Below are 70,294 nucleotides of genomic sequence, written 5' to 3'. Positions count from 1 at the left end.
AGAGCTAAAAGGAACCACAGTGATAGTCTAATTCAATTCTGCTATTACAGAATTGACATACCAAAACAGTAATTCTGCTGTTTTGGTATGTGGCCCAGAGATGAAAAGTGTCTTACCCAGGATTATAAAACTGGGTAGTGGCAGGCACTATATTCCATTGACCCCATAAGCACAACAGTGGAAAGTATAAACTGTTATAAGCTTTCTGGAAATCAGTTTAGCAATATGTATCAAGAAACCTTCCCTGTGACTAGTCAGGTGGAAGGTGGACCAGGGGGAGGCAGACTGAGCAGACAAGGGACACTGGCTCACCTGGCTGAAGAGCTTCTCTTGCCACCCAATCACGACCTCCTCCTCTTCATCTACCTCCGGGCGGTGTCCACCTCCAAAGACAACAGAGTGAGTCAAATGTTTGAGCCAAACTAGCACCACTTCTCACTCTGTGGTTGGTTATAACCAAAGTCCCTGCTCTTATATTTGCCACAAAATCAGTTGGAGTTCACTGATCTATGAAGCACTCACTCTAGACTTACTCTATAGAGGCTGTGGATACGTGTAGAAGCCAAGATTAGGACCCAAGAAGTCTTAATCACTACTCTGATTTGAATAAAAGGAAGTCATGCCTTCCAGGAATTATTTGATCTAATTCAGTGTCAAGAGCTGAAATTTATTAGATATAGGCTGAATAGCTCTTCCTCAATCCCAACGGCCTACATTTGCTAGACAGGAACTGTGGCATTTTTATCTTCACTATTCCTGAAGCCATATATCTAGAATCACAAACACTATAACCTTAAGAGACCAAGTATCAGGAGAGAAAAGGAAAGACATACAACTGATTTTTTTTTTAAAGAACCAAATCTAATACACACACTCCTAGCTGAGTGTGCCTTTTCCAAAGACACATGCTTCACAACCTGCCAGCTCACACTCTTGCCCAGGAATATTTTTGAACAGAAACAACAAAAGCAGAGAGACCAGTGACCTAACGCAAACACACTGTCCTCTCTTCCTCACTTTTCTGGCTTCCCAGATAAGGAAAACTGCTAGAACACAGACGGTGTTAATATGTACATTTTCCAAGCAGACCCCCATTTTTAAGCTGTTTTAAAAAGTGTTTAGTTGTATGTTTCAAGCTTGGAGTGATACTTTCTCTTAGGAAAAAAATGCCACAAATGGTATTTAGGTTGACAGGCAAATTTATAACGTATCTAAAGTATGGTATTTGCTATTTCCCTACATTTGACCACAATTCGGATCTGCACCTTGCCGGCAGGAATCAAGCCTTATTCAATTTTACACAACATAATGTAGTAGTTAAAATTGCCTGGGATCAAATCCTGGCTTCAACATTTACCGGCCCTGTGACCTTGGACAATAAACCCATCCTCTCTATACCTTTTCTCAGACTATAGACCTGGGTCTACTCTGTCTTAAGAGGTAACCTCCGCCCTAGGCCCTTCCCCAGATCCCCAAGCGGCCACATCACCACCATTCACCCACTGGTGGATGGGTGAGGCCTAAAAGTGGCCAAGTCTATGAGGTCCTTCCCGGGCTGGGCAGCAGGCTGGTGGTGGAGGTAGCTGCTTGATGTGATTCTTTGCAGGTGGACTCTGCCAGGAAAAGAGAAGCCCAAAATACTCGTTACAAAACACTCAACCAGGAGATGAACGCAGAGCAAAGATGGGGAAACAAAATCAGAAGAGGGTACGGCTACCAAGAACGCGGCGGGGTGTAGGCGACAGAGGGGATGTGAGTGGGGCACGGGGACCTAAGGAGAAGACGATGGGAGAGTGTACTGGAGACACAGGGCCTCGAGAAACTTGGGAGGGGCAGGGTCCTGAAAGGGTGGGTCTGGAAGTTGTGAGTGAAGAGGGTAGTGAGGGAGACGCGAGGAGACGAGGTGACAGCGGTCAGGGACTGCAAACCCAAGTAAGGGTCCCAGCAAACAAGAAGTGAAGTTCAGGCTCTAATTATCTGACAGCATAAAAGCACGGGGCTCTGGGGTGATGCGACTACCGGAGGCGGAGGTTGCGCACGGGGTCCCAAGAGCGATACACGGCCTCTCCGGTGTCAGTGCTCCAGACGGTCTCCGCCATGACAGCTGCGCTGCGCGCGACTGTGCCGGAAAGCGCGCCGCCCCAGTTCCCCTGGCAACGGAAACGCTGGGTTAGGGAGGCGGGAACCCGGTTCCCTACGCGGCGCGGCAGAGCCCCGCCCGTTGCAGGCGCAGGCCAGTTGATGCCAGCGCACGCTTCGGCTGGGGCTCGTGCGGGGTTGCCGCTGATCCTGAGTGGGAACGAAGCTCGCTCACACCCAAGGCCAGACTTGATGCACTTTACAAATGAGGAAACTAAAGCAGCGCTATAGGCCCCTTTTATGCAGATTCAGACAGAAATGGTGATGGACACCAAACCCAAGCGTCCTGAGTTCTCAACTACTACTTTTTCCACCACACGACACAGCCTTCCACTGAATCCTGGGAAACTTTGGCCTCCTAATCGGTGGAGGTGACTCACAGAATGCACCCATTCTTCCCAAAGGAGTCAGGGGAGGTGATGATGGTTACCCAGACATGAAAATATATTCTTGGAAGAAGACAAAAAAATGTCAAGATTTATTAATCCTTGTGTTGGCATTCACTGAACCAGAGAAAGAAGAAACAAGGAAGCTAACAGTAAGGAAGGAAAAGATGTCATTATTGCACTGGGTTTTCCCCTGCGTGTGTTATTTCCGGATTTTTAAGCCACCTTAGATACCTCACTGGCCTTGGGAAGAGTCAACAAAATGCCATTATGAAGACGTGCTTCACTGGACTGCCAAAGGCAGGACACACCATAACCTTGAGTCTAGCTCCCTGACACCTTGGGGATGGCAACAATTTTCAGCCTTTGACATTTGCTGCTTCCTCAACAGAGTAGGCAATTGTCCCCTGAACTCAAGAATCTCATGCCAGTTTCATTATATGGCATTGGGAGCCCTAAGCAACAAAGCTGCTGTTGTGTAACACTAAGGACTCACCGTAACAATAGCCCTATTTATTTAAGATCTGATACAGCCTGGGTGCTTTGTTTGTATTGTCCCCAATCCTCCTAAAAACCCCTTAAGTAGGTATTTGTTATTCTCATTTAATCAATGAAGTTATTGAAGGCCAGAGCTTGAAGGTTGAGCTCTAGTAAGTGGTGAAGGAGCTGAGGCAGCCCAGGTCTGTCTTTTGAAGCCTGAACACCTTCCACTCTGCTTCACGACCTCTCACCTACCAATTTATTCTATGAGAGCACACAGTTGCCAATCTGGGAAATAATTATTTCAACAGGTGAAACCATGGAGGCAGAATATTAGCTTTTAAGAGAAAAGCCACTCTAGTTTTTTCTTTTAAAGTTGTGAATAGACAACACTGTGCCACATGAACAGCAAATGATGAAGGTGGAGCCTGTACCAACAGTTTAGTTTTATACCAAATCAAACTTATAGCAAAGTCAATCTGACATAGACAAAGTAGGTACTGTACCACATGGTATGGAAATATAAGTTATTTGTCTAACCATAGTTGAATTATTTTTATACAGGTAAACTAGATTTTTATTCTCCTTATTTACTGGTATAAGTCAGGATTCTTAAAATTGGGATCCATGAGGAGAGTTCAAGGGGTCTATTGACTCTTTCCCTTACCAGTAGGGGGTACCAGTATGAGATTAAGAGATACAAAGTACTATGTATAAAATAAATAAGCAGCAGAGATATACTTTACAGCACAGGGAAATATAGCCATTATTTTGTAATAACTTTAACTGGAGTATCTATAAAAAATATTGAATCCCTATGTTGTACACCTGAACTAATATGTTCTAAATCAACTCTGCATCAATTAAAAAAAAACCTCCCTAGACTTTTGTGGGGGCCATTTTCTGGAAAGAGTCCATGGCTTTTATCAGCTTCTGGAAGGAGTTTGTACCCTGATATCAAGAGTAGCCTGATCCCCACTACATTTATATACTGACATCTTCTTAAACATCAAAAGTTTGGATTATATAGCATAAAGTCCAAAATCCCTTGTACCACCCCCAGCAACCCTTCCTCCCCCATCCCCAGTCAGGAAGGTTCAGAGTTGACATTTAATGTGTTCCCTAAAATAGAACCATTATTTGGAGTTTTTTTGGCTAGAAAACACTTACACAAACCATCACAAAGGGTAGATGTTGCCTCCATTTCACATATTTATAAACCAAGACATTAATTGTACTATTCAGTCTTATGACCAAAAAGTATAGAGCCTGGACTTATGTTCAGGATGTTTTGACTCAAACCTATGGACTCTCCTTTGAACTGTGCTGTCTCCTTACATCTACTCCCACCCCCAACCCCAATTTTTTCTTTCTTAAACCAGCCACATCTGAGCTATATCATAACAGTCCAATCGCTCTCTCTTTCCCCTCTCCAGTTGGTACTTTATAACTTACTTGGGCTCTCCCCACTACAAGACTTTAGGAAAGCAGTTCTTCAAAAATTATTCTGGGTCCCACAGTGTCTATGCTTTATGCCTAATTACTATGCCTTGAACTCACCTTGGTCCAGAGAAGAATCCTACTGAAATGGAACAATCTTATGAGGAGTAACAGACTTGACTCTTGCTTTTCTCTCTTTCTCCCTGACTTTGAAGATGGAAGAAGGGGCCATAAACACACCATAAAGCAGAAATTGTCAGATTGGATAAAAAGCAAGATCCAACTATATGCTGTCCACAAGAAGCTCACTTTAAATATAAAGACATTGATACTTTAAAAGTTAAAAAAATGGAATGAAATCTTGCCATTTGTGACAACAGGATGGATACAGAGGGTATTTTGCTAAGTGAAAAAAGTCAGAGAAAGAAAATTACTTCATGATTTCATTTATATGTGGAATCTAAAAAATAAAACAAGTGAACAAACAATGAAACAGAGATATAGATACAGAGAACAAATAGGAGGTTGCCAGAGGGGAGGGAGGTGGGGAGAGGAAAGAAATAGATGAGGGAGATTGAGAAGTACAAACTTCTAGTTGCAAAATAAATGTCATGGGTATGAAACATACTTTGTGGAGAATATAGTAAATAATTTTGTAATATCCTTGTATGGTGACAGATCAAAACTAGACTTACCATGGTGATCATTTTGAAATGTATAGAAATATCACATCACTATGTTGTATAACATAATGTTGTAGGTCAGTTATACTCCAAAAACAAACAAACTCATAGAAGAAAGATCAGATTTGTGGTTACAAGATGTGGGGGGTGGGGGGAGAGGGAATTGGATGAAGACAGTCAAAAGGTGCAAATTTCCAGTTATAATAAAAATAAGTACTAGGTATGTAAGGTACAACATGATAAATATAATAAACAGTGCTGTATGTTACACGTGAAAGTTGTTAAGAAGGTAAATCCTAAGCATCCTCATCGCAAGGAAAAATATTTTTTTCTATTTCTTTAATTTTGTATGTGTATTTTTATATTCTGTAATTTTGTATGAGATTATGGATGTCTACTAAACTTATTGTGATAATCATTTCATGACATATGTAAGTCAAATCATTATGCTATACACTTTAAATTTACACAGTGCTGTATGTCAATTATATCTCAATAAAACTGGAAGAAAACAAAAGTAGAAAAAGAAAAAGCAGGAAAAGAAAAAAAATGTTTTTAAAAGTTAAAGGATAGAAAAAGATATACCAAACAAACACTAATCAAAAGAAAGCTAGAGTGGCTATATTAATAACAGACAAAATAGACTTCAAAACAAGGGATATTATCAAGAATAAGGAGGTATATTTTGTAATGATAAATGCATCGATTCATCAAGAGGACATAAGAAACCTAAATATTTATGCAGTTAATAACAGAACTTCAAAATACATGAAGCAAAAATTGGTAGAAATGAAAGAAATCCACAATTATAGTTGGAGATATCAACACTTTCTTCTCTTTGTTTGTAATACAAGCATTTATTTATTTTCTTTTTTAAAAACAATATTACAATATTATATTAATTTCGGGTGTACAGCATAGTGACTCAATATTTTTATAGATTATACACCATACAAAGTTATTACAATATTATTGACCATACTACTTGTGCTGGACATTTATCCCTGTGACTTTTATTTTTTAAGTGGTAGTTTGTACCTCTTAATCCCCTTCACCTATTTTGCCCATCCCTGCACGCTCCTCCCTTCTGACAGCCACAAGTTTGTTCTCTGTATCTGTGAGTCTGTTTCTGTTTTTTTCTGTTTTATTATACTTTTTTCTTTTTTAGGTCCCACATATAAGTGAAAATGTTCAGTATTTGACTTTCTCTAACTTATTTCACTTAGCATAATGCCCTGTAAGCCCATGCATGCTGTTGCCTATGGCAAGATTTCATTCTTTTTATGGCTAATATTCCATTGTGTATAATATTCCACATCTTCTTTATCTATTCATCTATCAATGAACTCTTAGGTTGCTTCCATTCCTTGGCTATTGTAAATAATGCTGCAATGAACATTGCAGTGCATATATCTTTTTGAATTAGTGTTTTCATTTTCTTCAGATAAATACCCAGGAGTGGAATTGCTGAATCATATGGTAGTTCTATATTTAAGTTTTTGAGGACCCTCCATATTGTTTTCCACACAGCTATACCAATTTACATTCCCACCAAAAGTGCATTAGGTTTCCCCTTTTACCACATCCTCACCAACACTTTTTATTTGTTCTCTTTTTGATAATAGCCATTCTGAAAGGTGTGAGGTGATGTTTCATTGTGGTTTTGATTTGCATTTCCCTGATGATTAGTGATGTTAAGTATCTTTTTTTTTTTTTTTTTTTTGGCGGTACACGGGCCTCTCACTGTTGTGGCCTCTCCCGTTGCGGAGCACAGGCTCCGGACGCGCAGGCCCAGCGGCCATGGCTCACGGCCCAGCCGCTCCACGGCATGTGGGATCTTCCCGGACCGGGGCACGAACCCGTGTCCCCCGCATCGGCAGGCGGACTCTCAACCACTGCGGCACCAGGGAAGCCCTGTTAAGTATCTTTTCATGTGTCTGTTGACCATCTGCATGTTTTCTTTGGAAAACTGCCAATTCAGGTCCTTTGCCCACTTTTAAATCAGATTGTTTTTTTATATATTGACTTGTATGAATTCTTTATATATTTTGGATATTTACTGTTAACCTCTTTTTAGACATATCATTTGCAAATATATTCTCCCATTCGATATGCTGTCTTTTCATTTTGTTGATGATTTCTTTCACTGTGCAAAAGGTTTTCAGTTTGATGTGGTCTCATTTGTTTATTTTTACTTTTGTTGCCCTGGCCTGAGGAATCAGATCCAAAAAAATATTGTTAAGACCAATGTCAAAGAATGTACTGCCTATGTTTTCATGGGAGTTTTATGGTTTCAGGTCTTATATTTATGTCTTTAATCCATTTTGAGCTTATTTTTGTATATGGTGTGAGAAAATGGTCTAGTTTCATTCTTTTACATGTAGCTGTTCAGTTTTCCCAACACCACTTATTGGAGAGACTATCTTTTCCCCATCGATTGATTTGTGGATATTGAACCATCCTATTGTCCCTGGAATAAATCTCACTTGATCATGATGTATGGTTCTTTTAATGTATCATTGAATTTGGTTTGCTAATAGTTTGTTGAGAATTTTTGTGACTATGGTCATCAGGGATATTGGCCCATAATTTTTTTTTTTTGGTAGTGTCTTTGGTTTTGATATCAGTGTAATGCTGGCTTCATAGAATGCATTTGAAAGCATTCCCTCTTCTTGGAAGATTATATGTTTCCAGAAATGTATCCATTTCTTCTAGGTTGCCCAGTTTGTTGGCATATAGTTATTCATAATATTGTCTTATGATTGCTTGTATTTCTGTGTTATTGATTATAACTTCTTTTTCTTCATTTCTGATTTTACTTGGGCTCTCTATTTTTCTCAATGAGTCTGGCTAAAGTTTATCAATTTTGTTTATCTTTTCAAAAAAGAGCTCTTAGATTTGCTGAATTTTTCTATTGTTTTGTTTTTTCAGTCTCTTTCATTTATTTCTGCTCTGATCTCTATTATTTCTTTCATTCTACTAACTTCGAGCTTTGTTTGTTCTTTTTCTAATTCCTTTAGGTATAAAGTTGGGTTCTTTATTTGAGATTTTTCTTGTTTCTTGAGGTAGGCCTGAATTGCTATGAACTTCCCTCTTAGAACTGCTTTTGCTGTGTCCCATAGATTTTGGAAAGTTGTGTTTCTATTTTCATTCATCTCACAGAATTTTTAAAATTTCATCTTTAATTTCTTCAGTGATCCATTGGCTTTTTAGTAGCATGTGGCTTAGTTTCCATGTGTCTGTATTTTTTCCAGTTTTCTTCCTGTAACTGATTTCTAGTTTCATACCATTGTGGTTGGAAAATATGACTGATACGATTCCAATCTTCTTAAATATATTGAGACTTGTTTTGTGACCTAGCACGTGATCTATCCTGGAGAATGTTTCATGTGAACTTGAAAAGAATGTGTAGTCTGCTCTTTGTGGATGGAATGTTCTATCAATGTCTATTAAGTCCACCTGGTTTAATTTATTGTTTAAGGCCAATGTTTCTTTTTAATTTTATTTATTTATTTATGACTGTGTTGGGTCTTTGTTGCTGTGTGCAGGCTTTCTCTTCTTGTGGTGAATGGGGACTACTCTTCATTGCGGTGTGCAGGCTTCTCATTGCAGTGGCTTCTCTTGTTGCAGAGCACAGGCTCTAGGCTTGCGGGCTTCAGTAGTTGTGGCACACAGGCTCACTAGTTGTGGCTCCCGGGCTTAGTTGCTCCATGGCATGTGGGATCTTCCCTGACCAGGAATCCAACCCACGTCCCCTGCATTGGCAGGCAGATTCTTAACCACTGTGCCACCAGGGAAGTCCCAAGGCCGATGTTTCTTTATTGATTTTCTGTCTGCATGATACATCCATTGATGTAAATAGGGCATTAAAGTTCTCTATTATTATTGTATTACTGTCAACGTCTCCCTTTATACCTGTTAATATTTGCTTAATATATTTAGATGCCTCTATGTGTATATATGTTTACAAATGTTATATCCTCTTCTTCTACTGACATCTTATTCAGTATGTAATGCACCTCTTTGTATTTTCTTATAGTTAGTCTTTGTTTTAAAGTTTACTTTGTCTGATGTGAATATTGCTACCCCAGGTTTTTGGGGTTTTTTTTTCATTTCTATTTGTATGGAACGTCTTTTTCCCATCCCTTTTCTTTCAGTCTGTGTGTGTCTTTAGCTCTGAAGTGAGTCTCTTATAGGCAGCATATAGATGGGTCTTGCTTTTTTTTTTTTTACCCATTCAGCCACTCTGTCTTTTTTTTTTTTTTTTTTTTTTTTTTTTTTTTTTTTTTTTTGCAGTACGCGGGCCTCTCTCACTGTTGTGGCCTCTCCCGTTGCAGAGCACAGGCTCCGGACGCGCAGGCTCAGCGGCCATGGCTCACAGGCCCAGCCGCTCCGCGGCATGTGGGATCTTCCCAGACCGGGGCACGAACCCGTGTCCCCTGCATCGGCAGATGGACTGTCAACCACTGCGCCACCAGGGAAGCCCCACTCTGTCTTTTGATTGGGGTATTTAGTCCATTTATGCTTAGAGTGATTATTGATAAGTATGTACTTATTGCTATTTTGTTACTTGCTTTCTGGTTGTTTTTGTAGTTCTCTGTTTTTTTCTTCTTTTAGTCTCTTCTCTTGTGATTTGATTTTTTTTTTTTTTTTTTTTTTAGTGTTATGTTCAGGCTCCTTTCTCTTTGTTGTTGTTGGGGTTTCTTTGGCATTTATTGAAAGTTTTTGGTTTCTGGTTACCATGAGTTTCATGTATATTGACTTCTACATGTACCTGTTTTAGTTGATAGTTGTTTAAATTTGAACACATTCTAAAAGATCTATATTTTTTATTCCACCCTCTACGTTTTATGTTTTGATGTCATATTTTACATTTTTTGTGTATCCCTTAACTACTTATTGTAGTAATAGTTGATTTTATGACTTTTGTGTTTTAATCTTCATCCTAGGTTTTTAGGTGGTTAATCCACGGCCTTTATATGTATTTCCCTTTACCAGTGAGATTTTTTTTTCTTCGTGTATTTTCTTATTTCTTGTTATTGTCTTTTCTTTTTCACTTAAAGAAGACACTTTAACATTTCTTTTAAGGCCAGTTTGGTAGATGAACTCTTTAGTTTTTGCTTGTCTGGGAAACTACCTCTCCTTCAATTCTGAATGATAACCTTGCTGTGTAGAGTACCCTTGGTTGTAGGTTTTTTCCTTTCAGCACTTTAAATATATCATGCCACTCCCTTCTGACCTGCAAACTTTTCACTGAAAAATCAGTTGATACCCTTAAGAGGGTTTCCTTGAATGTGACTCTTTTTCTCTTTCTGCCTTTAAAATTCTCTCTTTATCTTTAACTTTTGGTATTGTAATTATGATATGTCTTGGTGTGTATCTCTTTGGGTTCATCTTGTGTAAGACTCTCTATGATTACTGGAAATAATTATCTGTTTCCAAGTTAAGGAAATTTACAGCCATTATTTCATCAGATACATTTCCTGCCCCCTTCTCTCTCTCGCTCCTCTCCTTTTGGTACTGCTATAATGTAGTGTTAATTTGCTTGATGTCCCTTAAGGTATCCTTATTTTAAAAAAACACATTTGTTTATTTATTTACACTGTTCTGATCAGGTAATTTCCACTATTCTGTCTTCCAGGGTCCTTTTGCATTCTTCTGTATCACCTAATCTGCTGTTGATTCCCTCTAGTGTATTTTTCATTCCAGTTACTGTATTCTTCACCTCTGACTTGGTTCTTTTTTATATTTTCTAATTCTTTGTTGAAGTTCTCACTGTGTTCCTCTGTTCTTTTCTTGAGTTCAGAGGGCATTTTTATGACCATTGCTTTGAACTCTTTATCAGGTAAACTACTTACCTCTATTTATTAGGGCTTTTTCCTGGGGTTTTATCTTGTCTTTCCATTTAGAACATATATCTCTGTCTTCTCATTTTGTTTAACTTTCTGTGTTTTTATCTCTATGAATTAGGTGAAACAGTTACCTCTACCAGTCTTGAAGGCATGTCTTTGTGTAGGAGCATCCCTTTGCAGACTGTGTGTGACTGGTGGCTTTGGTGGGAGGGCTGAAACTAAAGCAGGTATGGGCCAGGCCTTTCTCTGGGGTGTGCTGGAAGCTGCAACTTGGCAGGGGGCAGAGGGCAGAGGGAAGGAGGCTGGGGCTAGAGCCCTGCACAGGCTGGGCTTCTCCTGGTGCATGCCAGGGGCCACTGCCTTGACAGTTGAGGTGGAGATGTTGGAGCTGGAGCCCAGTGCAGGCTGCAGGAGAAGCTAGTGTATTCTTGACAGGCCAGCAGAGAACCAGGTGCTTTTCAATCTGCTGCCTCTGTACTGGGACTTGGATTGAGTGAGTTTATATATGATGCCTTTAAAAGTGGAGTCTTGGTTTCCTACAGCCCTCCAGCTCTCCTGGTCATAAGTTCCACTTGTTTTCAAAACCAGTTAAGGGGGCTCATTTTCCTGGTGCCAGTCCCTATGGCTGGGGTTCCTGAGTGAGGCTCGAACCCCTCACTCCTTGGGGAGGATCTCTGAGTTTGTGATATCCCCTTCTGCTTTTGGGTTGCCTGGTGTGGGTGTGGGCCCTGACTAGATTGTGTCTCTGTCCCTCTTACCCATTTTGATGTGTTTTTTTTCTCTTTATATCCTTAATTGTAGAAGTGCTGTCCTGTTAGTCTTGAGGTCATTCTCAAAGAGAGTTGTTCTACATGTAGTTGTAGTTTTGGTGTGACTGTGGGAGGAGGTGGGCTCCAGCTCTTCCTACTCTGCCATCTTGATCCCTCTTTCTCAACAGTTTTTCTTAGTACATGATGAAACACATGGACAGAAAATCAGTAAGTATATAGACTTGAACAACATTATCAACAAATTTGACCAAATTGACATTTGTAGAATGTCAACAGACATTCTCTACAGCAGAAAGCATATTCTTTATAAGTGCACAAGGACTACTAAGATAGACGATTTCTGGGCTATAAAACAAATTCTAATAAACTTAAAAGGACTGAAATCATATGAAATAAATTCCCAGAACACAACAGAATTAAACTAGAAATCAAAAACAGAAAGGTGTCTGGAAAATTCCCAAGTATTTGGTTTATAACAACATACTTCTAAATAATCCATTTTTCAAGAGAGAAATCATAATGGAAATTAGAAAATGAGTTGAGTGAAAAAGAAAACATGATATATCAAAATGTTGGGTATGCAGCTAAAGCAGTGCTTGGAGGGAAATTTATAGCATGAAGTGCTTCTGTAAGAAAAAAAAAGCTCTCAAATCAGTTATCTAAATTTCAATTTTAATAAACTATGAGGAGAAAATCAAAACTAAGTAAGAAGTAGGGAGAAAATAATAAACATAAGAGCATAAATTTATGAAATACAATTTAAAAATATAAAAACCAGGACTTCCCTGGTGGTCCAGTGGTTAGGACTCTGTGCTTCCACTGCAGGGGGGCACAGGTTCGATCCCTGGTTAGGGAACTGGGATCCTGCATGCCATGTGGCACGGCCAAAAAAAACCCAAAGACAAAAACATTAAAAAAATTTCTAAAAAAGCCACTTCTGGAGTGGTGAAGGAAGGGCCTTTAAAAAATTCACTCTTCCATAAAGCAATGGGAACCCTGGCAAAACTTATCAAACTCAACTTTTTCAAAACTCTACAAATCCTTGAAACAATCCAAGGAACATCTATTGAATAAAGAGAGCCAAATTTCAGTAAGAATAGTGAGCTTTGTGGCATTTTAGCTGTCCTATTCCTTCTCTCCTCTCCCCAGCATAAACTCATTGTGACTAGACTTTACCCCTGAGGGTAATGTCAAAAGGAATGAGTGGCAATTGTTTAACATTGCAGCTGCTTCAGGTGATGATAATACCTGAGGTAAACAAGAAACTATAAAAAAAAAAACTTGAAAAACTGGGGAATGATAAGTTCATGGGAGTTTTCAAAAGCTCTAATATATTCTTGGGAATCTAGGTCATGCACATGTGCAGGGAGGTGTGTTTGCCCAGGAAAGATACGAGGTGACTGAATCTCTCATCTCTGGCTGATCTTGAGGCTCTGACAATCATGATGTGAAGGCTAAGGCAGAGTTATAAAGTGTCTGCCAAAGAATTAACAGTGTACCTCAACATGTTCAGAGAGCCTTAGACAAAGGCTGAGAGACTTATTGGTTTAGGGGATTTAAGGAAATCTCTATCCAGTCATTAGCTGACCAACAAGTTAACCAACTAAGCAGACTTCAGTTGGCACACATGACAAAGAATACAGACTTTACAGAATTAGTTCAGAAAAGTCATTAAACAAATAAGCAGCAGCATCACCACCAACAAAGAGCAACAAGAAGCCCTGGAAAGGAGGGAGGGAGTTGCCACTTTATATTATTTTAAATCTCCAGTTTTCAACTAAAACTTACAAGACAAGGAAAGTATCGTCCCTACACAGGAAGAAAAGCAGTCCATAGAAATAGTCTCTGAGAGAGCACAGATAGTTGGAATATTTATGTGCATCTAGTAATTTTTATATAAATATGTCCAAAGAACTCAAAGAAACCATATCTAAAGAACTCAAAGATCATATGAGAATGATGTTGCACCAAGTATAGAATATCAGTAAAGAAATATAACTTATTTTTTAAGAAGAAACAAATATAAATTCTGGAGTTGGAAAGATTAATAAATGAAATGAAAAATTCACTAGAGAGACTCAACAGCACATGAACACTGGCAGAAGAAAAAATCAGTAAACTCGAAGACAGTCTGATTTAAATAATTCATTCTGAGGAACAGAGAGAAAAATAGATTGAACAAAAATGAACAGAGCCTCACAGACCTATAGGACACAATCAATTATACCAACAATTAAATAAGGGGAATCCCAAAAGGAGGGGAGAGAGAGAAAGGATTAGAAAAAATATTTGAAGAAATAATGGCTGAAATTTTCCCAAATTTGATGTAAAAACTATTAATCTACATTCCCAAAGAGCTTAATGAACTCCAAGTAGTATAAACTCAAATGAGAATCTGGAAAGCAGCATAAGAGAAACAATTTTCATGTACAAGGAATTCTCAATAAGATTAACAGCTGATTTCTCATCAGAAAATATGGAGACTAGAAGGCAGTAGTATGACATATTTCAGGTGCTGAAAGAAAAAGATTGTCAACCAAAAATTCTATACCAGCAAAACCATCCTTTAAAAATGACAGATAGGGCTTCCCTGGTGGCACAGTGGTTGAGAGTCGGCCTGCCGATGCAGGGGATGCGGGTTCGTCCAGGAAGATCCCACATGCCACGAGGCAGCTGGGCCCGTGAGCCATGGCCACCGAGCCTGCGCGTCTGGAGCCTGTGCTCCGCAACAGGAGAGGCCACAACAGTGAGAGGTCCGCGTACCACAAAAAAAAAAAAAAAAAAAAAAAAAAGACAGATAAATTAAGGCATACTCCAAAAAAACCCAAAAACTGAGAGAATATGTCACTAGCAGATCTTCCTTAAAAGGGAGACCTTCAGGTTGAAAGAAAAGGACACAAGATTGTAACTCAAAGTCACATGAAAATAAAGAACACCAGTAAAGGTAACCACATAGACAAATATAAGAAAGCGTAATTTTTTGTAAGTCTTTTTTTCTCATATATGATTTAAATGACAATTGTTAAAAGTGAGAATTTAAAACTGTGTTAATGATCTTATAATAACTAAAGATGCAATTTATATGACTAATAGTATAAAAGAGGGGGCAGAGAAAAGAGCTATATAGGAACCAGTCTCTTGAAATTAAGCTGGAATTAATATGAACTAGATTAATTTAAGTTGTTAATTGTTAAGATTTTAATATGTTAATTGTAATCCTTAGGGCAACCACTAAGAAAATAACTCGAAAGAAAGAGAGAGAGAGAGAAAGAAAGAAAGGGAAATGATAAGGGTACATTAGAAAATATCTAACATAAAATAAGGCTGTAATAGAGGAACAGAAAACAAAATGACAGAATACATATAGAAAACAAATAGCAAAATGGCATATGTACATTCTACCTTGTCTGTAGCTATATTAAATGTGAATGGATTAAAAACACTGATCAAAGGGCAGAGACTGGCATAATGGTTTGGAAATATATGATCCAATCGTATGCTATCAATAAATAGACACTTTAGATTCAAAGACGCAAATAGTTTGAAAGTAAGTTGATAGGAGAAGATATACCATGCAAGCAGTAACCAAAAGAGAGCTAGAATGGTTTGACTAATAATATTAGGCAAAGTAAACTTTAAGACAAACATTGTTATAGAGACAAAGGACATTTTACAATGATAAAAGTGTCACTCCATCGGGGCTTCCCTGGTGGCGCAGTGGTTGAGAGTCTGCCTTCCGATGCAGGGGACACGGGTTCGTGCCCCGGTTCTGGAAGATCCCACATGCCGTGGAGCGGCTAGGCCCGTGAGCCATGGCCGCTGAGCCTGCGCATCTGGAGCCTGTGCTCTGCCACGGGAGAGGCCACAACAGTGAGAGACCTGTGTACCGCAAAAAAAAAGTGTCACTCCATCAAGCAGACATAACAATTCCTAAATTCAAGAATAAAGTAAGGAACATTACTACTGACCTTACAGAAATAAAAAGGATAATAAGGGAGTGCTATGAAAAATTATATGTCTGTAAATTAAACAGTTTCAATGAAATGGACAAATTCCTAGAAAAACAAAAACTAAATCTTACTAAAGGATAAATAAAAAATCTAAGAAGAGCTATATCAGATTGAATTGTTAATAAAAACATTCTTCCCTAACACACAATCCAACTTAAAAATGGGCAGAAGATTTGAATAGACATTTCTAGAGAAGACATACAGAGGCCAACAGGTACATGATGCTCAACGTCAGTTATTATCAGGGAAATGTAAATCAAAATCACAATGAGATATCACCTCATACCTGTTAGAATGACTTCTACAAAGCCTTCTTAAATACAACGCCAAAAATACAAGCAACTAAAGAAAAAGTAAGTTGGATGCCATCAAAATTCAAAACTTCTGCACTTCAAAGGACAATATCAAGAAAGTGAAAATACAACTTACAAAATGAGAGAACATATTTTCAAACCATATATCTGACAAGAGACCTGTATCTGGAATATACACATAACTCCTACAAATCATATGTATTAAAAGATACACAACTCAAGTAAACAAATGGGCAAAGATCTGAGTATACATTCTTCCATAGAAGATGTACAAATGGCCAATGAGCACATGGAAAGATGTTCAACATCATTGATCACAAAAGAAGTGCAAATCAAAACCACAAAGTGCAAATTTCACCCCACTAAGATGGTTATAATAAAAAGACAGATAATAAAATGTGTTGGCAACAATATGAAGAAATTGGGACACTCATACACTGCTGGTGGGAATATAAAATGGTGCAGCTGCTTTTGAAAGCTGCAGTGGAATTTCATCAACCTGTTAAACATAAAGATACCATATGATGCAGAACTTTCACTCTTCGGTATTTACATGGAGAATTGAAAACATATATCCACATAAAAACAGCTAGCTTCATACTTGGTGATAAAATATTGAACACTTTCCCAAAGATTGGAAATCAAGAAGAATATTTGCTATCACAACTTCTATTTAACTTTATACTTGAAGGTCTGTCCAGTGAAATAAGGCAAAAAAACGAAAATGAAAAGCATAATTTGACAAGAAGAAGTAAAACTATCCTTATCTAGAAATAAAAGCAAAAATAACAAATTGAACCTAATCAAACTTTTAAGTTTTGCACAGCAAACGAAACCATAAAGAAAATGAAAAGACAACCTACAGACTGGGAGAAAATATTTGCAAATGATGTGACCGACAAGGACTTAATTTCCAAAATATACAAAGAGCCCATATAACTAAATATCAAAACAGCAAACAATGCAATAAAAAAATGGGCAGAAAACCTAAATAGACATTTCTCCAGATAAGGCATATGGATGGCCAATAGGTACATAAAAAGATGCTCAACATCGCTAATTATTAGAGAAATGCAAATCAAAACTACAATGAAGTATCACCTCACACCAGTCAGGATGGCCATTATTTAAAAATCCACAAATAACAAATGCTGGAGAGAGTGTGGGGAAAAGGCAACCCTCCTACACTGTTGGTGGGAACGTAAATTGGTGCAACCATATGGAAAAGAGGATGGAAGTTCCTTTAAAAGTTAAAAAATAGAGTTACCATATGATCCAGCACTCCAACTCCTGGGTATATATCCAGAAAAAATGAAAACTCTAATTCAAAAAGATACACGCACTCCAATGTTCACAGCAGCGCTATTTACAATAGCCAAAACATGGAAGCAACCTATATGTCCAAAACAGATTAATGGATAAAGAATACGTTATATAGATAGACAGATAGACAGATAGATAGATAGATAGATAGATAAACTGGGACTCATGAAATTACTAGCAGGAGTACAAAATGATACAGCTGCTTTGGAAAAATGGACACTTATAAAAGCAAAACATTTACACACACACACACAAAGAACCAGATTGGAAAAAAAAAGTATTTGCAATACACATATCTGATAAAAGTATTTGCAAAACACAGGACTTAGATCCAGAAAAACAAAGAATTTTTACAACTCAGTAATCATCAGACCAACAACCTTACTTTTTTTTTTTAACATCTTTATTGGAGTATAATTGCTTTACAATGGTGTATTAGTTTCTGCTGTATAACAAAGTGAATCAGCTATACATATACATATATCCTCATATCTCCTCCTCTTGCATCTCCCTCCTACCCTCCCTATCCCACCCCTTTAGGTGGACACAAAGCACCAAGCTGGTCTCCCTGTGCTATGCGGCTGCTTCCCACTAGCTATCTATTTTACATTTGATAGTGTATATATGTCAGTGCTACTCTTTCACTTCGTCCCAGCCTGCCCTTCCCCCTCTGTGTCCTCAAGTCCATTCTCAAAGTCTGCATTTTTATTTCTGCCCTACCACTAGGTTCCTCAGTACCATTTTTCTAGATTCCATATATATGCATTAGCATACGGTATTTGTTTTTCTCTTTCTGACTTACTTCACTCTGTATGACAGACTCTAGGTCCATCCACCTCACTACAAGTAACTCAATTCGTTTCTTTCCATGGCTGAGTATATTCCATTGTATATATGTGCCACATCTTATTTATCCATTCATCTGTTGATGGACACTTAGGTTGCTTCCATGTCCTGGCTATTGTAAATAGAGTTGCAATGAACATTGTGGTACATGACTCTTTTTGAATTATGGTTTTCTCAGGGTAAATGCCCAGTAGTGGGATTGCTGGGCCATATGGTAGTTCTATTTTTAGTTTTTAAGGAACCTCCATACTGTTCTCCATAGTGGCTGTATCAATTTACATTCCCACCAACAGTGCAAGAGGGTTCCCTTTTCTCCACACCCTCTCCAGCATTTATTGTTTCTAGATTTTTTGATGATGGCCATTCTGACTTGTGTAAGATGATACCTCATTGTAGTTTTGATTTGCATTTCTCTAATGATTAGTGATGTTGAGCATTCTTTCATGTGTTTGTTGGCAATCTGTATATCTTCTTTGGAGAAATGTCTGTTTAGGTCTTCTGCCCATTTCTGGATTGGGTTATTTGTTTTTTTGATATTGAGCTGCTTGTAAATTTTGGAGATTAATGCTTTGTCAGTTGCTTCATTTGCAAATACTTTCTCCCATTGTGAGGGTTGTCTTTTCATCTTGTTTATGGTTTCCTTTGCTGTGTAAAAGTTTTTAAGTTCCATTAGGTCCCATTTGTTTATTTTTGTTTTTATTTCCATTTTTCTAGGAGGTGGGTCAAAAAGGATCTTGCTGTGATTGATGTCATAGAGTGTTCTGCCTATGTTCTCCTCTAAGAGTTTTATAGTGTCAGGCCTTACATATAGGTCTTTAATCCATTTTGAGTTTATTTTTGTGTATGGTGTTAAGGAGTGTTCTAATTTCATCTTTGGCATGTAGCTGGCCAGTTTTCCTAGCACCACTTATTGAAGAGACTGTCTTTTCTCCATTGTGTATTCTTGCCTCCTTTATCAAAGATAAGGTGACCATATGTGCATGGGTTTATCTCTGGGCTTTCTATCCTATTCCATTGATCTATATTTCTGTTTTTGTGCCAGTACCATAGTGTCTTGATTATTGTAGCTTTCTAGTATAGACTGAAGTCAGGGAGCCTGATTTCTCCAGCTCCGTTTTTCTTTCTCAAGATTGCTTTGGCTATTCGGGGTCTTTTGTGTTTCCATACAAATTGTGAAATTTGGGGTTCTAGTCCTGTGAAAAATGCCATTGGTAGTTTGATAGGAATTGCATTGAATCTGTAGATTGCTTTGGATAGTATAGTCTTTTTCACAATGTTGGTTCTTCCAATCCAAGAACATGGTATATCTCTCCACTTGTTTGTACCATCTTTAATTTCTTTCATCAATGTCTTATACTTTTCTGCATACAGGTCTTTTGTCTACTTAGGTAGGTTTATTCCTAGGTATTTTATTCTTTTTGTTGCAGTAGTAAATGGAAGTGTTTTCTTAATTTCTCTTTCAGATTTTTCATCATTAGTGTATAAGACTGCAAGTGATTTCTGTGTATTAATTCTGTATCCTGCTACTTTGCCAAATTCATTGATTAGCTCTAGTAGTTTTCTGGTAGCATCTTTAGGATTCTTTATGTATACTATCATGTCACCTGCAAACAGTGACAGTTTTCCTTCTTCTTTTCCCATTTGGATTCCTTTTATTTCTTTTTCGTCTCTGATTGCTGTGGCTAAAACTTCCAAACCTATGTTGAATAATAGTGGTGAGAGTGGGAAACCTTGTCTTGTTCCTGATCTTAGTGGACATGGTTTCAATTTTTCACCATTGAGAATGATGTTGGCTGTGGGTTTGTCATGTATGGCCTTTTTAATGTTGAGGTAAGTTCCCTCTATGCCTACTTTCTGGAGGGTTTTTATCATAAATGGGTGTTGAATTTTGTCGAAAGCTTTCTCTGCAACTATTGAGATGATCATATGGTTTTTCTCCTTCAGTTTGTTAATATGGTGCATCACACTGATTGATTCGCATATATCGAAGAATCCTTGCATTCCTGGGATAAACCCCTTCATCCTTTTAATGTGCTGTTGGATTCTGTTTGCTAGTATTTTGTTGAGGATTCTTGCATGTATGTTCATCAGTGATATTGGCCTGTAGTTTTCTTTCTCTGTGACATCTTTGTCTGGCTTTGGTATCACGGTGCCGGTGACCTCATAGAATGAGTTTGGGACTGTTCCTCCCTCTGCTGTATTTTGGAAGAGTTTGAGAAGGATAGGTGTTAGCTCTTCTCTAAAGTTTGATAGAATTCTCCTGTGAGGCCATCTGGTCCTGGGCTTTGGTTTGTTGGAAGATTTTTAATCACAGTTTCAATTTCAGTGCTTGTGATTGGTCTGTTTATATTTTCTATTTCAGTCTCGGAAGGTTGTGCATTTCTAAGAATTTGTCCATTTCTTCCAGGTTGTCCAATTTATTGGCATATAGTTGCTTGTAGTAATCTCTCATGATCCTTTGTATTTCTGCAGTGTCAGTTGTTACTTCTCCTTTTTCATTTCTAATTCTATTGATCTGAGTCTTCTCCCTTTTTTTCTTGGTGAGTCTGGCTAACGGTTTAACAATTTTGTTTATCTTCTCAAAGAACCAGCTTTTAGTTTTATTGGTCTTTCCTATCGATTCCTTCATTTCTTTTTCATTTATTTCTGATCTGATCTTTATGATTTCTTTCCTTCTACTAACTTTGGGGGTTTTTTTGTTCTTCTTTCTCTAATTGCTTTAGGTGTAAGGTTAGGTTGTTTGAGATGTTTCTTGTTTCTTGAGGTAGGATTATATTGCTATAAACTTCCCTCTAAGAACTGCTTTTGCTGCATCCCATAGGTTTTGGATTGTCATGTCTCCATTGTCATTTGTTTCTAGGTATGTTTTGATTTCCTCTTTGATTTCTTCAGTGATCTCTTCGTTATTTACTAGTGTATTGCTTAGCCTCCATGTGTTTGTATTTTTTACAGATTTTTCCTGTAATTGATATCTAGTCTCATAGCATTGTGGTCAGAAAAGATACTTGATATAATTTCAATTTTCTTAAATTTACCAAGGCTTGACTTGTGACCCAAGATATGATCTATCCTGGAGAATGTTCCATGAGCACTTGAGAAGAATGTGTAATCTGCTGTTTTTCGATGGAATGTCCTATAAATATCAATTAAGTTCATCTTGTTGAATGTATCAGTTAAAGCTTGTGTTTCCTTATTTATTTTTATTTTGGATGATCTCTCCATTGGTGAAAGTGGGGTGTTAAATTCCCCTACTATGATTGTGTTACTGTCGATTTCCTCTTTTATGGCTGTTAGCATTTGCCTTATTGAGGTGCTCCTATGTTGGGTGCATAAATATTTACAATTGTTATAGCTTCTTCTTGGATTGACCGCTTGATCATTATGTAGTGTCCTTCTTTGTCTCTTGTAATAGTCTTTATTTTAAAGTCTATTTTTGTCTGATATGAGAATTGCTATTCCAGCTTTCTTTTGATTTCCATTTGCATGGAATATCTTTTTCCATCCCCCCTACTTTCAGTCTGTATGTGTCCCTAGGTCTGAAGTGGGTCTCTTGTAGGCAGCATATATATGGGTTTGTTTTTGTATCCACTCAGCCCGTCTATGTCTTTTGGTTGGAGCATTTAATCCATTTACATTTAAGGTAGTTATCAATATGTATGTTCCTATTACCATTTTCTTAATTGTTTTGGGTTTGTTATTGTAGGTCTTTTCCTTCTCTGTGTTTACTGCCTAGAGAAGTTCCTTTAGCATTTGTCGTAAAGCTGGTTTGGTGGTGCTGAATTCTCTCGGCTTTTGCTTGTCTGTAAAGGTTTTAATTTCCCCATCGAATCTGAATGAGATCCTTGCTGGGCAGAGTAATCTTAGTTGTAGGTTTCTCCCTTTCATCACTTTTAATATGTCCTGCCACTCCCTTCTAGGTTGCAGAGTTTCTGCTGAAAGGTCAGCTGTTAACCTTATGGGGATTCCCTTGTATTTTATTTGTTGTTTTTCCCTTGCCGCTCTTAATATTTTTTCTTTGTGTTTAATTTTTGATAGTTTGATTAGTATGTGTCTTGGCGTGTTTCTCCTTGGATTTATCCTGTATGGGACTCTCTGCACTTCCTGGACTCGACTATTTCCTTACCCATATCAGGGAAGTTTTCAGCCATAATATCTTCAACTACTTTCTCAGTCCCTTTTTTCCCCTCTTCCTCTTGTGGGACCCCTATAATTCGAATGTTGGTGCATTTAATGTTGTCCCAGAGCTCTCTGAGATTGTCCTCAACTCTCTTCATTCTTTTTTCTTTATTCTGCTCGGTAGTAGTTATTTCCACTATCTTATCTTCCAGGTCACTTATCCATTCTTCCGCCTCAGTTATTCTGCTATTGATTCCTTCTAGAGAATTTTTAATTTCATTTATCGTGTTGTTCATCATTGTTTGGTTATGCTTTAGTTCTTCTAGGTCCTTGTTAAACGTTTCTTGTATTTTCTCCATTCTATTTCCAAGATTTTGGATCATCTTTCCTATCATTACTCTGAATTCTTTTTCAGGTAGACTGCCTATTTCCTCTTCATTTGTTTGGTCTGGTGGGTTTTTACCTTGCTCCTTCATCTGCTGTGTATTTCTCTGTCTTCTCATTTTGCTTAACTTACTGTGTTTGGGGTCTCCTTTTTGCAGGCTGTGGGTTCGTAGTTCCCATTGTTTTTGGTGTCTGCTCCCAGTGGGTAAGGTGGTTCAGTGCGTTGTGTAGGCTTCCTGGTAGAGGGGACTAGTGCCTGTGTTCTGGTGGATGAGGCTGGATCTTATCTTCCTGGTGGGCAGGACCACATCCGGTGGTGTGTTTTGCGGTGTCTGTGAACTTATTATGATTTTAGGCAGCCTCTCTGCTAATGGGTGGGGTTGTGTTCCTGTCTTGCTACTTGTTTGGCATAGGGTGTCTAGCACTGTAGCTTGCCTGTCGTTGAGTGGAGGTGGGTCTTAGCGTTGAGATGGAGATCTCTGGGAGAGCTCTCACCATTTGATCTTACGTGGGCCCGGGAGACCTCTGGTCGACCAATGTCCTGAACTCGGCTCTCCCACCTCAGAGGCTCAGGCTTGACACCCGGCCAGTGCACCAAGACCAGAATGCAGACTATGACAAAGGAATCTAACTGTGTTACAAATAATTTACATAACCACACTGAAGGGATTGAGAAAGTAAGGAGCCAACTGAAATAACTCTGGAAAGCAGTGTTTTGATGGAAACTGAAAGCTAAAGACAAAAAGAACTGTCCACAAACACTGTACTCTGGTTGGTAAATTCATTTCTCAGAGGGGTATGGATTAGCAATTCTGAAACTACTTTATATGTATACTAAGGTTGAAGAAATAAGTAATCATACTGTAGAGAACAAAAGCAATGTTTCTCACTGTCTGAGAAAGAAGTTACAAAAAGGAAAGGAGGTAAAGGTGAGAATGAACCCTGTGGTGCTGGATCAGAGTTGGAGTTAATGATAAAACTCCTGGGTGTTTTTTAAAATATGTATAAAGACAGAGTCAGACATGAATAGAGGTACGTAAGTATGTGTGTATGTATGCATGAGTACTATCCATACATACATTTCCCAGCTCTGTCCACCGAGAGAGTCCAGAAGCAGTCACTCTCCAGGAGAAATGAGCATTCCCAGTACCCAGACGTGGTTTGTAAATATCATCCTTCATTATAAGGGATCAGGCTCCTTGAGGAATTGTTTGATTTCCTGGAAGAAACAGAATGGAACCTCTTAGAAACCGCTGGGCTAGCTAGCCAAGGGCAATCCTGAGATGGGTGCACCTATGAGCTGTTAACAGTCAAGATGCTCAGCAGCCCATCAAGGGGACCTGGGCAGGGCACCAACAGCATCTGCTGCAAGTATCCTTTGGAGAGGTGATCCCAGGAAATACTTGTATAACAGTGTTATTTACAGGCCAGCTTACTCAGGGCACAAAGAGCAAAAGCATCCTCACCTTTCCCCAGCCCCTTCCAGGCAGTATGTCAATAGGTAGAACAGGTGGGACCACATGGGTAGTACCACACGAACATTACCAGAATCAGTAGGAGAATAAAACAGGTCAGCAGTACCCAGAAACTCAGCCTCTGAAGCAGTTGATTTGTATGTCCTAACCAGATCTCAAATGCCTTTTCTCAAGAAACATACTCAGCTTTTGATAATTAATTGCTTTTATCTTGGGCAGCCCCATTTTCCCTACAATGTGTCCCAACAAGTTAGCCCAGGTCTTCAGTGACACCTCAAGACTTGGAGCGGTAGGAGTGTTCTAAATGGTAGGACTCTGATGACATTGGCTCCTATGGTCCCTCCTCCTCCAAGAAGAGGTTTCAATTTTTGGAAACACGGGGACTTTAAAATTTACCTTCCATGCTCCTCCCTTTCTTGGTATTCTCCTGGAAATAAGAAGAAATTTATCTCTTCAATAAATTCTAATGCCAGCACTTTCTGCCAACTACAAGATTCTTTCAAGTTTAATCTCATTAAAGTCCATTGACTTTCCCCAAATCAGCAATGACCTTTTGAAAGTCTATATCTATATCTACACAATAATTATGAATCAAGTTTTTGGCTATCGCCTCAAAAGCATCATTTGGCTACGGCTATTAGGGTTGAAATTAAGTGTCATAGAAAGTATTGTGAGTAAGGATTCTCAGCAATCCTGTCTGAGCTCCTACCCTACTAAGATATGGTAGTTATAAGTTTCCTCCACGATTTATTGATTAATTCACTTAGTTCAACAAATATTTATTGCTGGCCTTCTGTGTGGGGGCCACTGTGTAAGTCCCGCAGATATGTGAGATATACTAAACATTCTCTGACCTCGTGAAATTTACATTCTAGGTAGATAGATAGACAGTAAGCAAATAAAAAAGTAAAACATGGTACAATATTTGGTGGTCAGTTCCATGAAGAAAAATAAAACAGGGAAGGATAATAAGAATTGTGGGAGGAGAAGAGTTTGAATTTTTTTAAAGGGAAATCAGGAAACACTCAATGAGATTGTCAAATTTAAGTGAACACCTGAAGATGATGAGGAAACAAGGCATGTGGATATCTGGAGAGTGAGCATTCCAGGCAGAGGATTCAGCCATTACAAAGCAGGGTCGTGGGGCATGGGTGTATGTTATATTTATTCTCAACTGTATTATAATTTATGTGAATAAGTATAGTAATAGATATTGCTAAATTAAAACTAACTCCAAGCTTCCACTCAGCAAAGCTGATGAGATGTCCGGTGTCAGTCATTATTGAGCATCCTTCCCACTCCTTAGACTCAGGGAAGAGTCCCTGTGCCCTGGAAAGGGGCCTCCAGTCCACTGCGGTCATTGCTGGAATGGTCATGGCCTGAGCTCACTGCAGAGTAAGCTGCTTTCTGCTCATGACGTCCATCTTCCTCATGACCACCTTGGCCCCCCAAGACCGTAGCCTCAGGGATCAGTCCCCGATACGCATGTGCCACCCCATCAGAGGTCCTGCCCCATCTAGGAATGCTACGTGGGAGCTGAAGTTCCCTGCTTCTTGGACCTACATCTCGGAGCAATCCCTCCATCAACACAGGCTTCAGGAATCAAACTACTAGCCTCCTGTCTTAAGCCCTGGGGATATGTTGTATACGAAATAGTCTCTGACCTCATGAAATTTACTTTTTTTTCCTGTGTAAAAATGTTTATTTGTACTAATGCTTAGAATATAAGAACTGAAAAAAGAAAGACACCTCAACTCCAAAGGAACAGTGAATTAGGGCCTGCCAAGAGGGAGCATACTCCAGGGTGTCCTGGTATGGACTGTCCACCCTACTGCTTAGTGTCACCAGGCAGAAAATTGAAGAATCAGCGTGTGAAGATCTTACCAGCTGCTAGCAAGTGTTGAAGGAACGAAAGGGAAGCCAGGATACACAGAGCAGGAGGCCAAGGCTCCCAAATCAGTTCAGGGCAGGAGCTGAATGTCCAGGTCCGAGAAGAACAAAAGGGGATTTTGAAGGTACACTTCCATTCCTCACCCACCAATACCTCAACGGAGCTCCCCAGCCCCTGTGAGCTAGGTTTGTTTGTCAGTTATGCTGTTGGTGGTGGTGGTAGGCTGGTTGGCTTGTTGGTTGGTTGGTTGGTTGATTATTTCTTGGTTGTTTAAAGCAAAGGCTTATTAATTTCCAGGGAGGCAAGGAAAATCCAGCCCTCCACGACACAAAGCTTTTAACTGCTCTCTTGAGGGAGGGTGGAGGGAAAAGTATTTTTATCCTTTCAACAGAAGAAAATGAGTTAAGATCTCAATCAGGTTAATCTACCACATAAACATCTCTGGAGTCTTCTCCAGGCTCTCCATCTCCAGGACCACCAGTCACTACCTAGCTCCAGGTTACTGTGATTTCTTACCTAAATGATTGCAACAGGTTCCCTCCTGATCTCTCTGTCTCCAGTCTTGTCCTCTCTAACTGTTCTCCATACTGATACCAAAGTCACCTTTCTAAGGCAATAATCTGATGAGGATTAAAATTTCTTTGCCAGTTAAGAACTGAGAAAAGATTCGCCAGGATTTCTGGGAAAACCCTTCTTTCTCTTCTGTGAGATTCTCTGCCTTCCTACGAAGGTGGTTGTGTGCCATTTTGCCTCCAAAGCAGCTTGGAGGAGGCTTGGCAGGGAGAACTGCAGGGTAAAGAAATCCAGAACCACTGAATTAAATCAACCCTGAAGTCTGCCCTATCTCTGGACTTCTTGTTAGCGTTTTCTTTTTGTTTCTAATATTTCAGATGATCAAAAATATGGAACAGAGATTGCACAACAATGTGAATATACTTAATAGTGAACTCCACACTTAAAATGGTTAAGGTGTTACATTTTATGTTGTGTATTTTACCAGAATTTTTAAAAAATTACAAAAATGACAACAAAAATATGGAGAAATAGTATAATGACCACCTATATTGTATATTTGGATATTACAGTATCCAACTTGAAAATTTCCCTATTAGTTAAGGCAATTCGAGCTGAGTCCAGCAGCAGAAGCCAAAAAAGAAACTTTCCATTACTGCCCCCTCCTCTCCCAGCCTGTGAAATGCAACCCAGCAAGGACAACATGGGCCTTAGTTTTAGCTTCTGGCCTCCTCAGTAACTAGAGACTCAGATGAGGCTGAGAGCGGACAGTGTGATGTCTCAAGAACAAGTTCATGCAGAAGTAGCTGCTCACCTCCCATGACTAAGAATTCATCTCCATACTCATCTCTTACCTGTGATCCATGCTTTCCACGTCTGCATACAGGACCTCAAGTGGCCCTGACAGAGCCCTGTGATACAGGCTGGTGATATTGTTCCCATTGGCCAGAAAAGGAAGCCGAGGCTCAGAGACTGAGTGACTGTCTGGGGTCACACAGCGACTGAGCAGGGTTATCAGGACCCAGGGAGATGATCTGACCCCACTCCAAGCTCACTCTCCACAACTCATGCCGCCCAAGCTGGCTGGACACCTCCTGGGGGAGAAGGAGTAACCCAGAGAACACAGGACGCTGGCTAGACATGGCTTATATTCCTTGGGATGTCCGTTTTAGCTTGATGCTAAGTAAATTTAAAATTTTTTATTTAGTAAAACACACACAGATGAGATCTGGAGTAGAACACGAAAGTGTGACTTGTTAAGTTAAAATGTGAGATCTCGAGCTTTTAGTTGATAATAACGTAACAATATTGGTTCATTAATTGTGACAAACGTACCACAGTGATGTAAGATGGTAACAATAGGGAAAACTGGGGCTGGGTATATGAGAATTCTCTGTACTGTCTTAGTAATAATACTGTGAATCTAAAATTGTTCTAAAAGGACTTCCCTGGTGGCTCAGTGTTTAAGAATCTGCCTACCAATGCAGGGACATGGGTTCGATCTCTGGTCCGGGAAGATCCCACGTGCCGCGGAGCAACTAAGCCCGTGCACCACAGCTACTGAGCCTGTGCTCTAGAGTCCACGTGCTGCAACTACTGGAGCCCACGCGCCTAGAGTCCGAGCTCCAAAACAAGAGAAGCCACCACAGTGAGAAGCCTGCGCACCGCAACGAAGACTATCCCCCGCTCACTGCAGCTACAGAAAGCCCGTGCGCAGCGGTGAAATAAATAAATAAAAATTTAAAAAAATAAAGCTGTTCTAAAATAAAAATTCTATTTTTAAAAATGTGAGATATCAAAGAAATTGTAGAATCTCAGTCTCCTCCAGGAATACCTGGTCACACTCCTCTTTCGTTGAAGGTATATCAGAAGCCACGTTTAAAAAGCATTGCCAGGAACCCTCCTACACTGTTGGTGGGAATGTAAATTGGTGCAGCCACTATGGAGAACAGTATGGAGGTTCCTTAAGAAACTAAAAATAGAGCAAACATATGATCCTATAATCCCACTCCTGGGCACATATCTGGAGAAAAACATGGTTCGAAAGGGTACATGCATCCCAATGTTCACTGCAGTGCTGTTTACAACAGCCAAGACATGGAAGCAACCTAAATGTTTATCAACAGATGAATGGATAAAGAAGATGTGGTACACATATATAAAGGAATATTACTCAGTCATTAAAAAGAATGAAATAATGTCATTTGCAGCAACATGGATGGACCTGGAGATTATCATACTAAGTGAAGTAAGTCAGACAGACAAATATCATATGATATCGCTTATATGCAGAATCTTTTAAAAATGATACAAATGAACTTATTTACAAAACGGAAACAGATCACAGACTTAGAGAACTTATGGTTACTGGGGGGAAGGGTGGGGGAATAGACTGGGAGTTTGGGACTGGCACATACACACTGCTATATTTAAAATAGTTAACCAACAAGGACCCACTGTATACCACAGGGACCTCTGCTGAATACTCTGTAATAACCTAAATGGGAAAAACATTTGAAAAACAATGGATACACGTACATGTATAACTGAATCACTTTGCTGTACACCTGAAACTAACACAACATTGTTAACCAACTCTACTCCAATATAAAATAAAGAAAATTTTAATAAATAAATAAAGAGCATTGCCCATGCCCTGTTGTTCGCAGAGTAAAAGGACATTCTACAGCATCTTGAAAACCCTGCATTTCTTCAGAGAAGGACAAGAAAGTAAGACAGTAAGGGCTCGTACACTCTCCTCCCCAGGCCTCCGCCCCCTTCTTAGCGCTATGAGAAGAGTGAGAGGCAAATAATCACTTAGCCCATCCCAGGTTCCCAGGAGAGCAGAAGGGATTCTCTTACATCAAGTACGCTCCAGCACCTCACCCCATTCCAGCCTCCACCACGATCTTCCAGAGATAATTATATTTGCACAGCCCCAAATTATCTGGGTGGAGCCCCAAGAAGAAGTAGCAAGGTCTCAGCCATTTACGGTAAGTCCCAGAGCCTGCACACCCTGGCACCTAGTGGGCACCGTTCACTAGTTCCAGGGCTAGTCCGCAGGGGAGGCGGGTGCCTGCTCAGGAATGTCCATGCAGAATTCCAGCCTCCATCTGGCAAAGAGACCTAAGGATGGAACTTCACAAGACTAGGGCATGTGGGTTCTGTTGCTTCTGAGAGATTCTTCCGCCATCTGGAAAATAAGCATTGAAGTTCCACCTTCAGGTTGGAAAAGGGGGTCTAGCTGCTGTCTTCACCCAACTGTAAAAGGAACAAGATCCAGATGTTCCTCACAATCTCCCGGCTCTCTCTGCATTTGTGCAGCTTGAGATGGGCAGTTGGGCTCTAAGTTGGGGAAAACGAAAGAGAAGAGAAAAATTCAGAAATTATACCCTCTAGTTACATTTTGAATAACCACCGTGTTTTAGTTAAGCCAGAAGTGATTTCCAGAAACAGCTTTAGGACCAACAGCCAAGACCTTGGACTTGAATGACTGAGTTAAGGCAAGGTCATTTCCCGCCCCCCGCCCCCCCCCCCCCCCCCCCCCCGCCGCCGATATCATCATCTTTATCAATCAAACAAATATCATTGATTGCCCAATACAATCTGGAGCTCTTAAGGAATTTATGATCTAATTTGGGTATCAGGAAAGATGCATAAAGAGATAATAAATAGGAAAAGCAAAGGAGAGAAAAAGAGAAGCAACATCCGATGCTCCCTGGAGGTTGGCAGATAGGGAAGTCTCCATGGACAAGAGAGGGCTTGAGATACTGGTCAGACAAGAAGGGAGAGAGCCAGCCAGACATGGAGGACAGCAGTGGGAAAGCCACAGAAGCAGGACAGTGCCTGGCATGTTAGGGAAAAAAAGAGTAGGTTAATTTGGCTGGAATAAAGAGATTGGGTAGAGGAGTGATGTCTGAGGGGCTGGGAGAGAGGGGAGGGTAGGCAGGCTAGAACTTTGGCTAAAACTTGAGACATTGTCCTCTGGGTAGTAGGGAGCTCAGGAGTGAAAACCTTGGTATAGAGGAGGAAGGGGTGGAGCAGACTGGTGACAGGGAGACCAGTGAGAAGGGTATGATCTTGGAGTAAAACTGAGGTGAGTCAGAGCAGAACCAGAATGTGGGGAATGCAAGGAAGCGACCAATGCAAGTGACTGATGAAGAGCAAATGGGTAGGAATCAGTGACTGAGATGGGAGATGGGAGGAAGACAGAGGAAGAGAAAAGAAAGAAGAGCAGAAGTACTTGGGATGACTCCCTGGTTTCCACACTTGAGTGACCGAGGGAGTGATCACATTCCCAGCAGAATTTTTCTTCCCGTTTCTCAACAAGATTCCTCTCTTTCTTTTATTCTGGTTGTCCCTCAGAACTAAAGGAAACTCCATCCTAGCTGGTCCTAACAGAGAATAGCATAGGATTCTGATGTCCTTGTTGTATAAAGAGAACCTGAGGATATGTGACTCGTACAAGGTTGAACAGGTGGGGCAGAAGCAGAGAGGTACTAGGAGCTCCTAGATCTAATGATTCACAGGAGAATCTTAAACCCCAGAGCCTCGGAGAACCACCACGATTATTTAGTGGACCCACTTTTCTTTACAGACAAATTGAGGTCTGCAAATGAAGAATGACCTCCCCAAGGTCACACAGCCAGTAGATAGCAAGGTAAGCCTAGAACCTGGCTTCCTGAATCTTAATCCAGAGTTCCTTGCATTTCCACTTGTTGCTTAGTGTTTTATCTCTGTGTGTGTCTGTCTGTCTGTGGTGTGCACGTGCTTGCTGAGTGACAGGGGGTATTTTATTGGAATGATATTTTCTCTGTGGATTTACCACAAAACATACCTCACCTGACTTCTCACGTAATAACAATAACAATTCAAGACTGGCTTTTGTTTAAAAGCCTGAGTTTGTGACTTATATGAGAGTTGGTTTCTCTTCCCATCTCTACTCCGACCATCTCTGGATCTATTTTAGGTCAAATGGTCTCAGCTGAGCTCTAAGATCTGTCTGTCACCTTTCCCAGTTCTGTCCCTACACAATTCTGCCAAGGCATGGAACAGATATGACATCTTTTTCATTTGAAGCCAACTTTATCAAAATACACCACTTGTAAGCTAATTGGGAAGAAGGAGGATTGGGGGTAAGAAAAGGAAAAAAACAAGAACACATACATAATACCAGGTGCTCACTGAACATCTAAGAGGGAGATAAAAGAAAGGAAGGAGAGATGGAACACTGATGGAAAATAGGAGAATGGCCTTGACCAAAAAGGATTTTAGATTAATGGAGAGAAGGAAGAGCATTCTGCCCACTCCAGCAGAGAGGTTCTTGGTAATTCCCTCTGCCAACCCCACCAGAGTGGTCCCTGGAGGAACCCTGAACAAGACCCAGACCTTCCACTCCCAACATTCTGTGGCTAATTGGAAAAACTCATTGATACTTGGTTTACCAGTCAGAACCCCAATGTTATGCCAATCTCAGAAGCCACCAAGTATCCAATGAATCCTCCCACTAAAAAATACTTACAGGAGGCAGAAGGCCTCTTGCCCACTGAGGAAGACACACAAACCATCCCAGACACTTTTCTCTTCCTCCCGAAGGGGGCTGCCTGGTAATGTTCCCATCCCTCCCAAGGCCCTGTGCTGTCAGGGACACCATTCAGAGAAACTTTGTTATCTCCACCCCTGTCCCAAGGCCAGGATGGCTGACGCCAGAGCACCTGGGTTCCTTCCTTCTCTGGGGTGAACAGCGGATGTGTCCCAAAGAGGGTAAACATTGACATGTGGAGCCATGCTGGGGTCAAGAGGTCCGTTTGTTTGGTGTTCTGAGAACCAACAAGAGGAAATGCATTTTAGCCAGGAAAGAAAAAACTTAACGTGTCCAGCTGTGAATGACAGCCAAGCCAGCGGAAGGTGGGCGAAAACAGACAGCTAAGAGAGGGACTGGCTGGGCTTCCCAGAAGATATCACCTGAAACGGTGGAGATGGCCGGAAGGCCAGGGCCCAGTGGGAGAGCTACGGTCACCTCATACACAGTGGTCACTTTGTCACTCATTGACCGTGAATGTCCCTTGATCAGCACGCAGAATTGTACTTCCCGAAGTAAAGGAGGAAAGCCAACCATGTCTGAGGCCAGCCTTGCTTATAAAGTGTGAATTCTTGGAAAGTGTATGTGCGTGTGTGTGCGCACGCGTGTTCTACCATGTGCCAGTGGCAGACTTCATCTTCATTGGGTATTTCCTGCTGCCGCTATTACTAAAATATCTTGGACTCTCTGTGCTGATATATGAGAAGCTGTTGGCCTTTTTAGCTTTCTACTGGGCTACCTGTCTTCCAGCCTCCATTTCTCGGGCCAGTTCCCTCATAGGGAGACATCTAACTGCGCTAAACAGATTTAACTAAACTGAGATAAGTCCGTGAATCCATGTCATCACACATCAGCAAAGCTCTGAAAATACAAGTATTCAGAAAAAACTAGGTCAAGATCCACCTAAAGACACAGCTTCATTAACTCGTAAAGCACAAAACCCAGAGGTGAGAGCCTTGAGAACCATGCTCCAAAGTTCAAGGAGTGTTCAGACAAAGAAAAGCTTGGCTGACAAGCAGAAATGTCTTTCAAAGAAAACAAGAAAAGCCTGATGTCTTTCACTTACCTTTCCTGGACAGCTGCCTTCTTTTGAGATGCCCAGCTCATTTGCCTGGATTCATCACAAGAGAAGCAGATTCTAACTACCTTCCATCAGCCAGAGAAAAGGGATATTATATTTTGGAAGGTAAATTCAGGGGGCTGGTTTTGGGATGATGAAGTTCTGACAGTCCCCCAGAGTATTTTCAACCCAAAGTATAATTTTATAAAGAGGCTTATGTTTTAATTTGCCTGTCTGTAAAATACACTCTCATGAAATGTCATCTTCTTTAAACCTTCTCACTTCCTTCCTGTATGGATCTAATGAACTTGATGGTATATAACATTATACTTGGGCTTTAAGTCAATAAGTTCCTGTATAGTGGTGGGTTTTTTTTTTTTTTGATGGCTCACCCTATAGAAAGTATGAAGTCATAGAATCCTAGTAATCAAAGCCAACCATTGGCTTCGCAACTAGAGTATACGAGGAAACAGAAGGTAGAGTGACTTGTCCAGAGCCACACAGCGACAGAGGCAGGGATCTAACCTACCCCTTGACAAAAAGTCCAGGGCTCTTCTCACTGCCCTGGTGGCCAAAAAGGCGTAGTATTTTGAAATGTTGACCTTCCCAGAAGGGAACAGTTGAAAACGATTGCAAATCCCAAAGATGAATCTAGTGGCTTCCACAGTGATTGGGTGAAAGGTAAGAGAGGGATCAAAGGGCACTGAATAAACAAATGGGGAAGAAAGCCATTTAATTGTTCCTAATTTTAAGAGCAATTCAGATCCCATTAAGGGCATAAAAGGGGCAAGGCTGCTCAAAGATTGGAGGTTTGCCTTCCATGACTGCAGCAAGACCACATAGTTCACCTGAAAAATAGGAAGAAGAGGATGTGCTTCATCCAGGACCAGCAATAGTGCATCAACCAATTTCTGCCTTTTGACAGTTTCCTCGAGCATCTGCCCAGTCACAGGGTATTTCCTGCTGAACCTGATATCCTCCTCCAAGCCACATCAGCCCCTCATAATCTTTCTTTCTGGGCCTTTCCCTGAAATTAATTCCTGACAGACGGTATAAAAGACCAGTTCCTCCAAGGAGAGAAACTCCCCTGGCTGCCACAGGAGGCCAAGGCACTTGGCAGGTAAGACTCATTAAGTGGAATCTGCAAAGTTGATGATGAAATTTCCTAAAGGCTTCTCAGAAAGCTTGGTACTGCCTTTGGACTTGTCTTCTTCAGGCATTTTCTGGTGCCAGATTTGGCTGCCAACCTGGCAGGTCATCCCCGTTTGGGAGAGTGTGATCGAATCCATAAGGGAGAATGTGATTGAATCCATTGTGGGGCAAAGAGGCTTTTCTGAGTCTGAACACCGAGCCATAGAATCGTAAACTCTCAGGGCTGGAAGGTACCATATTCCTCTCATCCATCCTGTTTAGGAACTAAGGTCTAAGACATATCATGTGTCCAGGTCGCACAGAAAGTTGGGGGGAAATAGTAACAGAATGGTGCTCCATGTGGGGTTCTTGAGACCGATGCAATTATGATATGAACGCTAATGAAAATTCACTCTAGTGAAAATTTTGCAGTGTTTAAGGGGTCCCCTAAGCCAGGGATCTCAGATCTTCAACCTGTTTCTAGTGTCTCGTGCTATTTACAGCAGACCTGAACATCTAGTTAGCCCTGAATGTCTAGTCCCAGGTGTCTCCAACGTCCTGTGGACACTATGTTCTCAATCAGATTTATGAATTGCATCAATATTTAAATGGGTTTCATCCTGGGAAAATTGAGTGATTGAATCATATTGTTTTTTTATGAAACTGCATATCCCAAACCCTGTGGCTAAGGGGGATTTTTTCTGCTGTAGAGAGCTTGATAAGAGCTTGTCTCTTCTCTATTTTCCTCTTGATACTGGAACTGCTCAAAAGATCAAATAGAACATTCTTGGGGGTGATGGCGAGTTCATTGGTTTTCTTTCCGGCTCATCCCACTACCCTCAACAGAGCGTTCACCATTCATGGAAAAGAATCCTACTGGTGCCTTCCCTTCTCAGGCCTTCCTGCAGCCCCCTTGGTGACTTCTCAGCAAGTATGAGAGCCGGACTCTGGGAGATCGTGGTACTCAGGGTGGTCTGTAGACCTGCAGCATCAGCGTCACCTGGAACTTGTTGGAAGTGCAGGCTCTCAGGTCCCTCCTATAACCTTCCAAGTTAGAATCTGCATTTAACAAGGTCCCCCGGTGATTAGTTGCCACACTAAGGTGGGACAAGCCTGTGAAGGGACCATCACCACCCTCTCCCTCTGCACCATCTGGACGTTGAACTTCGCTACCGTGGGAGTTTCATTCATTCAGCACGTGCCCAACACCTATTATGTATCAACACTAGGCTTGGGCAGTGGAAAAAACAAAAATAGGACGTAGCTCTTGAGAAGCTTATGATCTGACGGGGAAACGGACAATGAAAACAGTGAAACAAGATGTGAATAAAGTACTGTGGGAAGAGAGAAAAAAGAATGACCTAATTTTGCCTAGATCTGGTACACTTCACAGAGAAGGTGGCATTTGGCCTGGGTTTTAAAGAACGAATAGGAGTTCACGGGACCAAGAGGGCATTGCATAGGAGAGTGTGAGTAAGAGGCAGGGGATTGTGGACCAGACTGGCATTTGAGAGGCAGAGGCTGTGGTTCTGTCTCCAGATAACGCTTCGTGTCTCAGGGAAGGCTCCAAGCTTTGATGCAAACCAAAGGGCTTGGGAAAGGGTTTCTGCACTGAGCGTGATGATAAGAATGTGGGTAAATATCCCAACATCCCAGAAGCCTCTTGGCTCCGGCTGCAGCTAGGGTTCCTCCAGGATCTTTCTGAACACCCCTTTCCCAGCAGCACGACCTCGTGTTTGCTTTTCTCTGCTTTCTGTCCCACATGCTTCCTTCACACCCACCAGGAAAGATGGCCAAGACAAGGAAAATACTTTAGCTTTTGCCTTGAGGTTCCCTCCCACCACTTTGCAGTGATGGGGAGTATTAAAGAGGTTCCAAGGAAAGGAGAGGAGCAATGAGTACCTAAGGACTTTTTCCTGTTCAGATTTCTCAACTTTTATTTCTCTGGCTATGATATTTTTCTTCCTCAGTCTATTTCAGATGATGCCTATTTTCATAGACTAACCTTTCACGTTTTGTTTTTGATTTCTCATGAAACACACTAGTCATTGAAAGAATAACATAATGAATACTTGTGTGCCCATCAGCTCTCTTAAAAATCAATGCTATGGTGGTTGTCAGGGGCTGGGCGGAGGGAGGAAGGGGGAGTTGGTGTTTAGTGGGCAGAGAGTTTCAGTTTTGCAAGATGAAATAGTTCTAAAGATCTGTTGTACATCCCTGTGAATGTACTTATCACTACTGTACTGTCTGGTTAAAATGGTTAAGGTAGTAAATTTTATCCTGTGCGTTTTTACCAAAACTTAAAATAATATCAGTGATGCTTTTTACTCCAAAACCATCGTATTTGTTTGCTTAAAAGGGCGGATTTCTGCTGGCTCAGTGGTCTCCTCGAAGCACAAATAGGAGGACTACGCGGGGCCATAGAGGTGTAAGGACAGGAGCCCACTGAGGGGTCAAGCTGTTTTCCTCTTGGGGAAAAAAAATGTGCCAGGGAGAATCTTGGCCAGAGAGGTATTTATTCGCACCTTGGTTTTGTTTTTTTTTTTCTACAGTTAGCTTACAAGAAGTACATTCAACAAGATAAAAATTATTAGGGGGATCATCAAAGGTCAGAGGAAAAGATTGGGGGAGTGCAAGGGAAGCTGAAATTACCTGTCCAGATACACAGTTGTCCTTTTCTGGAGAGTATCTGGAAGACCTCCTGGGTGGTCTCTTGGGCAAAACTCTAGAACCACGATTTCTCTTAGGGAGCTTTGAGTAGAGACAGAGGGGGCAGCCAATCTGAGGACGTTTCTGGGGTCCAACCAGTGAATGCACACTATGGGGAGAGCCTGTGCCCTCTCGTGAAGAACATGGTCTAGACGCACGATCCTTCCATCCGTACAGCATGGGTGCCTCCTGGGCTGGAACTAGAATCTCCTCAAAAGACATTTTGGGGTCTATCCCACCAATCCTAATGAACGCTCTGAGCCCCAAAGCCCCTCGTCAGCAAACAAAGTTGCACAATTTCGATCTGATGATTTAGGTTCAGAGTTAAAGTTCATGATGAAGGCGTTGATCCAAGAGCAGGGATCTCTTCAGGCAACCTGGAACACAGCTGCGAGCTCTGGAGAGCTCTGAGCTTTGCCACAATTTTCATTCATGTTTTCCCATCATGTCGACTCTTTGAGGGAGGGTTGAGTTCCTTGCCAGTTCCCACAGGAGGAACTGAGTGTCTGCTTCTCAGGCACACTCCCCGGGTGCTGGGCCAGAGGAGGATGGCAATACGTCCTGAGGGGAAAAGAGGAAGAGGAACTCCAGAGTTGTGTTTTGGGTTTGGTAGGAGCATTTGTCACCGGTGACAAGACAGGTACAGGAAGTTGGGTCACGAGGTGTCAGGGCAGAATCAGACATCCTGGATCACTTGGTCCAACCCTCTCACTCAATCAGGCCGGGGGCCCAGAGATGTCAAGTAACCTGCTCAATGTCACACAGCTAGTTAGAGCAAATGCATAACTACAACTCAGGACCTTCTGACCACAAAGCCTGTGTTCTTTCCCTTCCACCACTGCCTCTTTCCATCTCCCAGGACCTACCATGGGCCTGCACATATGGTAGATGCCTAGTTAGTTACTGTGGTTTCCCCTCTTCTGTTCTAATGTTAGGGTGTCTCATGTTCTCTGGCCTTTCTCTGCTTTACCACCCCCTTTCTGTGAGTCTGTAAGTCCTACCCATGGGGACTCTACAAGGCTCACATCCTGATCCTGGTCTCATTTCAGCGATGAGGGTCCTCTTCCATCTCCCAGTCCTTTTGGCTTCCCTGAGCTTGTTCCAGGTTGCAGAATCTGACACAAATGGTAAGTACCACCTTGTATTGTGTTTCCTGGGGCTGCTGTAACAAAGGACCACAAACTGGGCGGCTTAAGACAACAGAAATTTATTCTCCTACAGTTCAGGAGGCTGGAATTCCTAAATCAAGGTATTGGCTGGGTCATGCTGCTCTGAAGGCTCTAGGGGAGAATCATTCCTTGCCCCTTCCAGCCTCTGGTAGCTCCCAGCAATCCTTGGCTTATATGTGCCTCACGCCAATCTCTGCCTCCATCTTCACATGGCCTTCTTCTCTGTGGTGTCCTCTGTGTGTCCTCTCCTCTTGTTATAAGACCACAGGTCATTGGATTTAGAGCCCACTCTAAACCTGTACCTGTATGGCTTCTTCCTAATTAGCTGCATCTGCAAAGACCCTATTTCCAAATAAGGTCACATTCTCAGGTGGTAGTTGGACAAGTTTTTTGGAGGGACACTGTTTAAGCCACTACACTCCCCTTGTTCAAAGACTGCATCCTCATCCCCCCACCATTCCAGACCCCAATTCGAGTAAAACAAGGAACCCCACCTCTACTCTACACCATCCCCTTCCCTACCTCAGGGTCCTTGTGATCAGCTAAGCCTTTTGAGGGACTTGTTTTCAGATCCACCTCACCAAGAACCAAAAAAATCCCCACAGCCCAGAGCCAAGAGCCAACGTGAGTGGTCACACGCCTTCTTAATCCCATCACTGGGTCCAGTCAGGCCTCTGTATCCACAGGTTCTGCATCAGCAGATTCAACAAGCAGTGGATTGAAAATATTTTTTTTTTAAAGATTCCAGAAAGCTCCCAGGCTCCCCCAAAAAAACCCACTCTGGTAACTATTTATATGACATTTACGTTGCATTAAGTATTATAAGTAATCTAGAGGTGACTGAAAGTATACAGGAAGATGTGCATAGGTTATATACAAATACTATGCCCTTTTACATAAGGGACTTGAGCATCCTGGGGGGTCCTGGAACCAATCCCCTGTGGATACTGAGGGACGAATGTATTCTACTGGACTCCTAAAGAGTGATATTGACACCTTACTGAGGACCAGAGAGTATTCTTCCCATTCTGGGCTTTTCCTCCTGTCAAATGTTTCCTAACCTTGATCTTCTGCCTGCTCAGGTTTGAGTGGTGAGGATAATGGTGGAGAAAGAGGGACAGAGAGAAAAGGGCTTCTCCAAAGAGTGGTGTCTGATACCCTGCTCCTTGCTTCTCCCCCTCCAAGAGCAGGCCACCCGCACCTTCACCATCTCTGATGCTGTGAGTCAGGTCAAGATCCAGGTCAACAAGGCCTTCCTGGACTCCCGGACCAGGTAGGTGAGACACACATATCACATGCTTCTCTTCCTAGGCTGACAAGTGCATCTGGGCCAGTCCTGACAAGCCAATGAGCCAAAGCAATTTTACAACCTGCCCTTCCACTCCCAGCCCCTGCCCACCTGCGAGTATGGGGCAAGTAGGAGTAAAAGCCAACAATTCCTAAAATCCTCGGCCTCTAAGTTACCTTGAAGGGGATGTCTCATCTGATCCTATAAGCACTTTCCTCCGCGTGGCTAAGTGACTCCTCAGGTCATGTGTTGCAGGCTCTCAGAAAGCCTGTCCCTAGAAGTTCTCCATTTGTTCAACATGTCTTAGGTCAGGGCCCCTTGAGGCAGAACCTGAGACCTGGATTCACATGTGGGTGCTTACTGGGGAGCGCTCTCACGAAAGCTGTAGCGGAGTGAGGGAGTGAGGCCAGATAGGTAAAAAGAAGGGGTTGAGCAGGGATGTGGTTTAAGGTCTAGCCCCAGCTGACCCCACAGGGAGATCCAGAGTGTAGGCTGCATCTCAGAGCCTCTCCTACCCCAAGCAAGAGAGCAGACCTTTCACCTGCCAAAAGGGTCCTTGATGTCAGCCAGACGTGCTGCAAGCTTGGCACTGGGGTGGGGGTGGGGGGCCGTGGTGTAGCACACTGTGTGACTCCCAGGCACCTCCAGCCAGGAAGCCACCCTGACTCAGAAGCAATTGCTCAGGACAGTTACGGGAGTGAGCCATCAGCGGCTAGGGGAGGGGCACGCCAAAGCTATAAATGGGCCCAAATGAACTTGAGAAACGTGCAGGACACCAGCAGAGTCAGCCACCTCCCAACCATGTGTAGGGCCTGGGTTTCCTGAAATAAGCGATGCAGACTGGGTCCCTGCCCTCGGGAAGCCCATGCTGGAGCTAGAGAGGCAGAAAAACAAGAGTAACCACTTTACTGAGCAGAAAACAACCTTACTTGTTCCTCTTGCTGCCCCTTTACTGGACTTGGGGTTTCATTCCTCCCTGGCCCTTGCATAAACTCTCAAGAGGTCCCATAACTTTTTTGCTGACTCTTAGATGACAAGATGTGCTCTGATCACTTCTAGTCCTTTCAGGAACTCAAATGTCAGCAGAAGAAGACAAAGCACAGAGCCTCTCACTTTCCTCCCCTCGGAGCTGCTTTAGGCTTTCATAGTGAGAGAAGGGCACATGGTCCGCCCGTCCCTCTTTCTCGAGCCTCTCCTCATCCCCCAGCCCAGGATTGTCCCTCTTAGGGGTCAAGCTGGGGGAGGTAGGAGAGGTACAGGATGGCAAAGTCTAAGTCGCCTGGACAGCTTAGAGCCTGGGTGTTAGGGGTTGGGTCAGAAGCTCCTTTCCTTCTTGGGCGCTTTTCGGCTCTCAGAGATTCTGCTGCCAGCTCTCTGGCCCAGAGAAGTTCTGACCAGTAGCTCACAGCTCCACCCCTCAGCCCTGGAGCTTGCGGCTCCCTCCCTCACCCCTCCTCACACCATCTTGGGCCAGGTCCCCTTTAAAGATGCCGCAGAAGACTAAAAGTTTTGCCCTGCTGCCAGAGGACGTGCCGATTTGGGGCCGAGGGCTGCCCTGCCTGGCTTACTCTGCTGTTAGGTGCACAGCACGGGCCACGTCTGCTTTTCTTGTTCTCTTTAGGCTCTTTGGGCAGGGGTCAACCACCAGCCATAGCTCCAGGACACACAGCAGGGCCCTCCTCTCAAGGCCCTTGTCACTAGACTGAGTGCCAAGAAGAAGCCCCACAGTGGCAGGAGGGAACTGCCTGGTATTTCAGCAACTACCTCCAGACGAACATCCTGTCCCCCTCCTTAATGTCAATCGTTTTATAGCCCAAGGTCGGGGTAGAATAAAAGCCTCACAGTTGGTTTTCATCGCCTCCTCTGCAAGTCGTGCTGCACTGGACGACCCAGCCCTGCCTTGGAACTCATCCCCACCGATTAGTTCTTGGATTTAGGGGTCTCATGGAGACTCAAAGAATCACATTGAAACATCTTGTTCACGGGCGCACACACAATCCAGTGACTCACAGTCTGTGATAAGGAAAACGAAGGAAATAAACAGGGCAATGGCTGCTACTCTAGGCGCGGGGAGCAGGGGAGCAGGGAAGCCTGACGGAGGACGAGAAGGAGCCAGCCGTGTAGAAAGCCAGGGTCTGGGAGCAGCAAAGGCAAAGGTCCTGAGGCAGGAAAGAGCTTAGGGTCCTCAGGAAACAGAAAGAAGGCCCACGCTGGTGGTGGCAGTAGGAAAAGAGGACACACAGGTGGGGCCTGAGGGCCAGATAGTCGGAGGCACAGCAGTGGCTGACAGGGGCTGGGGGAGAAGGGGAGGGATTGGGCTGGCTGTCCATGGGTGTGGGGTCTCCTTGGAGGGTGATGAAAATGCTTGGGAACTAGATAGAGGCAAAGATCCCACAACGTCACGAGCACGTACACAGTAAGCCTGTGGATTCACGCACGTCACAGGGAGAGCCAAGAAAGTGCTTCAGGAAGAGTGTCCTGGTCTGCTTTTCATTCGAAAAAGCACCTTCCTGCAGCCAGAGGGAGAACGGATGGGAGAAGGACAGGAGAGGAGGCATGAGTCCCGTTAGGAGTCTGCTGTGGCCATCCAGATGGGAGAGGTTGGGGGCTAGGACAAGGGGGTAGGCCTGGAGATGGAAACAGAGTTCTTCCAAGGCCCTGCTTGCGCCTGTGGAGCCCGGCCCTGAGGCAGATCAGGAGGTAAGTCCCTGGCGAGTCAAGGTCAGGCAGGAGACCGCGCATAACACTTAGCCGGGGGAGAAAGGCAGGAACAGGGAGGGGCTTGCATGGGACCTTTGGGTGGAGCCCTGGGAGGCCCAGCAACACACCTTCTCTCTTGGGTGGGGGGGCCCTTTGGGATCCATGATGATGGGGATGGCGCTGATGCTAACACGTGTGAGTGTTTCCTCTGTACCAGAGACAGCTCTCAGCACTTCCCACGCCTTCCTCCCCCAAATCCTAGAAAGCGCTGAATCCAACTATGTGAAGTCGCTGTTTTTGAAGGTCAAAATGATCAAATAACGTGATTGCGACCATTATCCTCATTTTATGGGTAAGGAAATTGGGTACAGAGATGTTGAGTAACTTGCTCAAAGGCACACAGCTACTAAGTGGCCGCAGGAGTCAGACCCAGCCAGCGTGTTCCAAAGGCCCTGATGTAAGTAACACAGTGAGTCCTAGCTCACTCAGAGGTCATGTCTGTAAACCAATCCTGGGGGAACCAGGGTTCAAACTCTAGGTCAGTGCTGTCCAATACAGAAGCCACTGACTACATGTGGCTGCGGAACCCTTGAAATGTGGCTAGTGACACTGAGGAACTGAATTTTTAATTGTATTTAATTTTAATGCATTTCCATTTAAACAGCCACATGTGGCTAGCGGTTACCATATTGGACATGCCATGCAGCAGTCTGGGCCACTGGGCCATGATGTCTTTTGTAACAGCAACAAAAGGCAGTCTGGCTTATCTTCTTGGGTCCTTACTGAGGTTGGGGGGAGGTTGGAAGGGGTCAGGCCTGGTGATTACAGCTCAGTCATCGCCCATTGTCACCCCTCAGGCTGAGCACCAGGCCCCCTCATGCTTGAAGTAGAATCGATAACCTGATCCACAGGGACAGGCCAGGAGTTACAGCCTGTGACGCATATCCCCGAAGCAGGGTTGCCTTTGTGAGAATTTGAGCCACTTCCAAAATTTCAGTCTTAGAGCCGTAAAGATCATCTCATAGGACCCCTCATCTCACACACAAGAAACTGAGGCACAGGAAGGGGGAGAGGGTTCTCATGCAGGGACTTTTCTGACACCACCTTGCCCTTGGTCACCAACTTCTTAGTAGTAGAAAGGTTTGGGGCTTCTCTTTTTTATAGATAGGTAATTAAGACAAAGCCCGAACATCTGGCGCAAGAAATGGTCAACAAGAGGCTAGATGCTACAGCCAAAACTAAACAAACTCCACACTAACTCTAGGGCCAGATAGGAGGAAGGATGCTTTCATGGGCAGAACTGGGGCCCATAGGCATGTTATTTCCAGAATTCTCGGTGCACGAGGCCAGCTCCATGGTCAGGGGTTCCTCGGTCTGAATCGGTACATCCTGGGACTTAGGTGTTCTTAGGTCCCCCAACTGATTCGGAAGCAGCCAGCACAGCTGCAACCCTCTGACTCTAATTCAGGAAGTGCTCATGTCCATCTGTCTGCCTTCCTTGAGAAACAGACTTAACGAAGCTTAAAGACACACTGTAGCTTCCTCCTGCCAGAGGAGATTTTCCAGAGGCATCAGAGGAGAGCTAAGAAAAGATCCTGAGAGCACAGAAGTGGGGGTCTCCTGCATGCTGCCCACACCCCCGCAGCTCTGCTGTACACACACAGCACCTCACACCCCTGCTACAGGGTCGGAGCCGAGGGCCCGGTCAGGACTCCCCCGTTGCTCTCCGTTGTAGGCTGAAGACGGCCATGAGCTCTGAGGCACCCACCACCCGACAGCTCTCCAAATACCTGAAGCACGCCAAGGGCTGGACCCGCATGGCCATCCGCCACGGGCAGGTGTGGGAGGAGTCCTTAAAGAGACTGAGGCAGAAAGTGACCCTGACCAACGTCACAGGTACAGAAAACCCACCAGCCCTCCGATGGCAGGAAGGGGTCATCTCTCCGCAGGAGAGAACACAAGCCACCAAAAGTCACAGTTCCTACTGGGAGCCATGTCCTCTCTCTCCATCAGAATCATGGACTGCAGAGCAAGGAGGGGCTGGGCGGACAGCCAGGCCAATGCTCCTTTTGCAGAGAAAGGAACTTGGGCCCGGCAAGGTCACACTGCCAACTCCAAATGAGGGGACATTTGTGCCTTTTGTTATAACACCGTCTGTAAGGCCTCTGTCCAGAGGAAGGACTAAAGTTAATAAACACAGGCTCCCTGTCCCAAACCACAGTGTCACCACTTCCGCCTGTGGACGGGACATTTCAGCCACCTGTGTCAGGGGGGATTTACTGGGATTACGTCACAGGTGATGAGCTGTCTCTCCTGTTCTGGGTACCGTGGAGCTGAAACAATGAGCCGATGGATTGATCGTGACCTCCTCCACCCCTCCACCCCACCCCCTACCAAACGTCGCTGTTCACGGTGGGTCACGGAGGAAGGGGATTGGTCTTGACAGGAGGAAGAGGCTGCAGGTTCTCCCTGGGAAAACATCAAGTGGGGGAAGATACCTGGCCTAGGACTCGGGCAAATTCCAAAGTTCCAAAAGGAGGGAACCAGGACAAGGTAGGGAGAAGTAGGGAGCACTTTGGACTCTGAGACTCAAAAGGTGCTGGGGCTTGAACCTCAGCCCCTGCCAACTTCCGCAGGTGAGCCCCCGAAGAAGGCCCCCAGAGCCAGATTCCCTTCAGGCTGCTTTAGGACGTTGGCAGCTCTTTCCATTCTGTGCCCACGTGGAGGTCTCTGATGCCTAAGGCTCCCCGCTCTGTTACTCCCGCCGAGATCACAGCGCCCCTCACGTAAAAATGCCCTGTCCCTTCCCAACATCTTTCCTATCTAGATTCCTGCGTGCTTGGGACCTTAGACGTCAGTGGAGCTTTAGAAGAAAAGCAATCTTCTCAAACTAACTCATACTAACATGTACCTAACCTCTCAGGGGTATTGTTCTAAAAGAAAGATCTGTTGATTCAAAGGGTCTGATAGACAAAGAACTACTAACAATTCTGGAGACGTTACTATCTGTGTGGCCTTGGGCAAGTCTCGTTCTCTCGTAAAATGAGAATTTAAATTCTTACCTTAATAAGTTGTCAGGATTCAATGAGAAATCCCCTGAGAAATGCTTACTTAGAACGTAAAATGTATTCCCCAAAAAATCAAAGTTCAAAAAATGAACCTCCCCTCAGGGCCTCAGAATGGAGAAAGAACTCAGCCCTTTTGGCATCCCTTCTCTTTCAGACCTTAGCCTGGACTTCACTGCACTCTCTCAGGAGGTGGGCTGTGGTGCCCCAGTTCCTTTGGTGAAATGTGATGAGAACAGCCCCTACCGCACCATCACGGGAGACTGTAATAACAGGTGAGTGGCCAGTAGGTGGGTTTAGGAGGCAGGTTCTCCCAATCACCACAGCCAACCCATCTGTCCAGCCCACCTGCCCTGCTCAGCCCAGCCAGGGCCTTTGTCACTTGGGCATTACAGGCTTAACTCCCACCGCCTTGCCCTCCTGGACTAGCGTCCCACGGGAATCTGTTCTGTTGGAACCCCGCTAACTTCCCCACCTTCTAAAGAGACCACTGTATCCCACTGGAAGGAGCACCTTTCCCCAGGGCAGAGGAGCCCCGCGCCTTCGGAGGTGGCAGTAGTTCCGACACCCCACATTTGAGAGGCCCCTCCTCCGCGTCCTTCCCCAGGGGATCCCCGTGGGGTTTGCGGAGAAGCGGACCCCGGAGCGAACCCGCCGCCTAGGCTGAGGGCCGGTCTTGCTGTTTCAGGAGGAACCCCGCGCTGGGCGCGTCCAACAGGGCGCTGGCGCGCTGGCTGCCGGCGGAGTACGAGGACGGGCTCTCCCTGCCCTTCGGCTGGACGCCGAGGAAGAAGCGGAACGGCTTCCCTGTCCCGCTGGTGAGGGCGGACACGGGGTGGGGGCGAGCCCTGAGCAGGCGGGTGAAAGATGGGAGTCAGAGGGGAAAGGATGCCCTCCCACAAACACACAAGGAAAGGAAGAAGAAATAGGTGGGAGGACAGACGCGCGGTAGAACCGCATCCGGAGAGATGGAGATTTGGACTTCCTCCCTGGTGGTGTTCCGGAAAATGCCACTAGAGAGCAGCAGAGTCCGGGTCCCGGAGCCCAGCCACGTGACGGTCACGTCCCAGCTGCCGTCAGGCCAAGTATCCTGGGGTCTCCCAGGCAGATGGCTTCCCTGCCCCATCCTGTTCGCGCTTGCCCTGCCCCAGCCCCTGGAGTGCATCAGCTGGTGCTTGCCGGGACGTCCTATCTGTTGGCCTCATCTGAGTTGGCGGGCCCTCCCCAGAGCCCCTCTTCTAGTCCCAGACACCTGGCACCTCCGTGGCACTTCAGGGACAGCCTGTCTTTGTGTTGCCTCTCTGAGTGGAAAGAGCACTGGCCTTGAAGCCAGCACATCATACACACCTGGCCCTTTGTAGCGGCAGGACCTTGGTGAGTTGACCTCACCTGTCTAGTCCTCAGTCTCCTCATCTACAAAATGGGGGTAATGCCACATACCTCACAAGCTTGTCATGGGGATGAAGCGCGCCCGTTACGTCACAGGTACCCTATAAACTGCAGTTGAATCTGAATCCTCAAAGCACCTTTTCCTCCCTGTCCTTCTCTCTCCACCTGTAGGCCCGTGAGGTATCCAACAAGATTGTAGGCTACCTAAATGAAGAGGGTGTTCTGGACCAAAACAGGTCCCTGCTCTTGATGCAGTGGGGTCAAATTGTGGACCACGACCTGGATTTTGCCCCCGACACGGAACTGGGGAGCAGCGAGTACTCCAAAGTACAGTGTGATGAGCATTGTATCCAGGGAGACAACTGTTTCCCCATCATGGTAGGCCCTGCAGCTGCGGGTCCCTGGCAAACCCCTTGCCTCCCTGATGTGGCAGACATTCCCAGCCTGTCAGCCAGGACCTCCTGGAGATCTTGAATGTTGATTTGACAGCTTCCCAAGCCTCACACATCTATTCATTCACTCGCCCATTTATTTAGCAAATAGACATCAATCATCTACTCTGTGCCATGCAGTACACTGAACACTTAGAATTCAAAGGTGAACAAGACACTGTCCCTTCCATCAAGGACAAAGGACCTGTGTGGGAAATGGACAAGTAATCACTAATGGCAAAATTGGGAAGCTCTGGGGAGTGTTGTCTTCATCCCTGGCCCAGCAGCACTGATGTCACCTGGGGTCTTATTAGAAATGTAAAATCTCAAACCTCATCCCAGACATCGGGAAGCAGAATCTACATTTTATTGGAATCCCCAGGAGATTCATTTTATAGACAGTGAAATTTGTGGAATGCTACCGTAAGTCATCTCAGAGTCGGGAAGGCTACTCCCAGAATGGATGAGTCAGGATGAGTGGCAGGCATTTGTGGGAATTTCCAGCAGGAAGGGAAAGGAACTTGCAGTGGTGCACCTTTCTTCTTATTCATGATTTTACAGTTAGAGAATGATTTATTCACTCAAACAAATCGGGGCTACGTGCTGTGGTGTAAAGAACATAAGCTGTGAAGTAAGGTCAGCCTAGATCTGAATCCCACATCTTTCCCTTTCAGTTTGTAAGACCTTGGGCAAATTACTTAACCTTTCTGAGCCTCCGTTTTCTCCCGTGTAAAATGGGACAGAATGGTCTACCTTACAGGGTTTTATGAGGACCAAAGTGAGATAAAGTATGCCTAATGCCAAGCACATGGTAGGGCCAGAATAAATCAATGGTAGCTGTTGTTAATTATTAACAAACCCTTTCCTGCCTCACGTCCTGCTTCCTTGTGCCGGGATCTCAGGACTCTCTCTCAACCAAAAATTTGGAGGTTTTGCTATGAGAGATTGAATGATTCCCCCTCAGCCCTTTTAGTCAGCAGATGTAGTGACCTTCAGGGAGTTGGGGGCCCAGGATTTATAGCATCAGCAGGAGGCATCTGGAGCCATTGTCTGGTGCCAGGGTCCCAGGAGGGCACCATCAGCATCTTTGCCAGCTGCATCCAGACCTACCCTGGGGAGAGGTTGCCAGCTGTACCACCTCTGCCCAGTCACCCACCCCGATCTCTCTGCAGTTCCCGTGCAACGACCCCAAGGTGAAGACTCAAGGGAAATGCATGCCTTTCTTCCGGGCCGGGTTTGTCTGCCCCACTCCACCTTACCAGTCATTGGCCCGAGAGCAGATCAATGCTCTGACCTCCTTCCTGGACGCCAGTTTAGTGTACGGCCCTGAGCCGAGCCTGGCCAGCCGCCTCCGGGATCTCAGCAGCCCACTGGGCCTCATGGCCATCAACCAGGAGGCCCAGGACCACGGGCTGGCCTACCCGCCCTTTGACAACAAGAAGCCGAGCCCCTGTGAGTTCATCAACACCACTGCCCGCGTGCCCTGCTTCCTGACAGGTGAGTCTAGGCTGGCAACAGAGGGGCCAAAGGACAAGGGGATTATCCTGGGGCCTGAGAGCAGAGGAAGGCCAGAAGAGCTTCTCGAGGCCACTGGGTGGCTTCCAGGGAGGCTTTACCATTGCTTCTTCTCATTGTCTCCTGGAAAAACACACACCAAGACACCATTGCCGTGGGCAGTGGTCCAGGACTGGCAGAAGGGCTCAGATGAATACAGAATCTAAGAACATGTGTTCACTGTATAAAAAAAAAAAAAAATTAAGGAAGTCCAGTAAAGCACAAAGAAAATAAGAAAATCCCCAAAATCCCACCACTCACAGACAATCATTGTTAGCATTTTAGTGCCTATGTTTCCAGTTTTTTTCTGTCATAGATCTAGTTCTACCTTGTTTTACACAATTGGGGTCATACTAGAAGTAATTCTCTGTCTTCTCATTGTCTGATATCTTCTCTTAATGTATCACATCTTTAAATATTCATCTACATCATGATATTTAATGGCTGCCTGGTACTCCATGACATATATGTATCATAATGTATTTTATCAACCTTACTTGGAGACATTCGTGTCATTTCTAGTTTTTCTGTGATTTTTGTTTGTTCGTTTTTGTTAAGGTCCTGAGCATCCTTGTTGATGAATTCTTGTGCTCATTTTTTTTTTTTTTTTGCGGTACGCGGGCCTCTCACTGTTGTGGCCTCTCCCGTTGCGGAGCACAGGCTCCGGACGTGCAGGCTCAGCGGCCATGGCTCACGGGCCCAGCCGCTCCGCGGCATGTGGGATCCTCCCGGACCGGGGCACGAACCCATGTCCCCTCCATCGGCAGGCGGACTCTCAACCACTGCACCACCAGGGAAGCCCTTGTGCTCATTTTTAATAATTTTACTAAGATAACCTCCTAGAGGAGGACGTTCTAGATTAAGAGGAATGTATATTTTTAAGGCTTTCCATAAACTTGGCACAAAGTCCCCGCTCCACGTATCCTGTAGCAGCCAAAGCCCTCCAGTTCTCCTCATTCCGGGGGCTCATGCCCTCCTGGTGTTCTCTGCCTGTGGCTTCTGGAGGCCTTCTCTCTTCCAAAAACCCACTCTCCCAGGACAAACCCCCAGCCCACCCAGACATGGCAGAAGACCCAGATCTCTTGGTAGAGCTCTTGGATTCTGTGTCCATACACATCTCGCATCAGTCCAGACACAAAACTAAGCCCTTCCTGTTTTCCATTAAAATATCCGGTAAGACCAAGTATTCATGAACTTAATAGACTTTCCTGAAGATTAGAGGACACAAGGAGAAATCCCCTTATGAAACAGCTGGTCTTTTACCATCTATACGACCCTCTCTTCCCAATAGTCCCCATCTCTAGATTCTTCTCCCTTATTACACAGAGGAATTCAACCCTACCCAATCTCTTACCCTCAAACTTGCACTCCTAAAACCATCCAAATTGCTCCACACAATAAAAAGCCCCTCGTTTATTTGTAGGTCCCGTCTTAGAAGGCAGTTGGGATTTAATTAGCAAATTTTTACTTTTTAACGTCACCTGTATGTAGTCTTTCTTTACCACAGTCTTGTGGGTTCGACCTTATTATCCCCATTTTCACAGACATGAAGACTGAGGCTTAGAAATGTTAAGTAACTTGTCCAAAGTCACAGAACTAAAAAGTGTGTGTGGAGAGCTGGGATTCAAATCTATGAATCGCAAACCCGATCTCTTTCCACCTTAAACTAACTGGAAGGAGGGGCTTAGGAGAGCTTCCCTCTGGGACACCACATTTATTCTTTGTGCAGGTTACTGGGTTCTGGGGCTGCTCAGGGGGGACCCACCCTTCTGCCTTCTGGGCTTTCAGGAGATCCCCGAGCCTCGGAGCAGATCCTACTGGCCGTTGCCCACACCCTCCTTCTCCGAGAGCACAACCGGCTGGCCAGAGAACTAAAGAGACTCAACCCTCATTGGGATGGAGAGAAGCTCTACCAGGAAGCCCGGAAAATCCTAGGCGCCTTCATACAGGTAAGAGGCTCAGGAGAACTGCGTCACGTGCCAGCCTCGCTTCTGCTCCTGGCTCTGCCCTCTGCCCGCGTCCACGCGTCTAGTGACCTCCTCGGCTTTCCACACCTCCATTTCCCCCTTCCTCTTCTCTGCTGCATCTTTCCCACTGTCTCATTCTTTTAAACCCTCCCTTTTGTTTCTTCAGCTTCTCGGCCCCAGAATGAATCCCTGGATTCAGTGTGTTGGAGAGTCATTCATATGTCAGTTACTCAGTATGCCCACCCAGGGGCCATCACTGGGACCACAGGCTCCATCACTCCTGGGACTGTTACATCACAGTTATTTTGATTGTTTTGATTGGATTATCTTCTAAAATTTTCCACACCTAAGCCACATGTCACAGGCATAGTCAATTGCTATTGTTGATTGACTGATTGACTAACTAGAAGAGACTTAGAAAAGTTGATATGTTGATATTAACCATACACCTATTTTTTAAACATTTTATTTAAAAATAATTGTAGATGCTCAGGAAGTTGTATCAAAAAGAAAAAAAAGCACATGCACCTCGTCTCCCCCAGTGCTAACAGTTTGCATAACTATGGTACAATATCAAAAGCCTGAAGTTAACATAGATACGAACCATAAAGTTTATTCAGATTTCACCAGTTATAAGTGCAGTCAATTCATGTGGCGTGTGTGTGTGTGTGTGTGTGTGTGTGTGTGTGTGTGTGTGTAGCTCCATGTAAGTGTATCACATATGTAGTTTCAGGTAACCACCACCACAATAACGACACTTACCTCTACCATCACCACAGACTCCCTTGTGCTACCTTTTTATAGCCACATCCACCCTCCCCATTCCCACATCCCTAACCCCCGGCAACCACTAATCTGTTCTCCATCTGTACAGTTATGTTATTTCATGAGTATTATATAAATGAAACCATGCAGTATGTATTCTTTTGAGACTGGCTTTTTACTTTCAGCATAATTTCCTTGAGGTTCATCCAACTTGTCCCATACATCAATTGTTCATTTCTTTTTGTTGTTGAGTAGTATTCTAAGTTCTGTTTAACCATTCACCTATTGAATGACATTTGCATAGCTTCCAATTTGGGGCTATTATGAATAAAGCTGCTATGAACATTCATGGATAAGTTTCTGCATGAAAATAGGTTTTTATTTCTCTGGGATATATGCCCAAGAGTGCAATTGCTGGGTCATACACTAAGTCCATTTTTAGTTTTAAAAGGAACTGCCAAAGTATTTTTCAGAGTGGCTGTACTGTTTTTTACATTCCCACCAGCAATGTATGAATGATCCAGTTTCTCTGCATTCTGGTCATTATTTGGTGTCATCACTCATTTTTTTTTTTACCCTTTCTGATAGGTATGTAGTGATATTGCATTGTGGTTTTACTTTGCTTTATCTGAGGGCTGATCATATTGAACTTCTTTTCATGTGCTTTTTTGCCATCTGGATATCCTCTTCAATAAAACATCTGTTCATATATTTTGCCCATTTTCAAAATGGATTTTGTCTTTTTGTTGAGTTTTGAGAGTTCTTTATATATTCTAGATATGACTCCTTTGTCAGATATGTGACTGTAAAATTTTTCTCCCAGTCTGTACTTTGTCTTTTCATTTTCTTAACAGGGTCTTTTGCAGAGTAAGAGTTTTTAATTTTGATGAGGCCAAATTTATCAGTTTTTTCCTTTCATAGATTGTGTTTTGGTGTCAAGTTTCAATTCTTTCCCTAGTCTTAGGTCCCAGAGATTTTTCTCCTGGTTTTATGTTTCTAGACATTTTATAGTTTTATCTTTCACATTTAAGTCCATGATCCATTTGAGGTTAATTTTTGTATAAAGCATAAGGTTTAGGTCAGGGTTCATTTGGGGTGGGGGGTATGGTTGTCTAATTGCTCCAGCACCACTTACTGAAAGGCTATCTTTCTCCTTTTGAACTGCTTTTGCTCCATTGTCAAAAATTATTTGGGCATTATGTGGCAGCCTGGATGGGAGGGAAGTCCGGGGAAGAATGGATACATGTATATGTATGGCTGAGTCACTTTGCTGTGCACCTGAAACTATCACAACATTGTTAACCAGCTATACTCCGATATAGAGTAAAAAGTGTAAAAAAAAACTTATTTGGGCATATTTATGTCAATCTATTTCTATGTTGTCCATTATAGTCCACTAATCTATGTGTCTATTCCTACACCAGTACCACAGTGTTTAATAACTGTAGCTATAAAATAAGACAACATTAAGAAGAATGACTCCTCACTTTATTCTTTTTCAAAATTATTTTGGCTATTGTAGGGTCTTTACCTTTCCATATATATTTTAAAACATGCTGATCTATGTCTACAAAGAAATCTTGCTGAGATTTTGATAAGAATTGTATTAAAACTATAGATCAATTTAGGGACAATTGACATCTTTACAATGTTGAGTTTTCCACTATATAAACATAGCATGTCTCTTCAAGTATTTAGATTTTCTTTGATTTATTTCATCAGCATTTTATAATTTTAATCAGACAGATCCTATACATGCTTATTACATTTATACCTGAGCATTTCATTTCCTTTGGAGGAACTGTAAGTGGTATTACATCTCTTATTTCAGTTTCCACTTATTCATTGTATAAAAATATAATTGATTTTTATGTGTTGAGTCTGTATCCTATGACCTTGTTGAATGCAATTAGTTCCAGGAGTTCTGTAGATTCCTTGGGATTTTCTACATAGATAGTCATGTCACCTACAAATAATGACAGTTATATTCCTTCTTTTCTAATTTGTATGTTTTTCATTTCTTTTTCTTGCCTTATTACAGTGGCTACAACTTCCAGTGCTCTACTGAATAAGAGTGATGAGAGCAGACATTCTTGTCTTCTCAATAGTAAAAGAAAAGCATTCAAGTTTACACCATTAAGTATAGTTAGCTGTGATTTTTTTCTGGTAAATGCTCTATATGAAGTTGAGGATGTTCTGCTCTATTCCTAGCGTACTGAGAGTTTTTATCATGAATAGATGTGGAATTTTGTCAAATGGTTTTTCTGCATTGATTTAGATAATCATATGACTTTTCTCCTTTAGTTTATTCTGCTTGCTTTAGGTTTACTTTGCTCTTCCTGCTAGGTTATTGAGGTAGGAGCTTAGATTATTGATTTGAGAGCTTTCTTCTTTTCTAACATAAGTATTACAAGTGATATAAATTTCCCTCTTAGCACTGTTAGTTGTATCCCACAAATATTGATATGTTATATTTTCATTTTAATTCACTGTGTATGTTTTGTTGTTGTTGTTTCTTCATTTCAGACTTTCTCTTTGACCTGTGGGTTATTGAGAAGTATATTTCCAAGTGTTTAGAGATTTTTCTGCTGCCTTTCTGTTACTGATTTCTAATTTGATTCCATCATGGTCAGAGAATATACTCTTATGATCTCAATTCTTCCAAATTTGTTAAGGTTTATTTTATAACCCTGGTATTGTTATCTTGTTGAATGTTCCATAGGTCCTTAGAAGGTATTTGTATTCTGCTGTTGATGGGTGTAGTGTTACCCAGTACATCATTCTTCTTTCCTTTCTGGAGGTCACACGTCTTTCCCCTGTGCATGTGTCTCTCATCTTATCAGGACACTAGTCTTTTTGGATTAGGGCTCCACCCTTATGACATCACTTAACCTTAATTACCTCTTTACAGGCCCTATCTTCAAATACAATCAAATGAGAGGGTTAGAGCTTCAACATATGGATTTGCATCCATAATAAGGCGTCTTGGACTACAAGAAAAAGAAACCCATGCAAGCTAGTTCAGATGTTCAGTACAGGTTCACCCTATACATGTATCAACTGGAAGCTAGTAAGGGTTTCTCCCGGAACCCCCAGGCAGGGAGTGTAGTTGGGCCTCAACTAGGGTGAGAGCCAGAGACTGGAAACCATCTGGAATTAGGGCAGTTACTCTCACTCTGTCTCTCCCTCCTCTCTGCTCCTCTCTTCACTTCTCCACTCTCTTTCTCTGCAGATGGGTTTTCTCTGCTTTTCTGCACATGATAGAAGATGACAACCCATATCACCCCATCTGTCCCCTCAGATAGAGCACCGCCAGAAATAGCTTGAATAGCTATTTCTATTCAAGCTATAATTTCTTGAAGAGCTGCATCTGATATCTAAGTTCCTGAGAGAGAGAGTCTGACTGACCAGCTTAGTCTGGTGCCACAGCTGGGCCCGTCCACTGTGGCCAGAGGTAGGGCTTCTCACACCCTTTTCTCACGACTTGTTTCTCCTTCCAGATTATCACCTTTAGGGACTACCTACCCATTGTGCTAGGTGATGAGATGCAAAAGTGGATCCCTCCATACCAAGGCTATAACAAATCTGTGGATCCCCGAATTTCCAATGTCTTCACCTTCGCCTTCCGCTTTGGCCACTTAGAGGTCCCCTCCACTGTGTTCCGCCTGGATGAGAATTATCAGCCATGGGGTCCGGAAGCAGAGCTCCCCCTGCATACCCTCTTCTTCAACACCTGGAGGATAGTCAAAGATGGTATGTCCTTTCAGGGAAGCAGTGTCACTAGGCTGTCTCACTCTGTAGCCTGCTTCTAGGGAAACCTGGCTTGGAAGTCAGACTCCAGGCACTTCCTGTGTGACCCTAGGCAAGTGAATTCACCTCACGGAGCCTCAGTTTCTTCATTTGTAAAATGGGGACAGTAATAATACCTATCTCATAGGATATTAAAAAAATAGAAATATATGTATAAAGTGCCCTACAATGGTTCCTGACACACAGGATGTGGTTATTATTCTTTCTTTCTTCTGCTGGCCTTTAAGATGCTGAGTTTTCCCTGTTCTCTTTCCCTGCCTCAGGTTTCTCTGATCCCTGCAGAAATAATTCCTAGGTCTGGTAAAAAAAAAAAAAAATTGCTCTTTTCTGCTCTCCTCTACGGCTTTCCACCTACATTAAGTGCCAAAGGTTGAAGCCAGCTCCCCTTTATCCTGAGGTGGGCTGTGTTGAAACTGGCTTTACTTAAGGCCTGACAAGTCAGGGCATTTTCCAGAGATTTCTGACATCTCTTCCCAAGCTGCACGGTTCATTGGGGGAACATATGGAGGAGAAGGAGCCAGCTCTCTGAACTGGAGCTTGAAAGAAACCCTGAGCTTATGCTCATGCCATCACCCCAGGACGGCAGGTGGTCTGGACTGACCCCCAGCCCCCAGCATACCCTGCGGGCTGCATTGGGCTCTTCTCTCCCCACTTCCAGCCCGAGAGGTGCAGTTGGCCCTTCTTTCACCTGAGAAAGAGAAAATGTCTGGTGGAGGGAGGAGCCAGCAGTGGAAGATGTCCCCAGCTGCCCCCATCCCCAACATGGCCTCTGGGTCTCCCTTGCAGGTGGAATTGACCCTCTGGTGCGGGGCCTGCTGGCCAAGAAGTCCAAATCGATGAATCAGAATAAAATGATGACAAGTGAGCTGCGCAACAAGCTTTTCCAACCCACTCACGTGATCCACGGCTTTGACCTGGCTGCCATCAACATACAGCGTTGCCGGGACCATGGGATGCCTGGTGAGTGGGCCTAGGGTCCTGCCAGGCCTGGGGAACTTTTAGCTACTTTCTGGGGTTCCAAGGGACTCTCGTCTGTAGCCCTGAGGAGGTGATCACTTCTAAAACAGAAGGCAGAGATGCCCTTTTTTTTTTTTTTTTTTGACTACGCCACGCAGCATGTGGGATCTTAGTTCCCCGACCAGGGATAGAACCCGTGCCCCCTGCAGTGGAAGCACAGAGTCTTAACCACTGGACCTCCACGGAAGTCCAGAGATGCCCGTTTTTAAAACTCACTTTGCTCATCTGTGAAATGGAATCTTCCATTCTCCTTAATGCAGAGACCAGAGAACACATCTGGTACTTTCTTTGAGCTCCTCAAATGAAAGGAATCAACAACTGACTTGTAAAACCAGTTTAAAAGTCCAGAAAATATTAAGAAAAGGATAACAGAGGGAAAACAACGACTATCGGATCTTCCTAAATGTAGTACTTAAGAGCCAGACTGCCTGGGTTCAAATTCCAGCTATGCCCTTTCTACTTATGTGACCCCAGGCAAGTTACTTGACATCTCTGTTCTTCAATTTACGTTTGTGTACGGTGCTTAGAATAGTTCCTGGACCCATAGTAAGCACCATATAACCTACTAGCCCCCTCGAAGCTCAAGTGCCACAGTATAAAACAATGGCTCACTGACTCCCCTATCCCAAGGGCTGTGAACACAGACTTTCTGGGGCTGATGGAGCTGGAGTGGGCAGTTCTGCAAGGGGGATGAGACAGCTCCAGCCTCTCTGCCCTAGGGTACAACTCCTGGAGAGGCTTCTGTGGCCTCTCACAGCCCCAAACACTGAAGCAGCTGCACGCCGTGCTGAAGAACAAGGTGCTGGCTGAGAAGTTACTGGTTCTCTACGGGACCCCTGACAACATTGACATCTGGATAGGGGCCATCGCTGAGCCCCTGGTAGAGAGGGGCCAGGTGGGGCATCTCCTGGCCTGCCTCCTGGGAAGGCAGTTCCAGCAGATCCGTGACGGAGACAGGCAAGTGAGACCTCACGGGGGAGGGCACGGAGGGCATCCCTTCTCGGAGGCGGGCCGTGGGTGTCCTACAGGAGGACTGACGCCAGACCTTGGCATGTTCCGGTGACCTCCTTCCTTCCCCTCTGGCAGACTGGGGAGGGTCCAACGGCTGGGCTGTATGGAGAGACCCTGCTTCTGTCTCTGCAGGTTCTGGTGGGAGAACCCTGGGGTCTTCACTGAGGAGCAGCGGAACTCTCTACAGAAAATGTCCTTGTCACGCCTTGTCTGTGACAACACCCACGTCACCAAGGTCCCGCTGCACCCCTTCCAAGCCAACAGCTACCCCCAAGGCTTTGTGGATTGCTCAGCCATCGATAAGCTGGACCTCTTACCGTGGGCCTCCGAGGAGAATTAGGGGCCTGGACTCCACGGCCTCCCAAACTGTGCTGTAAAGCTCCCCTCGGTCCACGATGCCACTTCAAGCAAGCTCAGTGACCCGGTCCCTTAGAGCTCCATACCTAATCCCAGCCCTTCCTTCCAGCCGGGTCTCTCTACACTCCCTGGATGCACACCTCGCTCAAGCCCGAAGCCAGCCCCCTCGGCCTCTCCAGCTCTTCCTCTTGGATCCATCCTCTCTGCCTGCGGAAACGCACCTTTCTGTCAAGACTCCGAGATACCCTCTGAGATACCTTCCAGTCTAGCTTGCCAGGTGTCACCCATCCTCTCCCCTGAACAAGTCAAGGCCTTTACACCCTTATCTCTCCGAGTCCCCGTGATTGTAAACTCCCCCGTGATTATAAACTCCCCAAGATTGTAAACTCCTTGAGCCGGGGACTTCAGCCCACTTCCAAGTGTGTTCCGTGGCCCCCAGCACGGGGCTCAGCATACAGGAAGTGCCCAGTAAACATCTGGTGATTGACGACGGGTGCTGGCAATGACCTTGTTCCCCTCCCAAGGCAGGCCTTGGGGTCACTGCCAAATGAGTAACTGGATGTTTACAGTTGTGACGTGTCTCACCACCAACAGGTCGTGTGCACGAGTCTATGGGCCGAGAGGGCACGGTCTGGTGGGATTTCAAAGTGCTCTCAAAGAGGAGGCAAGGGGCTCCTGGGAAAAGAAGCCATGGCTGTGGGGTGGCAAGAGAGGCCTCAGTGCCACGGGGTCAAAGAGGGTGGAAATCCAAGCCTGGATTCCCCCAAAGCTAAAGTTAATTTCCCTTCCAGGGGCCATTCAAGGAAATACCCTCTTCTTCTAGGCCAGTCCTTGGAGCCTGCGAGGCCTTTGACGGGCAGCTCCAGAACATCGCTAGCGCTGCCGCCCAATACATATTCATGAGTTGTTTTAAAATGACCTTCCTGGGTAAGGTCAGCCCAGCCGGGGCCTCCAGATCCCTGACTGGTGGGGCAGAGGTGGGAGGCACTTAGCCATCCTGTGGGAAAAGCCCAGGAGCCACAAGGCCTGGGCTGCAGCTCTGACTCTGGCACCCTCTTCTCTGAGGCCTCAGATGAGGCCCTTAACCTCACTGAACACCCCTCTCGTCATCAGTGAAATGGAGCTGAGTAGTATTTATCCTGCTAGGGTGAAGTGCCGGGGGCTCCTATGGGCATGGGAGCCCCAGCATCCTGCATACTTTCAGGCTCTAGCTGAGGGTGCCCCTCCCCAAATGTGGGAAGAAGGGAGGGAACAGGGAGGGAATCTACCAATCAGAGGGATTAAGTTCCAGGCAAGTTTATTAGGGAAGTATGCGCCTTCCCCTCCCTCAGCCCAGCCTGCTGTCCCAGTCTGGGAACCTGGCCCCGTGAAGGCAGGAGTGAGAAGGAGTCTACTGTCCTAGGGCCTCCGAACCACTGTGCCAGCTGCAGGGATGCAGGATCCAGAGATGCCTTGTTATCTGGGGAGGGAACTACCTTCCCATCACCCCTCTGCTCTTCCTCTCCTGCAGTAAAAGTGTGTGTCCCCTCTATTTCCCGGCCTGACACATAGCAAATACTTCCCACGAACAGAAGGGCTTGGAGACCACAATTCCTGTTCCCCGGGGAAGGTGAGCGAAGAGGGTCTGCTTGGTTTGGCCTGGCCCCTAGGCTTCTAAGAACTGACTGCCTTCCACGTATGAATCGGCCAAAGGAGGACTCCTGGATGTCCTGACCCCCAGTTCAGAAAGGGCCCTGAAGCACTGACCACCCTGGTTCAAGTTCAGAGCCCAGAACAAGCCTTATGCTGAGGGTCCAGCCCCACTGCAGACACAGCAAAGATCCCCATCAGTGATGTTTTATTATCATAATCATCAGGTACAAACAAATGGTACCAAAGGGCCAGTGGGCCCCAGTCCCTCTCCAGGCAGGCTCCTGTGAAAAAGCAAGAGAAGAGAGTAAGGAAGACAAAGGGCAGCCAGGGACTGAGCCTGGCTCGCACGGGCCCATAACTCAACCACCACCCACAGCCCCACTGCTACTAGCCACTCCTCTGGGGTCGCTGGTTCACCTCTGCTACCCGGACCCTCTCAAGGTATAAGCTCTGTGAGGGCAGAAATGGTGTCTGACTTTTTCTGTATGTTTCCCATGCCTAGCACAGTGCCTGGCAGGTAGTAAGTGCTCAATAAACCGAGTACTAGAGAATGCAAATGGACCTTCTAAGGAGCCATGATAGCTGTTATTTACAGAGAAGAAAATTCAGGCTTAGCAAAGGTTGAGGAACTTGTTCAAGGTCACATAGCTGGTGAGCTGCAGAGGCAGGATTTGAACCCAATGCACACAAAATACTACCCATGTTCACACACACACACGAAATGCAATTTATATTCACTGCGTACGTACACACACACACACACACATGAATGAATGTCTAGTCATTGGTTTTTCTGGCTGGCACCCAGAACAGGGATGGGCCCACCTAGGGAAGGGAGATCTCTGTGGTTCCAATTGGCCAGCCCAGGTATGCCCAACCTTCACCTCACCACTGCACCCCCTTACCCAGCCTCTAGTCCCTGTCCCTCCAGGAACCCAAGTCCAACGCAGGGAGTGCACTGCAGTTGACAAAGTCCCGAGGGAACGTGTTGGACTCGAAGATGTTGTTCTTGGACACGACGGTGATGCCTGTGTTGTCACAGATGATGCGGGGCAAGGAGATCTTGGCCAGGGCCTGCTGTTGCTGCGGGCTGAACACGCCCTCGTTCTGCCACCAAAACCTGCACGGGAACACCGCTGGCCATCGTGCCTGAGGCCCTCCTGGGCCGGGAGGGCATCCACTGGCTGGAGATGCTCCCGGATGACAGAGGACCACGGCAGACACCGGCCCCACAGCACGGGGGAGCTCCAGGCCCTCAGGCAGCCCAGGGGGGTTCAAACAAATAGAGCCCCACTCACAGCTGCCCAGCTGCCTCCCCCGCCCACGCCCCAGCAGCCTCCGGGCACCGCTGATGACAGACTGGGAGCCAGGCCCCCACTCATTCACAATGTAGCCAGGGCTACATCCACGTGGGGAGAAAGGCCCTTGGGGGTGGCTTATAATTTGTCCACCTGGAGTGGGACACCTTTTAAAAATGATCCCAAAGGCGCGATTCAGGCTAGGGTAGAACTGGGTGTGATAGATGTCAGGACCCCAGGAGCAGCCGTGGGAAAGCGAGGATGGGACCTTCCAACAGAGATCGGCGGTGCCGTGGCGGCAGCCCGGGACCCGGAGAAGAAGTGACTACGAGTGGCATTTTCTCTCTTCCCTCCTTGACAACCAGGGGTCCAGGTCCCTCCTTGCTGCGCCCCCAACAGATTCAGGGCGCATTAGGGATGACCTTGAGGCTCCCCAGAATGCACCCCTTCTAGCAGGAGGAAGCTGGGGCCCCCGAGGGTCAGGGACAGGCCCACCGCCACGCAGCGGGCCTGAGCCCCTCGGCCTCCGTCCTCACCGATCGCCATCGCGGAGCTTCCTGAACTGGGTCCCGATGAGGCAGGCAAGCAGCAGGCCCACGCGGCCTTTGCTGTTCAGGGGCTCGGCCACACCACCCATCCAGATGTCGATGTTGTTGGGCGTGCCGTACTGGGCCATCAGCTTCCTCGCCAGGTCCAGGTTCTTCAGGACCGTGCCCAGCTCGCCCACCGTGCTGGGCTGCGGAAGCCCGCAGAAGCGCCTCCAGGCATTGTACCCTGTACGGGGGGAGGGGAGAGACGCCCGTGGGTGGGTCCCAGAAAGGCCACCTTCCCAACACAGCGAGGCCACGTACTGAGGTACCTGAGGGAGGGGAGGACACAGAGGGGCTGCTACCAGGCTATAAACCCCACAGGGAACCCTCCGGCCTCTCCAGGGGCCTGGGGACAGCTGGGTCTCTCCAGGAGCCTCTCTTTCTCCCCTTGTCCTCCCACCCTTCGGTAAATCCTAAATTGCCATAACTCCTGCTGGCATCTCCCGGCCCTCTGTGGAGATCTCAGACCCGTGATGGGTGCAGTGTGTCTAGAAGGATCGGCCACACCAGCTGTCCTATGACACAGGCACGGGCGTGGCGTGAGGCTGATCTGGGCTCCAATTCCAGCTCTGTCATGGACGTGGCTGGAGAACCTGGGCAGATTCTGAATTTCTCCAAGCCTCGGTTTCCTCATCAGTAAAATGGAGGTGATAATAATCTCTTCCCCTCAGAATTCATGTAAAATGAAGCAAAGTGAAATGAGATGGAGACAGATTTTGAGACTGTGGGTGGGGGCTTGTGGTTATTACGATGATGTTCTAAGTTGGAGGGTTACAGCAACACAAAGGAGGTGGGAGGTGCTGGAAATGGGGCAGATGGGCCCAGGGAGAAGTAGGAGCCTGACCTCAGACCGCATCCTAAGAGCAACATTCTGGGGGTTCGGGGGAGCCCTGGGCAGCTGGGGGCACTGGAGAGGGCAGGCCCTGGAGTGGGAGGTGGGGAGGGGCGGGGCCCTCACCTGGGAGGCCGTGGTCCCGGCTGCGCTGCATGTTTAGAGCGGGCAGGTCCAGCCCGATCCTCATGACCTGCTCAAACAGCCGCTCCCGGATCTCATCCACCGCGATTTGGTTCTGCAGATTCAGCTTCGCAGGGGTGGCCATGAGGCCCCGGAGGATGGGGTCAATGCCACCTGGGGCGAGAGGAGCAAGGTTGGGGGAAGGATCTGGCTCGGTATCAGAGCTCAGACCGGAGTCAGGTAGAACCGGGGGGATTGCAGAAGCGGGCTTGGCATGTGCGGCTTCTGGCGCCAAGGTGTCCCCAGCGGGCAGGTCCTCACTGAGGCTTTAAGGTCTCGGGGGGTAATGCCATTCAGACTGGCAAGGCTCAGGTGCTCCCAGCCCCTGGCCTGCCGGGTCACTGAGGATTATTCAGTACAACACACAGGAAGGAGCCAGCTCCTTACAAGCCATCTGCACCAGAGTTCACCAGAGTCAGGTGAACTCTGCTTGAAAGTCAGAGGCTGGAAAGTCAGATCAGATCCCCAAAGATGGAAGGAAAGAGGATTTTGTCCACCCTAGCTCCCTGTGACGAAGCCCACCCCCATCCCACCCTCGGCTGCCAGCTAACTCACTCCTGGCTTAGGTCCCGCTCACCTTCCAGCACAACCCTCCAGCTGGCAAAAAAGACCTTGCTGAGCGGAACACGAGGGTTGGGCTGCATAGGCTGGTACTGATCGTTCAGGCGGAACATGAAGGGTTGGATGAGGGTGTGGCCATAGCGGAAGGCGTTGGTGAAGACGTTGGCGATGCGCGGGTCCACCGAGTCATTGTAGGAGCGGTACTCGGGCAGGTACTTCCTCATGGCCTCCGGCCCCAGCACCAGGGGCAAGTAATCTCGGTAAGTGATGATCTAAAGAAAAGTCACACAGAGCAGCCTCTCCACTCATCCCGCCCAGCAGATTCTTCACCTGCTCCTGACTCAGGGGATCCCTCCCTCGTATAAGGCCAGAGATTTGCCTCCCACAGCACTAGAGCTGAGTCTCACAGAGTGGCACCGAATGGCATAAACAGAGCTCTAGTGCTTGCCAGCTGTGTGCCCTTGAGCCAGTTATTAACCTCTCTGAGCCCCAGTTCCTCAAATGTAAATTACGGGTAATTATGCTGCTCTCTGCCCTAAAGTATTACATAAAAAAAGGGCTTTGTTAGTCCTTGCAGTAGCTCCCTTGCCCTTGTTACCCATGGTCCCATTTCTCCTACAGACTTATTAGCTCCTTGAGGGCAAGGGTTGTATCTCATTTCTCTTGAAATTACTCAGTGCCCAGCAAGTGCCTGGCTCACAGTAGGGTTCAATATATTGCCTGTAGGAAGAGGGGAAGCAAAATGGAAAAGGGCCACCCTAGATGCTTTCTCCCAGTGAAAAGAAAAGAGATGGAACAGTCCCACTCTAGATTCTAGACTCTGGAATTTCCTCTGAGGTTTAAATGAATCTCACTTTCTTAGTGCAGATTGAAAATTCACCCTCAGCTCCAGCAACTCTCTCTCCTCCAGGGTCAAAGAGTATTAACAAGGGGTGTGCATGTGCGTGTGTGTGTGTGTGTGTGTGTGTGTGTGTGTTTATGTCTTGGGGAGACAATGGGGATGCTGGAGCATCAAAAGTTGGGAGAAGGGAAATCCCCTGGAGGTCCAGTGGTTAGGACTCTCTGCTTCCACTGCAGGGGGCACGAGTTCAATCCCTGGTCGGGGAACTAAGATTCCGCAAGCCATGTAGTGCAGCCAATAAATAAATAAATAAAGCATTTAAACATTTCAAAAAAAGTTCAGAGAACACCCACCATGGATAAGCGAGGATAAGGAGAGCAGGTGACCTGTGATAGAGCTATAAAGAAGAGAGAGTGTGAAAAGGAGCCAAGGGTGATGATGAGATGAAGGAAAGGAGAAGCATTTACTGAACAGCTACTGTGCGCCAGGCACTTTAGAACCACCTGTTTAAACCTCCCAGTACCATTCCTGGTGGACAGGAAAGTATCAGTAGAAAGGTCAGCAAGCCTGGGAAAGAGGCATTGGAAGGCAAGTGACCCTTGTCAGGTGCTTGGTATCTGCCAGGTGTTTTCATATGTGTCCTTTAATCCTTACAGTATCATGGATGAAGAAACTGAAGCTCATGAGGGTTAATTTGCACTGATAAGATGTGGCAAAGGCATGTCTGGATCCCAAGTCTGCCGACCCCTGGCATCACTGACGCGCAGGACCGCCTACCTGGACCATGGCTCCCACGATCTTTCTGGCTTCCTGATAGAGCTTCTCTCCATTCCAGCAGGGGTTCAGGCGCTTGAGCTCTGTGGCCAGCCGGTTGTGCTCCCGCAGAAAGAGTGTGTGCATGGAGGTGAGCTCAGGCATCTCACTTGAGCGGGTGTCCCCTTGGGGAAGCAAGAGCTACTGTCATTCCTAAGACCTCCCTCCCAGAAAGGATTTGCTCCACTGAAACCCTCTCCCAAGCCAAGGCCTCAAATGCCCCTTACCCAGCCCTCCTCTCCACCCATCTTTCCACGCCATGCTCAGTCTACACCTCCTCTAGGAAGCCTGCCTTGATGCCCTGGTCCACCATAATAGCTCTTCCTCTCTTTAGTGGCACGGCTGGTCAGAGATGCTCATTCACTAAGCACCAGATCTGACACAGGACTTGCCACCTTCCCACACCTGAGACTGGTAGCACCTTGAGGACAAGGACCGTGGCTTGTGCCTTTTTGTATCTGACCCTCCCACCCAATGTATACACAGACACATGGGGTTTAACACAGTGCCTGGTACAAAATAGGAGATCCATGAATACAGCTTGATTGACTTATTCTCTTGATTCAGGGAAGGCCAAAAAGTAGCATGCACGTTGGCTCTCCCTATTTTCCCGTCCATGTGAGACACAGTGAATGATCACAGCCCTCTCTCCTGCTAAAATTGGATGCAACCTCAGAATCCTTCCTAACACAGGACCCTAGAAAGCCAGTACCATCTGTTCAGAACTGCCATCCGCACCTTACTGCATGCTAATTGTGCAGCCTGCTCAGGGCAGGGAGCCAGGGTACAGGATGTTTGAAGTCCACCCCTGAGACTGTGCAAAAGAACGAAGTGTGACCCTCTGATCCCTCAAGTCCTCCCCTAAACCTGCTCTGGAAGTACCAGAGGGTTAGGGCCAAGCCCATTTCTGCAGGACACTAGGTTCAGTCCTCCACAGCTCTAAAGTTTGTTGAGAAGGATATTCTCTGAGAGCAGCTTTTCCTTCCCACAACCTGACAGAGGTCATGACCATCCAGGCTGGGAACATAGGGCTCAACACCATGAGGAGGCCAAGGAGTGCTGCTCTTCCCCCACTAGCCCAGAAAAGCCCACACTGGTGCTGACCTTGATTCTCCTCCCCAGGGCCCACCCATCAGGAGCCACCAGGAGGTGAGGTTGGGAGGCCAGAGAGAAAGGCCTCAGACCCACTGTTGGGTTTAAAGGTAAAAGCGTAAAATTTCTGGGCACTACCACCATCATTGCCCCAACCATATCCCCAGGAATGCCAGTTGTTTAAATCGAAAATCCCACCCACTCTCATTACAGGGAATCAAGGTGGATAGGTGGTGATGTGCTGGAGCAGCTCTGTCCAATAGAACATGAAGATGGAAATGTTCTACATTTGAGCTGTCCTATATGGAAGCCACTAGCCTACGAGGCTGTTGAGCATTTGAAATGTAGCTAGCGCTGTGGAGGAATCTTGTTTTTAATTTAAGTTCATTTAAATAACTTACACGTAAATGAAAATAGCCATGTGTGGCTAGTGGCTACCATATTGGATACTGTGATTCTAGAGGGTGAGGGTACCATGTTGCTCTCTGTCCCTTCAGTTCCCTGTTCCTGGAGGACTCAACTTTCCTCTCTCCCAGAGTCCAGAGGGAAAGAGAGCGACAGAGAAAGGGCTGAACAGATGGACAGAGGCTCGCTCCTTGGCCATCCCTGAGTCTCCTTCTTAGGTTTGGGGTTATTGTTTTTGTTGGTTTGGGGTTTTGTTTCTGTTTCGCCTCTCTGGCTCCATCCAACTTGTTACCAAGGCAACTGGATTAATATCATGAAGTTGATGAGGACAGTCTCTCTAAATGCAAACCCACAAGGTGTTCTCAAACAGGCCCGCTGTGGCTCTGGTAGGGGGTACCCCTGCGTCAGCCCAGGTCCCTGCCCAAGACTGACCTGCCAGGAAGCAGGGGATGTTCGCGGTGCGGTTGGTGAGGAGGCAGGGGTCATCGTGCAGGTTGTCAAAGGGCAGCAGGGCCCGGCCGTTGTCATGGAAGCGGGTGTTGACGGCCAGCAGCCCCAGCTGGTTGGTCAGGTTGCGCAGCTTCATGGCCAAGGGGTCCTCACTGCCGTACACCATGCTGGCGTCCACGAAGGAGGTGAGAGCGTTGATCTGGTTGCGGACGGTGATGTTGCTCCCTTTGCAGGCCGGGCTGGAGCGGAAGAAAGGGATGCAGTCGCCTTGGTTCTTGATGCGGGGGTCATCGGGTGGGATCTGCGGCACAGAGAGAGGCCCGGCGGGCTCGCCGAGGCCAGGGACAGAGATCAGGAGCGGCTTTCCCCCGCCCACCCTCCTGAAGGCCTTAATTCCCACCTCGGAAGCAGCCTAGAGCCCAGGACCAGAGGGGGCAACCCAGATACTAAAACGGAGCTCCTCGGCCCCCTCGGCCGGCTGGAAGGCGTCTCAAGGCCCCCAGGGGATCAGCCTGAGGTTCCACCAGCAGAGCGCCTCCGAGCTGGAGGGGTGATGAGTAGGATGCTGGCGTGGGGGATGTGGGGCCCCTGAAGGGGGTGTGGCCAGTCCTCTGACCCCTCCCCCCAAACCTCCTTTCTCTCCTCTTTTCTGTCTCTGCTCCTCCCTCCTCTGTTCTCTAGATCTGGTCTCTACACTCTCCGGGGGCCTCCTCTTCCTTTCCCCTTCCTCTCTCTCACTCTGGCCCCTGTATCTCTCTCCCTCTCTCTCGGATCCTCCTTCCTTCTTTCTCCCCTCGTCTACCTACTCTGCACGTGCCTCGACCAACCAGCCCACTCTCAGCCCTGCTCCAACCCCAAAACCCAGCCTCTGTGTGATGTGGGCTTGGGGAGAGGGAGCCCGTGAGTGGGGGGGGGAGGAGGACTGAGCCCCCGGCACCTGCACACAGAGGTTTGAGGGACGGTGGGAAGGTCCGTAGCCCAGAGTGGCGGGGGATGGGGGCTCAGGGCCAGCCTTGCTGGGAGCCAGGGAAGGAAGGCTGGGCACGAAGGGAGGTGTTCCCTTCCGGGAACGCTGCCCCTCCCGCGACCCGGCAGGCTGGCCGGTGGGGCAGGGAGGGAGTACCTTGAGCGGGAAGCAGGGAGGCTGCTGCAGGCAGCTGGTCTCGCAGTTGATGCCAGTGAGGAAGGAGACACGGGCGGCTGGCTCGGGGGTGAAGTCGAGGTCGTGGTCGAGCAGCTGGCCCCACTGCATGAACATGAGCGAGCGCTCCTGGTCCGGGGTCAGGTTCTCCGTGGGGAAGCGCACGATGTCGTTCGAGACGGCGCGAGCCTGCGGGACACGGGGAGTCAGGGGCCCTGGCCTCGGCCGGGCCTCTCCCACTCCGCGGGCCAGGGCTCACCAGGGGCACCGGGAAGCCGTTGCGCTTGACCCCGGGCGTCCAGCCGAAGGGCAGGGAGAAGCCATCCTCGTACTCCGCCGGCAGCCAGCGCGCAAATGCGCGGTTGGAGGCCCCTAGCGTGGGGCTGCGCCTGCAGGGGTGGGGGAACAGGGCGCTGACGCTATGTGGTCGGGACCACCCCCCTCTAGCCACCAGCCGCCCGCCGAGGGGAGGTCCCCAGCGGCCGCACCTGTTGTTGCACTGCCCGGTGATGGTTCGGTACTGGTCCTCCTCTGGGCACCTCACCCCCAGGTCCTGGTAGGCGCAGCCGCTAGTCTTGGACAGCAGATTCAGCTGGGCAGGTGTCAGCACGTCTGCGGGGCCGGGAAAGTAGGGGGCGAGTGGGAGCTGAGATTCTATTTTCTATCCTCTGCCGGGGAGCCTCGGTTGGGGGGTGTGGTCTGAGGACATGGAGGGGACGCTAGGATGCCTGCTGAGACTCCATGGAAAGAGGGGTTGGGGGAACCACTGGGATTGAGCGAGGGTCTGGGGATGTAGAGGGAATGGTACCTGTGACATTGAAGCGGCCTGGCCACAGGGGCCGCAGCTTCCTCTCCAGCAGGCCTAGGGCCACGTGCAGGTAGTCAGCAGCCCTCACAGCTGTCCTGGTGGCTGCCACTGGCTGCTTGAAGTAGGACAGGAGTTCCATGGGGCTGGCTGAGCCACTGTGAAGGCGCTGCTTGATGCTGCTTGGGGCAGGGAGGAGTGAGGGCCAGAGAAGGGAGGCAGAGACACTCAGCACAGCCCCAGCCCAGGGTTCTGGACACAGAGGACAGTGTAGACAGACCCACAGTTAGGAAGCAGGTTTCTCTTTTTAAACGGGGTTTGGACCTGGGTGCCCAGAGCCCAGGCCACGGGAGGCATGGTTTGGAAAATGTTCTCGCACCCAGAGATAAAAAGACTGACAGGGCTTCCCTGGTGGCGCAGTTGTTGAGAGTCCGCCTGCCGATACAGGGGACACGGGTTCGTGCCCCGGTCCGGGAAGATCCCACATGCCGCGGAGCGGCTGGGCCCGTGAGCCATGGCCGCTGAGCCTGCACGTCCGGAGCCTGTGCTCCGCAACGGGAGAGGCCACAACAGTGAGAGGCCCGCGTACCGCAAAAAAAAAAAAAAAAAAAAAAAAAAAAAGACTGACAGACAGAGGACCCCACGCCCAGCCACAAATTCCCCACTGCCTGTTCCTTCTCTGAAAGGCCTGGGACAGCCTTGCCCAGAACCACGCCGTTCCCCGGCGCCCCACCTTTCCCGCCGCTCCTTGTAGGCTTTGTCTACTAGCCGCTTGGCCTCCTCCATGCAGGTCAGCACCACCGAGGTCTCCACTTCCCCCAGGACAGCTGCCCAGAACAGGGGTCACGAGGTAAGGAATGGGCCCAAAGCCCCCATCAGGCCCTAGAGCCCGGGTGGCTTACACTGAGGAAAGGCATCCCGGGGACTCAGAACCTCCCCCAGCACACCACCTTTTCCCTTCCTTCTGAACTGTTACCTGGAGCGGCACCCTCAGAAGGCTGGGGCATGGCTAGAATGACCAGGAGTCCTGCTAGGCCCAGGGGCAGCTTCATCTCTGCAGCAAGACCCCAAGCCCAGTAAGTGTCCAAAGCCCACAGGGCATTTAGGGAGAAGAGAGCCCCATGTCCCTCTCCTCCCAGGCCCCTCACTCCCACCTTCACCCCCCAGTGCCCCCTCAGTGGGTTCTGCCAACAGACGGAGTCCAGGACCCTACCTCCAAAGTTCCCGTGCTCCAGCTGACATTGACATCACCTCTTAGCTAAATCTGGGCTTTTATGTCCTCCAAGCTGGGGGAGGGGCAGGGCAGATGAGGCCCGCCCCTGGAGACTGAACTCTCTCTCCTCCCCGCCTGGGCCCGGGGTGCTTAGAAAGAGTTCTCTGATATGGGTGACACGGGCAGGAGAGGAGGGACCAGAACTGTCTCCAGCCTTTGAACTTAGCACCCCCAGAGTTTCTCAGCTCCCCGTTGTGTGCCTAGACCAGTGCTGTCCCCAGGGGGCACAGACAACTAACCGCACCCCCTCCAAAATTCTGGTTCAACTGAGTATCCAAGGTTCCTTTGAAAGGGACAAAAGTTAGGAACTGACAACCTAAGGAATTATGGGAAACAGAAGGTGAAGGAGACGCCTGGAGTGATGATGGCCCGATCTGCCTCAGGGCACCTTGCCCCACCCCCAACAGTAACCTGACCCCTGTGGCCAACCTTGATGGGCAGCCCTCCATTCTTGGAGAAGGCTAAAGGGACAGGAAATCTGGCTGGGGACCGTTGGGCTTCACAGGAAAGAAGACCCTGGGGGCCATGGGCTGAGGACCAAGGTTAACTTCCTCTGTCCCTCTCTTCATCCCCTTTCCTCTTGGCTTTTGGTAGGGGGCTGTCTCCAACATCTTCACCATCTGCCCCCAGATTTCAGGAACCAGGAGAGAAGCGAGCTGGTTGTGGTTAGTGGTCAGTTGGGTGACACAGCCCAGTGCCTCCCAGGGACAAGATCATTGTCGTTAGGATTTGCATTAAACTTTTGAAATAGA

The 70,294-nt window shown here is 45.9% G+C and overlaps 3 protein-coding genes across 5 annotated transcripts in view; 1 reads left to right on the top strand and 2 right to left on the bottom strand.

The window, feature by feature from the left end:
- MKS1 (MKS transition zone complex subunit 1) overlaps positions 1-2,109 on the bottom strand; it is a 10,940-nt gene extending 8,831 nt beyond the window's left edge. The window contains exons 1-3 of one of the 2 annotated variants that reach the window (XM_065896853.1): positions 2,020-2,109; positions 1,504-1,613; positions 313-383 (exon numbers count right to left, since the gene is read on the bottom strand). In XM_065896853.1, the coding sequence (XP_065752925.1) occupies positions 313-383; positions 1,504-1,613; positions 2,020-2,099 (261 nt within the window). In that variant the 5' untranslated portion in view covers positions 2,100-2,109. The remainder of the gene's footprint in view (positions 1-312; positions 384-1,503; positions 1,614-2,019) is intronic. The other variant, XM_065896854.1, reaches the window with a different exon arrangement.
- Positions 2,110-34,264: 32,155 nt separating this feature from the next.
- LPO (lactoperoxidase) lies at positions 34,265-58,084 on the top strand. Of its 2 annotated transcripts, XM_065897449.1 has the most exons (13): positions 34,265-34,383; positions 38,153-38,230; positions 39,458-39,545; positions 43,996-44,156; positions 45,483-45,600; positions 46,014-46,143; positions 46,886-47,092; positions 48,318-48,642; positions 50,488-50,648; positions 54,932-55,184; positions 56,028-56,201; positions 56,978-57,215; positions 57,402-58,084. In XM_065897449.1, exons 2-13 carry the CDS (start codon positions 38,155-38,157, stop codon positions 57,607-57,609), a joined length of 2,139 nt encoding a protein of 712 aa, XP_065753521.1. In that variant the 5' UTR covers positions 34,265-34,383; positions 38,153-38,154; the 3' UTR covers positions 57,610-58,084. The 2 variants fall into 2 exon arrangements, with proteins under 2 accessions (XP_065753521.1, XP_065753522.1); XM_065897450.1 differs by lacking the exons at positions 34,265-34,383; positions 39,458-39,545; positions 43,996-44,156 and having other exon boundaries at positions 38,155-38,230; positions 57,402-57,609.
- Positions 58,085-59,449: 1,365 nt separating this feature from the next.
- MPO (myeloperoxidase) lies at positions 59,450-69,507 on the bottom strand. The gene is made up of 14 exons (XM_065897649.1): positions 69,483-69,507; positions 69,246-69,323; positions 69,003-69,096; positions 68,273-68,448; positions 67,953-68,076; positions 67,724-67,853; positions 67,447-67,653; positions 66,306-66,624; positions 64,341-64,501; positions 62,739-62,994; positions 62,105-62,275; positions 61,093-61,330; positions 60,164-60,378; positions 59,450-59,539 (listed from the first exon to the last, which is right to left on the bottom strand). Exons 2-13 carry the CDS (start codon positions 69,319-69,321, stop codon positions 60,171-60,173), a joined length of 2,160 nt encoding a protein of 719 aa, XP_065753721.1. The 5' UTR covers positions 69,322-69,323; positions 69,483-69,507; the 3' UTR covers positions 59,450-59,539; positions 60,164-60,170.
- Between the last annotated feature and the right edge of the window lie 787 nt (positions 69,508-70,294).

This window comes from Phocoena phocoena, chromosome 19, assembly GCF_963924675.1.
Source record: "Phocoena phocoena chromosome 19, mPhoPho1.1, whole genome shotgun sequence".
Classification (NCBI taxonomy): Eukaryota; Metazoa; Chordata; class Mammalia; order Artiodactyla; family Phocoenidae; genus Phocoena; species Phocoena phocoena.
Note: the sequence above shows the minus strand (reverse complement) of the source record. Positions and strands in the feature narration are given on the sequence as shown.

What these genes read in the sequence shown, in the direction of transcription:
- LPO (XM_065897449.1), top strand. Translation starts at nt 38,155, where the DNA reads ATGAGGGTCCTCTTCCATCTCCCAGTCCTTTTGGCTTCCCTGAGCTTG. An exon ending in TTCCTGGACTCCCGGACCAG is followed by an intron (nt 39,546 to 43,995) that starts GTAGGTGAGACA and finishes TCTCCGTTGTAG; the next exon opens with GCTGAAGACGGCCATGAGCT. An exon ending in CGTGCCCTGCTTCCTGACAG is followed by an intron (nt 48,643 to 50,487) that starts GTGAGTCTAGGC and finishes CTGGGCTTTCAG; the next exon opens with GAGATCCCCGAGCCTCGGAG.
- MPO (XM_065897649.1), bottom strand. Translation starts at nt 69,321, where the DNA reads ATGAAGCTGCCCCTGGGCCTAGCAGGACTCCTGGTCATTCTAGCCATG. An exon ending in CCGGGACCACGGCCTCCCAG is followed by an intron (nt 61,331 to 62,104) that starts GTGAGGGCCCCG and finishes CCCCCCGTACAG; the next exon opens with GGTACAATGCCTGGAGGCGC. An exon ending in AAGCTCCGCGATGGCGATCG is followed by an intron (nt 60,379 to 61,092) that starts GTGAGGACGGAG and finishes GTTCCCGTGCAG; the next exon opens with GTTTTGGTGGCAGAACGAGG.